Source organism: Trachinotus anak, unplaced genomic scaffold (genome assembly GCF_046630095.1).
Source record: "Trachinotus anak isolate AG129_WGS33_773 ecotype Australia unplaced genomic scaffold, CSIRO_AGI_Tana_v1 ptg000005l, whole genome shotgun sequence".
Classification (NCBI taxonomy): domain Eukaryota; kingdom Metazoa; phylum Chordata; class Actinopteri; order Carangiformes; family Carangidae; genus Trachinotus; species Trachinotus anak.
In genome coordinates this window covers 24,702,389-24,771,990 of record NW_027273856.1, presented here as the reverse complement: position 1 = coordinate 24,771,990, position 69,602 = coordinate 24,702,389, and the positions used below count along the sequence as shown (strand labels likewise).

Here is a 69,602-nt window from a genome sequence, read left to right as displayed (position 1 = left end):
ATTAACTGTTTAATCTTAGAATTCATATTGTAACAGTATATAACAGAAGCTCCTCTATTGCTTCCTCTTCACAAGTTTAAATCTGACAAACAAACACTGTGTCGCTTACCGTGTCCATTGTGAGGGAGGAATGTCGTCCCCTGGTGTTGTGAGCTCTTGGAAAGCTGTTCTTTTCATTCAGAGTGTTGGACAGACTACCCTCTGTATGAAAAACCAATGCATTTATTCAAAAATTCTCAAATCACAGAAAATGAAAAATAATTTTCCCTTTACAAATGAAATTAGAATAGACCATTTTCTCACAAGTCTCACAAACATTTATCTTTGCAGAGATATGGAAAAATTGCAATGATAAAAATTATAGTACAATTACAGACAGGTGACAAATTAAAGAAACCTGAACTAATGAGTGGAGAAACATACCAAATGCAAATGCTTCCACACTGGTGGCCTGCATGGTACAATTAAGCAATTAACATTCAGTCATGCTCTGTGACATGAATAAAAATGCTCAGCAGGCCAACTTGATTCTGATTTTGTATCAAAATTAAGAAGAGAAAAAGATCTAAGTGACTTTAAGAAAAATTGAAGTCAAAAACACACATTTGATATCCATGACTTTTGTGCATGAGTGCGATTTGTAAGGAAAAACAGAAGAGCAGCTCTTCCTCAGATGACTGAGAATGTCAATGGAGGATGTGATCAGACTGCGTCAGCAAGAACAGCCCACAGGCATTTACATACAGAGAGATATTAAAGTAGGGTTGCAGTGGATAAACCCCTCATTACAAGGATTAATGCACTTTTGAGAGATCAGTTGTGCAAAAACCATAGGCACTGATCAATGGAGATGTGGAAAAAAAGTGATATGGTCAGATGAGTCATCCTTCACCACATTCTTCACAAGTGGGTGAGTGTATGTGAGGCATACACCAAGATAATGGTACAGGTCTGCATGCTTGATCCCTATAGTGAGGAGATCTGGTGACTCTGTTATGCTGTGGGGGGCATTTTGTTGGTATGGTTACCCCTTAGAGGGAAGGGACACTGCAATCAATACAAAGGTGTTCAATCACCTTTATCCTATGATGAAACTTTTCTATCCTGATGGGAGGGGGTCTCTTCAGGGATGACAACGTCCCCATCCATGGAGAATGGGGGACCACTGAATGGTTTGATGAGTATGAAAATTATGTGAATCAGCGGTCACCAGATTTCATCCCAACTCAACATCTATGGGAGATTTTGGAGCGACGTGTTAGACAGTGCTCTCCACCTCCATCATCAAAACACCAAATGATGGAATATCTTTTGGAAGAATGGCATTCCATCCCTCCAGGAGATTTCCAGAAACAAGTGGCTAACTGGGGGCTTACTGGGGATCCTTTGCTACATTGGTTTGTGTATGTCTGCAGACTGATTAATCACAACTCAACTATTTATTGCGCGGTAGTATGTCTCTAATTTGTTTTTTCCTTTAATTTGTCACACATCTGTATTTCCACTGTATCCAGGACTGCATAATGTCCAGGTGGTGTGGGTCGTCACTGTAAGCTTTTAGTTATGGCGAGTGATACAGAAGTCTAATCCAGTAAAGAATTTAAGCTTCCTAAAAATATTTAAACAATAAACCTATAGAATATGTCAGCTAACACACATACAGACAAGATCAAATCAGAATCCTCTTCACTGAAAAAGGAGTGTTTTGACATAGAGAGAATTACACTGCAGTTTCCAGTAGCTTCCAATGTACTTACACAGTGCCAAGAACAAATGTAGAGAAGGATTGATACAGAAACTGCCTACATACCTTTTAGACTGACAAGTGCCTCTGCTGAAGAGCCTGAGGAAGAGGACAAATTGAGCTTCATCAATCTAAAGTCTTGCACTAACAGCATTAGAAAACACATACACTCAGTTGTCAGTTTATAAGGAACAAATAGCTAAAACTACTGCCTGTGTGAAGGCTATAATGTTCATATTTTCCACACTGTTAAAGAGGTGCTGATTCAACTTTATGATTATTTTGGAGGACGGTAGTGCTTTTAAACTGTACGACATTACAGAAAGAAGTATATCTGTTGTTTAGCCTAACCTAATTGATTTGAATGGCGTGGACAAAATACTAGGGACACCTGTCAAAACAATTATATGTATTAGACTGCATTCGTTTTAACTAGGTGTTCCCAATAAACTGACAAATGGAGCTTATTACCCTAACTCTAAAATGCTGAAAATATTTTGCTAAAGATAATTAGGATGTGTTCTCTAGTTCAAAGTTAATAATATTAATAATTTGTTTTGAAGTTAAAACGATTATGTGCTACGTTTACTTTATCAAAGAAAACGTCTGTAAATTACTGACGTCTACGAGGCTGTCCTTTAAACATTGACAGCAGTCAGCTGGGTTAAACTGAAGTTAGATATAGTGAATGCTAGCGCAGTCAGTTAGGCCTTTACCCCCAAATTCACCTGTCAAGCACGGGTTTAACACCAGCTGACCAGATCATATCAAAGAAATGAGCTGAACAAGCTAACGTTACACCAGGTTAAAATCCAGAGAGGATATTCAGTTACATTAATTACGTTCACATAACTAACACGACTATTTCAGGTGTTGACTAGCCAAATAACTTGGCTAGTTTTGCTTCACCAGCTTGTCAAAATGAAACACAACGCGTTACAATGCAACTTTAACCAGCGCTAACTACCGTTAAATATAGGGAAGGTGTCACAGAGGACTAAAAATCTACACCCAGAAAAACAGGTAGCTAGTAGCTAGCGTTCATTATTTGCCAATAGTGACGCTCTAGCAGTCCTTTTGTTATTGCTGCGTATGATGTAGGGTTAGCAGACGTTAGCTCGTAGCTAAGCTAACGTTATTTGTTTACCCAGTTGGGCTAAAGTAACTTGCTCAACTCCTACATTAGCTATGGTTAGCCTCCTGCTAACAAGCGTTAGCTGACCTGGACAGACCGGTATGTCTTTGCGTCTAAAAATGACCTTACGAAGTCTGCCCAAAACTTACGATATTCTTTAAGTGGATAACGATAGCAGCTTATGACCAAATATGTATTTTATCACCACGGGACCGTTGTGTGTTTACACTGCAAAACTCCTTAAATTTGTGTTGTTACTCACTCTCGTCTAACAGCTGGTCCATCTCCGCCATCTTGAATTAGCCGCGCCGCTTTTTCAAAGACCTTGTCAAAATGCATTCTGGGTCGGGACGCAGTCTGGAGGGCGATTTGAGAAATAAAAATACAATAATTTATCAAACCCATGGTTGGACATTTAGTTTGTATTGTATATTCAACTCATACGCACATTCACTTACATACAAATTCAACTTCTCGTACAAAGTGTTTCAGGAAATGCTTAGAAAACCGTTTCATATCAAAAACTGGCCTGAATGGGCACACAGCAACAGCCCTCCATTGTTTCATACAACACTGAAGTTACTGTCACGTACTTTATTTTTCTTCTTTATCGGGAAGGCGGTGTCAATGTTTTATTAAAGTTTAAATATATCGCATCCAAATGCAAGTTGTTTCTTTGACGTTATATATAGCACCAGAAAATAAGACTAAAAATGACTTGCATGAAAAACACCAGCCTCTTTCAAATGGGAAATTATATTAGTAAATACTATTTCTGTGTATTCAGACAGGAGGGTATCCAGTGGTTGAAAATCCAACTAGAAGGTCTAACTTAAAGTCCAAGTGAACATCCTCAGCAATCCTAGTTTATAGAGTATGTATTTGTTGACCCTGACCTTTGACCTGCCTAAGGTAGACAGAGGAAAAGAAAACCCCCTAAAGGAAATAAATCAAGTATCCCATTAGTTTGAAAATCTTACAGATTTACATTCATTTCTCCACTGAAATCAAATCCAAAATTGAAATAGAATCTAACGTGCAGTACAAGAAAATAAAACGATTTGCAATCACAGACATGAAATTTTCTCTTATTTTATTTGAGGTAAGCAAGGAAAACACTAAGAAAAAGTGTACCACATACCATGGCAGTTGTTTCTTTCACAGAATATTCTGCATGAACTACATTGTTTATTTTTTTCAAATTTCTGCAAGGAAGACAGTTCAAGAGACAAACAACAAAACACATCGAAACATATATACAGGTCAAACCTTGTACAGTATATTTGAGCCCAACAGTCTACAAAATGTTCATCTTAGTGGCTATTTTACTGGGGATCCTTTGCAAAATATAAACATTGGTTTGTGTATGCTTGCATACTGGTTGTTCACCACTCAACTACCTATTTTGCAGTACTATGTCTTATTAACTACAGATTTATTAAAAGAAATGAAATTCTTCTCAAATTCAAGATTACCACGTGAGACAGAAAATGTACATTTCTGATGCTCATGTCTAAACCAAAACCTTTCGTTGTAGTATGCACTGTACTTCAACTACTGTATTGAGCTATGATCTGCAGTTTTGAGTCAAAAGTAGGTATTTAGGTACCTAATGCAAGAGTAAGGAAGCCTGCCAGCTAGTAAACCTGATGAAAAAGCAATAAAGTGACTGGAGATTTTCAATGACCACTGTAAAGCGTGGTATGGCATCGCTCCTTTGCCAAACATCTTCTGTTGCAGAGAATGAAGCCCAGGCGTTTGGAGGCAAGAGTGGTCTTTGTTTTCACTGAAGGAGGTGGGGACACAGCCCCTCACCACAGGGAATTCTGGTAGTTAAACTTGATCTTCAGGAGATACTTCATGTTTATCTGTGCTACATCATACACGATGTACCTGGAAGAGTAGCGGTTAAGGAAAATAGAAACTATACAGCTAATATGACCAAAAACAGTGGGGGGAAAAAAAGGGTATTTAACAAATTAAAGACATGAGAGATGAACATAAATAGATGTTTTAGGGTTAGAGATCATTCATTTGATAACTCTAATAGTCCTACAGTGGTGGCTACATCATGATCAGGGGGTCAGAGAAGAACCACAGCAATACACAGCAATGAAGGCTGAACTTTTACAACAGTTACAAATTCAGCTTGAGTCAGTTTATTCATGTACATGTACTGGGTAAATGCAGGGCCATTTGGCAAAATCATTATCAAAATCACAAACCAGGAGATAAATATTAAAGGATACTCGTTGTACAGTAGACTTGTGTCGTCAATGTTAGTGTTGATTCCTTTTCCCAGAGGCACTTGCACCCCATCTAAGGTGGCAGAAGCACCTGGATCAGGAGCAGTTCTACCCAAACCTGGAACGAAAAGAAATGTTAGAGGGAAGGTCTGAAGAAGAACACAAACCAAACTTCAACGCCCACAGTAGTACAACATTACATTATACACACATTATTACTAGCAGCTAGTCAGCCAAACAACACTTTAATAAACAAATATTACACTGTAAAATTCTTATCATAGCTTATGTGTGTATTTTATCTGAATGTGATATCTTTATAGCATTCTGCAGTTACATTACTTTCCAAAGTGTAAATTTTTTTCATTATTAACATAGCAAAGTTCTATCATTACAGTGATGTGCTGTTTATATAATGTGACATATAGATACATTTGCCTTCATTGTTCTTGAATTATTAAACAATAATCCACAATTAACTAATTGCATTTACAGCAATGTGCCTTCACACACTGCTACCAGTTTCTCACCTTTAACACTGTGTTTGCCCTTTGGTAATTTTGTTATGTGGGAGGCCTTCTTCAGTTCATGCCTGTAGAGAAAATAGGCAAGACACATTAATTTACATCCAAATAACAGACACATTTGATAAGACACACAGGACTGAAAGACATATGTATATATGTATTTTGAAGAACTAGAACTGTCACTCACATGTTGCCAAGGGCAACCTCAGCCAGCAGTATGAGGCCTACAGGATCTGACTGCGAGGTGTGACAGTAGTTTGCACTCTTGGACACCATGTCGGCAAAGTACACACCTTTGCCGAACATGTAACCAGTCTAGAGAAAATGAAGCATAACAGCAGTGTCATACATGAGCAAGCACAGAAATTTATGAATGGGGAGGTATTGACGGTGCCATTCGTTCATCTAAATACAAACACGACGCACCACTGGGGCCTCTGGAGGGGCAATACGAAGACCCTGAGACAAGATACCAGCGTAGTTGGTGGTGCGAGAACCGTGCCACAGTAGCTGGCGATTGTGTAGCTCCTCAAACGGACGGTACCGCTGGTGCTCTCCCTCACGAACAATTTTGAAGATCTGAAAGACGATTTTTTAAAAAGTTGATAATTTATGATTTACAGACACTTACAGCATGTTATTCATGCCTTGTTTAAACAGTTTTTGCCAATAAAGACTTACTTCTTGCACTTCCAGTGTGTAGGTGTTGTGTGTGGCAGCGTGGGTGTTCTTAACATATTGCATAATGATCTCAGCCTCACTCGTGGTCTTGTCAACAACCTGTGAAATGAACATATCACATACTTTAGTCCTTTAATTCATAATCTCTTTCTAGAGTGACCAAGCTGAATGTTATTTGCAGGAGAGAAAATGGGAAAAAAAATGCATGATGTTGAGTAAAACAGGGGAGTTACATTACTCACCTCAATCTTGGTTTTGAGTTTCTCATAGTTGATGTCGATGGGATCATTCTCATTATCCTGGGCCCCTCCTCTTAGCAGACTGTATGCTACCTCAATATCCAACAGGTTGTCCAACATCTGAACTTTAGCCTAGACAGAGATTTATGGAGATGTTTTCATCCATTCACATTTCTTAATCTGTATTGGACCTATCAGTGAAATGATAGAACAAGAGAAAAATGTACAGTTTGATAAAGTATGTGTGCCCTCACTTGAATGTAGTCCAGGTTGTTGAGCAGCGGAGGTTTCTTCATGCCAAAATCGTGAGGTATCAGGGTGTAGAAGCGATTGGAGAGATCCAGTATCTGCGCCTCTGGCACACAGTCTGACACAGCCTGGGAGGAAAAAGGAAAAATAATATACTTAATGTAATTATTAAAAGATTGAGTCCAGGAGGAGCTGTTGGTTACTGACCTGCTGTACTTCAGTGAGAAGAGCGTAGGCACTCTGGATCTGCCTCTTACTCAGCTTTCCAAGGGGCATCTTCTGGAGGTCAATCTGAAAACAGGAAGGGAGATATAAAGCTGTACATATGTGCAACACATAAAGGAAAAATAATATTCTTAATGTGCTGCTGATACAAAAAAGTTGAATGCACAAAAAAAAACAAAACAAAAAAAAAACATGTGGCACCTTCTTATGTTTACTGTTTACTGTCAGTTAAGTGTCGACACAACAAGGCAAGACCGATGATGGTGGTTTTGGTAATAGAAACATAACAGTGCAAAATCACATATACCATTATATTTTAGACAATGGTATAACTCAAACTTCTCAACAAATGCTTCCCACATTGCCAGAAGATGTGATGTGATGAAGGCTGTAATTTTATTTGCTCCCCTGAAATAAAACATTTACAACAAAATAAAACAGCTGGACCCATCTAATGTTTTTTCTCTCTCATTTTTGTACTTTTGTACTTAAGTCTTACCTCAAACTCCACCATGGCCTTCTTCATGCTCTCCACATCAAAGATCATCTTGATCAGCCCCTGGACAGGTTTGGCCAGCTTGGATTTGGTGCCAGCACTTGCTGTCAGCTTTTTCACTGCCTCCTCATCCTGCCCATTACATGTCAAAATAAAAGCCAGTAAGGTAGAGTAATAAATACACTGTGGGATATCTGCTTCCTTGTTTTGTGTGTGTGTTTGTGCGTACCTGTCCATAATCAATCTCCAGCGGGTAGAACTTATTGGGATATTTGGTGAAGTTGGAGGTGCCCCAGTCATTGCCTGTCTTCTCCTTGTACACACCCAGGAAGTTGTCCAGGGCAGAGTTCTTATCATGAAACTTGTCCAGCTTATTGCCTCCAATGGTGGTTCCCACTCTACCCCATGACCTGAACACCCAGTACCTGCACACAGATGTCAGAGAGGCACGTTCAATTAGTCTTTGAATAGAGTTGATGCAGGATAATGAAAGGTAACGCAGTACTACTGCATTGCACTAACATGTTAAGATACCACATGCTTTGTTTCTGTTGCCTCTCTTTCTGACCTGACTGTTCCTTTTAACAGCCTCTGTGCTATGACCAAAAGAAGTAAAATCACCTTTTCTGTACATCATCCTCCAGCAGCTGCAGTTTATAGTAGGAGTTAGTTCCTCTGACAATGTCCACAAGACCCAGCGTGGCACTGTACATCTTCCCATTCTGCTCCAGGACATGGGCGCTGTTCTCCAGACCTGCCAAAAAAAAAAAAAAAAAAAATCAAATTCACCAATGAAATCCAGAAGATAAAAAAGGGACAGAGATAATTTCTTAAATACAAGGAACTCATGAGTGCCTGAATCAGGATCCACTGCAGCTCCTCCTTTGACCGTGAGTTTCATCTTCTTGGATTTGCTACCACCTGCAAGAGTGTACATGCAATTATTTAGAAATATACACAAAGAGCACAACAGTCCTCCCCTATAACACAAGTCTAAATGAGGCAATTAACTACACCAACAAATGACCTTTACCTTCCTCCTCCTTCACTCTCCCTGTGCTCTTGGTAGCCAGCGCTCCAGACTTGGAGGCAACAGACGGAGCCTGAGCCTCGACTTTGACCTCTGCACCCCAAGGTGAGATGGCGTGCAAGGAGACCAGTTCCTGCAGAGCTTTACCCGATGACTTGATGTCTGTGAGGAAATCCTCGGAGACCACACGCACGCCGGCGTCCCGCACTTCCTCCATTTTCTTACTCATCTTCTCCACTTCCTCTGTGAAAAGATGAGGACAAAGATGCTTCAGAAGTTGAAAATATTACATGATAAACTTATTGTCCCATATATCAAGTGTCCGTTTATTGAATCGTTACTCACTCTTGCTGCTGAGGCAGAGAGAGGCCTTACTGGCTGTGCCGGTGATCTTTCCACCCAACTCCTCTACAGCAGCCTTCAAATCGTCCTTGTTCTTGGACAGCTTACCCACAGCCAACAGTTTCATACCCGTCAAAGGTTTGTCTACAGGACCAAAAATTATATTAGCTTTTTTTGACATAACATTATATTGATGTATTTAAATTATTTAAACCTTTGCAGTTTTGATTTGTTTTCATTTCAAATTATTATTAATTTCAGAGATATAGTTAAGTAAAATTTGACAAAATCTTATATTTGAATAATTTTTTAACTTGATTATATAATGGTTAAGAGCATATTCGGTGCCTCACCTGAATCAAAGCCCAAGCCCAGCTTACAGAGAATATAAAAATCTACATTTAAATATTTTCAGGATATAAACATACTGCTTCAAGTTTCCTCAAGTCTCTCACCTGAAGGTGCTCCCTCTGGCAGTCGCTCAGTCGGGGCACTGGATGCACTTGCCAGGGGTTTGGCTTTGGCTTCTGTCACTGCTTTGCTGGGAGCTTCCTTGGGGTAAGACCTGTCCTGCCGTTTGAACTTGAATTTTTTCAGGAAAGGAACCTCATTGAATTCCTGAAATGACAAACCAGGAGAGTCGATTAGAAGTTGTTAAATCTAATTGGAATACCGAGTTTTTTCTTAGTTTTGGTACAGATATCCTCCTTCTATCTGCTGCCCTACACAGAGCACACTGTCAGCTACAGCACCCACTGGAAGGATACTCCCTTTCCCGACTGCTGCTCACGGGCTGAGACTAGCGATTTAAGCAGGTAAAGGGGTCTCGAAAAAGAACAAGAGAGTCCTGAAATGAGGTGACCTACCTTGGGGATGACCCAGTCTTTGCGTGCGGGTGTTGCCGTTTTGAACACACACTTTGTCCAAGCTGAAATGTCCCCTGTACAGTAATAAGCATCACCCTTGAACACCAGCTGGCCCTTGCACTCCTTACAGGCCTCAAGTGCACCAAAGGCCATACCGTCAGCCAGGCTGTCGACCACCTGTTGATTACACAACATTTGTCATAAAACACAATAACTATAACTGTATGTGGCATAACAAGGACTCTGGTCATAATGTGTACAGTATGTACAACAAATAAAGGGATTGAATAAGGGGAGTCATCTTTCTACTAAATTCATGAGTAATAACACAAAAATATCTTGGACATCTGGATCTTTAATATTCAGAATACAGTGAGTGTATATCCATAGATAACATCTCTTACATTGGACTCTCCAGAGGGAACCTCCTGGCCGTTTGCAATCAGCAGCTCCTTCATGTCATTGATTGAACAAAATTTCCTCAGCTTGTCCTTGATTCCCCAAATCAGCTGGCTCTGGTTCTGTGGATGCATGAAAACGTCAGAAACAAAAACAGAGCAACATATTATGAACATTATGGTCCCCAAACATACTGTGATGTTTAATTCAAGGACACATATCAAAAGTACCTTCAACTGCTCTTCCAGCTTCTTCTTCTCATCGTCTTCCTCCTTCTTCTGCTTCTTTGATACTCCGTCCACTTCATCAGCTTTACGCTTTCTGCAAGAGCAAACACAAGGTCAAAATAGTTTTCTTCCAAACTTTTGTTGTTTTGTTTTGTTTTTTTTTAATTATTTAACATGGACAAAAAAAGAAGGTGGGAAAAAAACATCCAAACTAACTTCCTAAATGAGGTCAAAAAGGGACGAAGGACGACCAAGATGTGGAACAAACAAGGCTGAATCTGACACCTCTACTCATTAAGCAAATTCATCAGGGCCCCATAAGTTAATGGACACACAAACACAAGCTGGAACATGTCTCCACAATCCCAGGTGTCAATGCTGCTATCTGCCCTGACAAGACAAATTTATTAGCTCCCCGTGAGACCAGTCGCACACCAGCATTTGAGTTAATGACCAGCAAATGGCAGTCAGTCAATGACTGATCCTTTGGAGTGCAAAAAACACGACAAACATCCCTTATCTGACAACAAGTGACATCATGAGGGAGGAAGGGATTTCTATAAAATAGTGTCTTGCTCAAACAGAAGTGTTCGTATGATCTTTAATGTGAGGCCAGGTGTGTGAAATCGGTTTCCCTGCTGTCAGAAGAGCAACGACTTCTTAGTTTCTTGAGCAACAACATTTTTTCTCAAACAGGACCATATCACTGTATATTGGTGAGTAATTTTCCTGCTTTCATGCTTCTCATCACCTTTCTGAGCAGTTAAGCTCGACTTCTAACTTGAATCTCATTTCTCTCTTTAGGACAACTATGGAAAACACGAGCGCACTGTTGATCCTCCACACCTTTCAGCAAACTAGAAACTCGTCCCACCTCCTTTCCCCTCTCTTACAACCTTTCCAGAGCTCTTCAAATGCTTCTACCTCCTCCTCACCATCTCCGTCACCTCCGCCTGCTGACTTGGTGATTTCCCCTAATGTAGCGTACATGGTGGCTGAGCTCGTCATCGCCTTTCTCTCCACAGTCGGCAATTTACTGGTCTGTGTCGCCGTGGGCATCAACCGCAGGCTTCGCTCCGTCACCAACTACTTCTTGGTGTCGCTTGCAGTCGCTGACATCTGTGTGGGCGCCATTGCCATTCCCTGCGCCATCCTGACTGACATCGGTTTACCACGTCACAGCCTCTACCTGTGTCTTCTCATGCTGAGTGTTTTGATCATGTTCACCCAGAGCTCCATCTTCAGCCTGCTGGCAGTGGCTGTGGATCGCTACGTGGCCATCTTCATGCCCTTCCGCTACCAGGTCCTGATGACGTCTCGCAACGCCGTGCTGGTCATCCTCGCCACATGGCTGCTGGCCTTTCTCATCGGGCTTGTGCCTCTCATGGGCTGGCACAAGACTCCACCTGATTCAGGCTACTGTTTCTTTGTCTTGGTGGTGGACATGACCTACATGGTCTATTTCAACTTCTTTGCTTGTGTGTTGACACCCCTAGTGATCATGTTTCTCATCTACGCACAAATCTTTGCCATGGTCAAGCGGCAGGCGAGACGCATCGCAGCAGAGCAAAGCGGCAGAGGGGAGGGGCAAGCAAGGGCTGCGGCAAGAATGCGCCGCGAGATGAAGACGGCTACTTCGCTCTTTCTGGTTCTGTTCCTCTTCACAATCTGCTGGATCCCGCTCCACATAATCAACTGCTTCCTGCTGCTCTGCCCACACTGCCCTGTGCCGCTGGAGCTGCTGCTCACTGCCATCATCCTGTCACATGCAAACTCTGCTGTCAACCCTTTCCTGTATGCGTACACAATGACGGCTTTCAGGGACACATTCAAAGCCATCTTCTTGTGCTGCAGAACAGTGGGAGACAGAGAGGCTTCGAATAGGGCGGGTGATGACGATAGAGAGGGTGCTGCTGTCCAAAACCAGACCTGACCGGGCTTGTGATCCCAAACTCTGAACACTGAATCTCAAACTACAAAACAAAAATCCTAAAAAGTACCCAGGCTGCACAAAAGCATATGATCCCGTATTTTTTGTCTCACCCTTCAGATTTGACAGCAGGAAGCCTCTTCTTGAGCTGTTCCTTGTCTTCAGCTCGTAGCGCGTTGAAACCCTTCAGCTGGGCCGCACTGTATTCAGGTTTGAAGGCCAGCTCCTCCCTGCGGCTCACGAAACACGCCGTGTGGTACCAGCGGTCGATCAGACCCAGCTGGGGCTTCTCTGGGTCCACAGTTTTCTTGGACACACGAATCTGATCCTGAAGGAGAGGCCACAGGATCAGAGGCTTTGGCAAAGCATTTCCCAAAGGATTCAACTTGTAAGGCACAACATCTAATATTTACAAAGTGAAAGTAGTTATATTAGTTATTGTTATATTCAAACCATTATCGGAATAGACAGAAATGGCTGCTAACCTTTTCTATTTTCTGCTCACAGCCTTTGCATGTGCTGCGATTCGACTTGGCGTATTCCACCGCGAAGTCATTCAGTGTCTTCTCCCCTTTAGCTCCACTCTTCTGGTCTCCTTTTCCTACGAGAAGAAAGTTATGCAATTTTCACTTTCAAGTCATCCCGTGCAATAAAGACATGGAAAACTATATATGTGGAAAAAAAAAAATCTGTGGATGAATAACATTCACTTAGACTACAGAAGTCAACAAAATGTTGACTTCAAAATGTGACCTGCTGTACAGTACATGCATAAATATCTCAGAAACATGGCATAAACTGTGGTAACCAGGAAGCGAATTCATTTCAAACCTCTGAGAGATATTCATTCTGAGAAGTTGAAAGTTTTGTACTGATAAAAGTAAATAAATAGATGCTATGAATGTTCACAGCTGAGCAGACCTCATTTTTTCTTCTCATACCTCAGTGATTTCTACAGTGATATGGGAGAATTTATTGCGCCGCAGTGATGCAGGATGATGTCCATCTCTACACCCGTTTACTCTGTAATTCAATAAGAGTGCATAGTGCCTCTATATTAGCATGTAAAATGTTGTAATCCATGTTTGCTACGCAGGGAGACTATAAAAAGATAAAGTCAGCTGCTCAACTGGGAAGCCGGAGGCCTGAGGTGATGTTGAGTTAATTAATCTGCTCGACCATCTCCATGTAGGAGAGGAGTCTGTGTACATCGCTGGGTGTGATGTTATGCCATTTTGCCAATACTTTTACTGACCTCCTGCAGCTCCACCACTTTCAATGGCCTTTTTGACCTTCTCCTGGTCTTCCCAGCGGAGGTCTGAGTACCCAGCAATGTCAGCAGTGGACTGAGCTGCTGCTCGCTGCCAGAAGCAAGAGAAGTGGTGCCAGTGGGGGACCTTCCCGTCAAACATGGGGGACTGGAAGACAAAGAGCAAACAGGAAAGGTTTACTTTATACACTGTGTTAACAGTAAACCAGAGGTGATATGAGATGGAAAACGCCTGCCGCGGAACATGTCTTAAAGGCGGTTCACTAGGAAAGATCTTCCTGGACTTGTGCAGTAAAATCTTTTATTTTGCATGTTTTATTTACATCTCATTTTATAAAACGGATAACGGTGTAATATTTGTGATGCTCAGAGCAAATTGTTCTTTATGTATAAGGAAAGACGTAAGTCCTAAATTATGACCATATTGTCTCTGTAGTGTAGAACCTTATGAGAGAGAGGATTTACCAAAAGTGCAATATCTAGACAGACAGTAGAAACTAGTGGATTCATGATGTTGCTGAGGAAAGGCTTCGTTTTGTTATGTGACTTAAGTGAGACTTATGGCTTCATCCATTCTAAAGTTTTTGTTCAATAAACGATGTCATCATGCCCTTCTTCTCTAATAACTTTCTCTGTTAAGATAATTATAAAAAAACACTAAGGTGAGTTTTAGGAAGGGAGCCATTTTGTGAGATTGAGAGTTGACTGGGTGGGCACAGGTTTCAGATGTGAGACTCATGTCATTTGATTCTTATTTATCTAGAGCACAAAAAAAAATTCACTAGAAACTGATCAAAAATGGATTGTGCATTAAAATATGTCCGTTCATTAAAATGTAATAAATACTAAAGTGAAGACTGTGTCCTGTGCCAGTGCTGACCTCAGTTAAACAGACTGATTCAGTCTAGTGAGTGAAAATCTGGAGCTGCTCCACAGGCCATGAATAAGGAGAGTGACTCTGAAGGTTTCTTCGCATTAGCTTCTTGGTGAATTGATTCCCTGTAGGGGAGCAGCAGTTTTGCAGACTGGTATTGTTGCTGCTGTGGATTTATCTCCCCGAGGTGTGCGCAGATATTCGCAACAGCCCCAATAACTTCATTATAACCTCGAGATGCGTCGAGCATGTGCGAGTTGACCCGACTTTTCTGAACAGCAGGTTGCACCACTGCGACAATCCGACATTAAGAAAGGCTCAGTGGCTCTTTGTGAACAAAATTCAATAGACAATGTCAGCCATTTAAATGCTAACCAGGGCCTAGGCTGCTGAAGCGAAACCTCTCTGTAAGCTGCACATTCTCACTCTCCGGGTGGCGGACTAATGCTCACTGCAACCAGTGAAACAGATGACAGAAATTCATCAGCAGAGCAGTAGAAGAGAGACAGCTAACGGGGCAGCTTTCTTCAGATAAAGTGTCTCCATGCGTCGCGACGTTACCTGCACCATGATGGCCATCCTCAGCGAGTCTTTCGCTATGTTTTCTTTGCATTTCTTGCACGATGCGCGGCCGCTTTTGGCATATTCCGCCCTGTACAGCTTGTCCTCCTGGGAATCTGCCATGGTTCTTTACCGTGATAGCAGAAATTCAACGAGTCGACTGTGAGGCGAACTTTCTTCGGATGACAACAGCCACAACAATCAACGCACGGTCTCGGAGGCGAGGCGAAGCCCGCGTACTTGCACGGAGAGGGTGCCACAGGAGAAGAGGTCTCACTCTGCCGATGTTTCCTGACACCAACACGTCACCGCAAGGCTCCTGCAGTTCGTTTCAGCATCGTGCACAAACCGCCGGGCTACGTGAACAACTTTGTGTTTTTCAGTAAGCTGTTTTTGTAAACTTTTGATAGCCGTCTTGACGACTGATTCTGATATTGCAAAGACTACAGACTGAAAAATCTGTAATGCTGACTTCATCTCCATCCCAGTCCTGGAGAGGGGAAAAAAAATTCAGCGTCTATCTGCCTGTCAAAATCTTTAAAGCTGGGTTCATGCACACAAAGTATTAGACACCAGGCAAGTTGATTGGTGCGGTCTTTATGTTTGTGTCCCCCCCCCCAAAAAAAAATAATAAATGAAAGAACGCAGAACCCAGACAGACCAATTTTTAAAATATCGAGTGAGACTTCCTAAATTATAGACGATCAGTGTTCCGGCCGTGGAACACCCGCGCTACTCGCAGGCAAAACTAATCGAGTTAAGAAAACTCGTCTAAAAAAGGAAAGAAAATCAGTTTATGGTTAAAAAAAAAAAAACAACAACCCAAAAACGTATCTTCCCTCATAATCAGTTTAGTCTGCTAAAGCTGTGTCCATCAAAGAAAAAAAAATCCTTCCACTCTTCCTTTCAATTTTTTAAAAATCTGTATATTTCTAGTATATACTGTATATACATGTGTGTGTTTGTGTGTGTGTGTGTGTGTGTGCAGCAGAAAAGTTTGTTTACATGACTCCTCTTTTAGTACAGACACTAACAAAACACTTAAGCCCTTACATTACAACAGATACGCCAAAGAGACTGAGGACTTGCCCTAGAATGAAGAATAAAATAAGAACATATCACATGTGGTCTATTCTGTGCTCATAAACACAAAAGGTTGAATCAGGTTTAACACTAATAAATCTCATAAAGCATCAGAATGAAGCATATGCACAGTCAAAATTAAATAATACTGCTCAGTTTTATGGTTCTTACTGGTTTTATTAGCAGAAATTGCACACTATTAAATGTTTTTGTATAAATCATTAAAAAATAAACATAATATACCTAGGAAAAATGAATAACAAAATGTTACAATTACAGATTACATTTCCAGAAAGACCAAACATTCAGATATCACAGCCTTATTTTAAAGGCCCAGCCCAGTTGTGACATAGATTGATAAACACTTTTGGTTACTTTTCTTTACATTTTGAAGGGTTCATGGATTTAAAAAAAAAAAAAAACACCCTTTGGGTTTATCTACTTAAAAAAAAAAAACAACATTCTGATATTACCAGTAACTGAGTAAGGTCCCTGGGAATCCCATAGAGGAAGTCAAACTTTGCCTTTAGAATATGAAGAAACTCAATTCAGATTCACATAGTTTCCATATGAAAGCATCAATATGCTTCAGGCCTGCAATAATAATTATATAATAATTATGAAATCAAGGGAAAGTGACCTGGGTGGTGTTTTTGGCATTAGAGTTACTACATTAGAAATATAACTGTAGTAAAGTAACTGTAATCATGTTGTATGTAGGCAAAACTGAATTGGCTATGGTGTGATTTGTCACGTTCAGGTGTTTGACAGAAATCTCAGCAATCCAAAGCAACATTGACAGTGATGTGAAAACTAATGACAAATACCTTCTCAGTGGGAGCTAAGAAGAGAAATGACAGAAAATGAAGCTACAGTATGAAACCAAGCTGCATTACTGTCTGTTTACAGAAATAAAGTCCATCTGAAACAGATATTTACAAAAAATCTTGGACAACAATAGTAACACAAATAATGCATCAACTCACAATATGAATTGTACTGGAGAATTGTAAAAAAATTATGCTTGATAAGACAGTGAAATACTAGTCAGTATTGTGCAGGCCATTGGTGTTCTACAAGAGGTTGAGCTGGTTGTTTTGAGGTATTCTGTGTTTTGGCGCAGAGGTCTGAGTATCATCACAGCAATAAAAAGACATTTTGGCCTTCGTTAGCTTTGTACAAAATTAACTTAAAAACTGAAAACACTGCTCGTAATGTGTCGATATGGCAATAAAGACTTACTGTAAAAGAGGCTGGTGGTACAGTCAGGTCCTTTCTAAGTTCAGAACACACCACATGGTTCAAAGATGAAATCTGAGCTTCAGGACTCCAGAAATTTGACCGTGGATGAGTTCCCATGTGTGCACAATAAGCACCCCAAAACCTTTATTTATTTTTAAGATGGCAGGAAAGCTGAGGACACAGTCGTGGGGGAAAACTGGATCCTATGACCAGCGTGCAGCTAATTTTGCTATGGCAAGGTATGAAATAAGAATAACAAAAGTGTAAACCAGTAGAAATAATTTGGCCGGACTGTGTCCTCATCCAACTGCAGTCATCTGACCCTAACAGTCCCCTCAGCACTGCACGGTGCAGGGAGTCAGCATGAACCCCCCGTTGGTCTCTCTCATTTTTTCCCTGTGTCTGGCCTGGACGAGACCAAACACCACTCCTGCCAGCGTCATGCGTCCTGCTGTCCGCCCCCCCCCACGTCCATCTGTTCCAGCATTGGCCATCTTACTGCGCATGTTGCTGATGAAATAGGTGCGGACTTTCCCTTGACGCTCGCTCACCTACAACGACAACAGTAGTCACACAGAAATGAACAGGTAGCAGGGAACATGTTAGCTTTTATTTGATCTGTCTGTTGTTTCTCTTCACTAATTGGTGTCCTTGTTTGTTCCTTAACCCCAAGTGAGGTTTATTTTTGCACCTACTTCTACCTTGGGCTGTTGAGTAATTGTCCTTGCTTGTGTCTAGGCCTATTTTAAGATGTGCACTCCTTATCCCCAGCACAGGTGTTTTCACTTTATCCGGCTGATCAGACCTTTTCTCAGGCTGAAGTTACAGTAAGTGGAGCTTGACTTTGTGGAGATGACTCAGATATTTTGTCATGGACATAAATCACACACACTCAAAATAAAATGCTAGAGGGTAAATATAGCAACTCCATCATGAATAGTAATTTTGGACACTGCCATTGTCATCAACAAGCCTGTACAGTGTGTTATTCTCTGCCTGGTCACAACTTTTTATTTTGAATTGTGGGAAAATTTGTGCAGGGTATAGTAATTCTCTACACACAGTGGATAGTCAGTGTTTTTGTACAAAACCTGTAACTGACACAAATTAGACCACTGACCCCGATCTGCTAAGATTTTTACTTTTAGATGTTTTATTACAGAAGGGGTTTGAAACCCACAACCAAAATAGCCATAAATTCTGGCATTGTGTTACTTACGGATGGAATTATAGTGAAAATAAATTATTCCCCTTTTTGCTGCGAACCCTCTGGAACCTCCTAGGGGTCCGCGGACCACACTTTGAGAACCCCTGCCCTAACAGATACAACATAGGAAACTATAGTCTGCATGTGCCAAAGTAGTTGAGAAAAACATCAAGAGAAACCTGAATGGTTTTACAGGGCCTACTTCATTTTACCTCTAAACACCTAAGTGTTAAACAAAAGATAAACACACTCATGAAAAAAGTAACATTTGTTCAACTTCATTACAGATTACCTATTACAGATTTGTGAATATCACGTATGTCAGCCAGCCTTTTACTACAGACGATGGAAAGACGACAGCAAATGAGGGGGGGGGACAGGTCCCTGACTGTATGATTACTTTTCTCAAAAACAGTAGGAAGTTTGACTACAGTTATTCCTCATGTCACTGTGGCAGTTAGATCCGAGGGACCTACATTCATTTCAGAACTTAACTGAACCGTACTAGGCTTGACTTAACATTGCAAGTTTCCAGTAACGTACCTCCATTCTCCAATTTGCTGTGATACAGTGAATGGTGGTTAAGCATATCTTATGACCATCACTAGCAGCAGGACATACAGAATCAGGCTCCATCTTTCTGCTACTCACCCCCTTCACAAATATTTCTCCACGTAGCTCCAGGACAAAGCCCCACTCAGCCAGGATCTTGCTCGTGGCCTCAGGCACCTGGATGCGTCCGCTAACACCTGTGCTGTCCATGCGGCTGGCCAGGTTCACTGTTGACCCCCAGATGTCATACTGCGGCTTGGTGGCACCGATCACACCTGCGACCACCGGCCCATGGGCAATGCCTGTTGGAGTCCAACAAAGAAAATAATTTGCTTTGGACAAAATGAATAAAAAGAAGTGGGTCTATGCGTCTTTGAGAATGGTGCATGATCAGCAATAGTTTGTTTATGTGAATATTTTTTATGTGTGTGTGTGAGGTCAGCCACTTACCCACGCGCAGCTGAAAGTTTTTGGCAGTGTGTCTGTTAATCTCTTTCAAGGTCTCTTGCATTGCCAGTGCAAACAAAACCAGCTCACTGAGGTGGTTCCATTCATCCATGGATACCTGAAAGAGAGAGAGAGAGATGGATGGTTAGATAGTTAGACAGAGAAAGAGACTGAAAAATGAACGCAGACAATGTACAAGAAGATCTCCCACCTCTCTGTCTGGAGCTAAGCCAGAGGCTGCCATGTAGCAGCTCCCGATGGTCTTGATTTTCTCCACGTAGTGGAAGTATGACTCCTCTAACAACTTGTATAAAGAAACAGATAAAGATTAGAGATAAAGATACAAAATTACACACCAATCTCTATATAGGAGCTGAGTTATGCAATGAGAAGCAATCCCATTTGTCAACAGCAAGACCTGGATTGAACGACACCGTCTCTGTCTTATTTATTTTTATCAGCTGAAGAGGAAGGTAAATGCTGTTTCAAATGCTCTGATTGATTACCAGTCATTACCATATACTGTATATTTATTCCATTCCAACAAATTACCCATTACCCTAAAAAAACTACTACTTAAATATATTGTTAAGTAAATAATCTGTACCTACTGTTTAGGGCAGTTTCAGTCATAGTCCTTTACTCACCTCATCAAAGCCAGCAATGATCTCATTCAGCAGTCGGAGGCAGTCCACTCCTTCATGTTTGATCTCTTTCTGCTCAAAGTATTCATTGAACCCAGCAATGGAGGCAAACATAACACCCACTTCATCATAGGACTGGGAGTAAAGCTCCTGAAATCAAAATTGTGTCATACATAGTTATCTTTACAGGGGAATTCTTAAAAGCCTCTTTGTTTGTCTGGTATATGAACTGATTTATGCAGTAAAACATTTAGTTATCAAGGTGAGAGGTCAGCCGAGTAAAGTATAGGAAGAATCATGTGATCTCATTATCACAGTCTGAGGTGGGTTTCTAAAATGTTTTCAGAACCTCATCGTTCTTGCTCCGATCCAGGAAATGTCGCGCCACGTGCATAGGCAAGATGTTGTGTAGCAAACACTCGTTGTGTTCCCGCAACTCTCTCATGTCTTCTACTTCCTGTTGGGCCTGCAAACGCCACAGGAAGTCCAGTCTGGCAGTGGCTTCCCACTGGAGAACAAACAAAGGGCAGACACAGCATCTATCAGAGAACACCTGCATTTATGCGACACACTCCTTTACCCATCTGCTGAGTTCTGCAGTCAACAGTTATGACTCACTGAAACTAATATACAAACTGCAAAATAAAAATTCTACGAGCAAACCAAGCCAAACACCAGCAGGCTTAAAACAGCGAGAACTGCACTGAGTTTGACAGTACCTGCCGGCCATTGTAGAAAACAGCAACTATAAACATCACCATGAGAAGGATGGAGATTCCTTTTCTCCTGACATAGTGAGACCTGCACAGAGGTTAAAGAGGAGAGGTGGAATATAGAGACATAAATCATGTTGCCACAGAAAGAAAAAAGGGAAAATGTGACCAGAGATGTTCAGCACAACAGCAGAACAGCAGGAGTAAATGCAGCGTACGTGCTTTGCACTGACCTGTGCAGGATGTCATGGTGTGTGAGCGTGAGGAAGGCCAGGTGGATGAGGTAGGAGTATACAGCCACTGCCAGCAGCAAGACCGCCAACTTAAGCAGAGAGTTTAGACGCAAAAACACGGCACAGGTCACCATGGCGATCACACCACTCAGCACAAAGATCTGAAGAAACAGTGAAGTAAAGAAGAAGTTAGAGCGAGTGAAGATGAATACATTATAATGACATCACTTTCTTTGCAAATTGGATGAGTTATATTATTTAGTACAAGACCGAATGTTTGTGAAATTAGCATCAACAGGAAATTATATAAAATCTCTTCAGGTAATTAGAATGATAAACAACTCTTTTCCTTACCTCAGGATAGGTGCAGACAGTGAGAGGATATGAGGCTGTGTCGGTTTTGTCCATTATGTCAGCCTCTCCTGTATTTGTGAGAATGCACCATACCTGCACCCAGGCACACAGCACACCAAATATAAATCATATAAAACCTCCAACAACTAAGAAGGCGTGGAAAGAAGGATTATCACAACAAAACAGACACAAATTTCTTATTTAGATAGATCTGGCCCTGTTCCTTGGTCTCTCACCATGTCAGTAGAAGCCAAGCCAAAGTTGATGATGATGGCAGTGAGGGTGAGAAGGTTGCGGGCACTGTTGTTTTCATGGATCCAGCAGCACAAGTGTTGCAGTGCTTCAGGAGTCCACTTGAACTCTTCAGCCAGGGCCAACAGCAGCAGCAGCATGTAGGCGAGAAGAAAGACTGAAAACTGGAGGATGGCTGGGAACAACCTGCAGAGAAAGAACAAAGCAAGGGGACAAGGAGGAAAGAATACAGGCGTGTGTAAAGGGGGGCAAATATGTGTCTGCGATGCATGTCATTCATAAAATCACCTGTAGATGGCACCAAAGTGAAAAAAAAAAATCAAACACTACACATTGTGGCTTTAAACGGTGCCTTTGAAAGCTGATATTTTCAGTTGGGAAACTGGCTAAATTTGTTGTTTTTTAGTATCTTACTAAACATATATTTTATGAGTTTTTCATGTTTGACAATTTAACATATCTTAAAGCAGCAACCCATTATGTTCCTGCTATCCACTGACAGTAAAGGTGACCAGGCATCTGGTGTCATGATTTTGAGCTTTTGTCAATTGTTGGTATTCAAGGAAAACACCAACCACCAATCAGCAAGTATTAATGTAAAAATATTATTGACCTTTAACATATTAATTATGAGTTTAGGTTTAAATAAATGGGTTTTCATGAACCATTCATTTACAATTTTACATTTAGTCATTTGACTGGCTCCAACCCCTCCGTAACCCTGTATGGATAACCCGTTTAGATAATGGATGGATGGATGGATTTAGTCATTTAGCAGACGCTTTTATCCAAAGCATGTGAAGGGATAACACTAAAGCTTCATTCAAACTTGATAAACCTCTATAAAGTAAATGCAGTACTTACAGTGTGACCTTTGACTGGATGGAGTAAGTATTTTCTTACCTGGGTGCAGAGATGAGGGCCTGGGCAGCCATGAGAAAGAGGAGCATGATGAAGGAGCAGACCAAGTTGGAGTTGAACATTTCGTCTCTCATCTGGGAGAACTGGACCAACCAAAAGAGAGCAAAGAAACATCAGCATCACTTCAGGTACTGGTACATGAACATCCCTTTGTGTTCATAAAGGACATGACCTTTCTAATTTACCTTCCCCTAGCTGCGTACCTTGTCCTCGATGTGTGTGTCCTTGAACACCAGGGTCAGCGGCGTGATGTGCTCCTTGTGCATACGCTCACTGCTTCGAACTTCTATAGCATGTTTGATGCGTTTGTTGATCTCTTTGGAGGTTGACTGCCATATGTTGGGAAGTGAACCGTTTGTAAAGGAGGCCAGGATCTACAGCACAAGGAAAGCATATGCATGGTGTAAGACTGATCAAGTATCCTTTCTATTTCAATAATCTATGTCTTTGTGCCTTGTGCCATAGTTATTTGGATGAAAAGAATTTTTTTACTGTGTGACACACAGACAGACAAGACCTTGAATCTGATAATATTTTGTATCCCTGCACCTACACTGTTCATGTCAATGACGTTCCCGAAAGGTATCACTGGGTTCCATGTATGATTTGTTTTCTGGACCTTCGGGGGCTCAATGTAGTCAACATTGTTCCTCTCCTCCTCAGGGCAGATGAGGAAAGTGTCGATGTTGTGTTTCCTTAGAAACTCGTTCCTGTCACGGCCATGACCATCCTCTGTCTTGTAGATGCCCTCTAGACTGTCCAGAGTTGCCCTTGAGATGTGGATGCGCCTGGAGGATGGAGAAGAGAAGCAGAATAAATTATTGGTGCTATATAAGGAAATGCTCTCCAATCACAACATGAGGAGATGAATTACTGTGCTGGTACCAGCAGGGACACTAACCCTGGTATTCCCCCAGCCTCCAGCATGTTGGCGATGCCCACGTCCCAGGACCAGACGTCAAACTGCCATTTCTGCAGCCCGAGCACCCCACATAGGACAGATCCTGTGTGGATCCCGATCCTCATATCCATGTCAAACTTTAACTGCTTTCGTACACACCTGGCATTGGTGAGAAGTCAAGTGGCAATTGAAATATTGTATTAACGTCTCTTGTTTTGTGAAATAATCATTCTTCATATATTACGGTGACTTTGACAGTGATAGTCAGAAATTGGGGACCCAGTGGTGTTAGACCCCCGTGAGGTAAAACTGACCGTATAGTGTTGATCATAGCAAGGCCCATCTGAACGCAGTAACGGGCATGGGCACGCTGTGGCTCAGGGACCCCTGAGACACAGTAATAACAGTCTCCCAGTATCTTTATTCGCAGGCAGTGGTGCTCCTGTCATGAGAGAAGACATCAGGGAAATTAGAAGAAGGGTGACAAAAATATATTATCCATTATCTACAAATAAATCTAAAGAAAAATAATTCTCAGGTTTTCACCTCTGCCAGCCGGTCAAAGCGTCCAAAGAGCTCATTGAGGGTTCGAACCAGATCCTGTGCTGACAGGTTCATGGACAACAGAGTGAAACCCTTGATGTCTGCAAAAAGGATACTGGGGAGAGGAGAGACAGAGAAAGAACTGTGAAAGAATTTAATGCATGACACATACAAATTGTTCTCAAGTTTCCTGTCAAACTGTTGATTTCTGGTCAACACATGGTAGACTTATTGTAAATCAAAGAGTTTACTATTTGAAAATTCTGATTCAGAGATATAAATATAAGCCTAGTAAATAGTATAGTGTACGTGTGTATGTGTGTACCTGACGTCTTTGTACTGGTGGATATAAATCTTGTGAAACTCCTGAGGATTGGGTTCATCTTCCAAACAGCTCATGTCAGCAATCATCTCCAAGGCAACAAAGCGAGGCAGGATTGACAGCACCAGACGCTCCTGTGTGCCAACATAAGCCCAAAGTGAAGCATGGTTTAACCAGCTTAATACCTATTTACACACACTTCACAAGAGAATTTGGGAAGCATTTTCATCCTTCCATCTACAAAGTGATAAGTGATAGTCTACAGTGGTCATAATACAGTGTGTCCCTGTCTAACGGCAGCCTTCATACTACCTGTCTCTGGTTCTCTTGCTCTAGTTTGAGGCGGCCCTCAATGCAGCGCCGTGTCTCCAGGAAAACCTGTCTCTGGGTGTGGTCTGTCAGGTAGTGGATGAACAAGCCAGCTGTGTTCATACCCAGGTACAGTAGCCCTTTGGCAAACACCTGCATCCAAATGAGAATAAACAATTATTCGCTTTATTTAACTGGGAACATGTGCGCTAAAAGTACAAGATTAGAAATAAGGAGTGGGTTCTGCTTTCACACAACTGAGGGAAATGTATTGTGGGCCTATAGACAATATCTGGACATAAAAGGTAAAGCATTTGAAGTTAAGATTATCTGTACAGAGCAATGTCACATATAGTGTCTCAGTGGGCTTTTACAGTTTCTAACCCAACCTGAACTCTCAAAGTCCAATAATAGGCTTAAAGTATTTCCAGTATCAAATCCAATCCATGGATGAACCAAGTCTCGATCTAAATAATAAGCAGGTTCATTTTAAAAGTGTTTACACTTAAAAAAATGGGAAATACACAGATAGAGGAGCAGAGATAGGCAAAGATAAAAGGGGATTTTACATCCTCAGCAAATGTTTTATAAAATCTTAAAATCTTAGAGCACTGTGCTATGCAGACATGTTAGTTTATTTGGAAGAGGAATGTAAAACTCATTTTAGCGGGAATCTTAATCTGTAGTATAGTTTTATACTAAAGTAATATCTTGAAGGATTGTATCCAATGAAGGAGTATTTTGGTTTGATATTGAATAATAAAAGGAAATTTCAGACATAACCTTTTGTAATATCACTCAAGGGGACAATATTGTTAAGGTTTAATGTATCAGCATTCATCAGTCCAAGTCCAGTAAGTCAGCTGATTTCCTGACCTTTTTCAAAAGCACGGCATCATTGTAGTAGTGCAATATTTCCACCAGAAGGTGCAGTACTGAGGTAAGAGAGCCGGCGCACATGGCCCACAGCAGAGGTAACGGCAGCAGCGTGTATGTGGCGAACAATGTGAACAAAACGTACCACGACGGGTCTTTTTCTAGTCCATATACCAGTCCTCCCAGCACCTGCGTGGTCTGTGACAGCCAGCTAGCTATGCCAGCATAGTGTAGCCACTGCGGGGACAAGGAGTCTTTGCAGGTTAACACCACGAGGCACAGTGCTATAGCTAACACCATGAAAATCCCCGTCAGGCAGCCACGTACAGTGTCAGTGACGGCCTCCGGAGCCAGTGCCAGGTACAGAACCAACACATGCAGCTTGGCCACGGCATCGATTACATTTGTGATAGCTAGAGAGTTGCGTCTTTGGTGAGAAGAGTGTTGCTGGTAGAGTTTCTCCAGGTCACGAGACTTGAAGGTGTGACTCAGGGTGGGTATGTAGACACCACGAATAGTGTGACCCCAGTGAACAAAGAAGTCGGCATCACTGGCGTAGTCGTTAACAGAACCTCCAACACTGTTGTGTGTGCTGGTGGAACCACGGGCCAGGGATGGGTGGACTTTGAACGAGGAGGAGCGGCGTTTGGTGATGCCACGTAAGGCCTTGTTGCGGATTTGTCTGTTGATCTCCTCCATGTAGGCGTCTGTCACAAAGATTTTTTGTGCTGGTTCCACACCAACCTGTCATAATGCAACAGAGAACCAGATGTGTTTACTGTAACAGGGCTGTTCCCATTCTTTTTGCCAAACATCATACCATTCCTTTAAAAAGTGACCACTGTAATGGCAGAGAAATTGCTTTATAATCGAAAGCAAACTAATTTTGGCAATTTACAAAGTATCTTTTTTTTTATCTATGTAGTACACACTTCTTCAAAATCATCACTGAATTGTGCTTTTGGACACTGATCTAAGAACCTTTAAAGGGTTGGTTTACATTCAAGCTACAATGAATCACAACATTTTGTTACTCCATGAACGGTTTAAACTGCTTTAGCTTTATAGTACATGTTCATGCTGTTAAAGCAGAAACACCAATCATGAGTTTCAGTTCAAGTCTTAGTTTAATTTTCCCCCCGTTTGTGTAACATAAGTAAGCGGTTCACAGGAAGCCATGTCTGTTTCAGTACACACAGTCCTCATGTGCATATGTACAAAACAAAACAGTACAAACAACAGTTCCATCTGGATGCAACAAATGTACTGATGTCTGCGGGATTACCAGTCACCTGGGCCTTGAGCTCCTGTTGGATCATGATGTGTTTTACAGCATTCTGCCATAGCATCTTTTTCCGTCGAAGCCCGGGAGAGAGGGTCGCGGACAGGCAGGGTGGCTCACACAGCTCCATAGGGGAGACCTGTGTCGTCTCAGCGAAGGTCACCATGGTGATGACCTCAGCTGACCCTAGCTGCTTGTCCCAGATTAGGAGGAGGCTGCAGCCTGTGATATTGCAGGAAATGATAGAGGAGAAAAAGGTAGTGGTTAGTCCTTTTTCAGTGAGATTTTGATTTAAGACAGATCACAGAAAACAGATCAGACTCTATGGTGCTTTTAATGACATACAAAATTGTAAATGAGCTTCTCTCCTGATATCTGCCGGATTGCCTTAAATCCCATGCTCTTTGCCCTAATGAATACAGGCTGCTGAGCCTTTTTCTATGAGGCACCCTGCCCCTGGAACAACCTCTCTGTAGAAATCAGTCTGTCTGATTCCGTTGAGGGTTTCAAATCTAAACTTAAAACTCTTCTTTGTGCTTTAATTTTCAATTAACTCCTTATTCATTTATCATTTCAGGCTATGTATCCAAAATGTTCCCTGGGATAACTAAATAAAAACTGACTTAATACTACATTATACATATATATATATTTTATACTGCAGTTTATTGTATTTACAGCTCCTCATGTTCTATACATTGGACCTACATGATTTGTGTCCAAATAAATTTGGTTATATCTTCCAAGAAAACTGCATCTGTTATGTTTGAAAATGGTGATTTATGTGGACAGAGCTTCCAATGCTGCACACATTCAGCATGTTGAAAAGAGCCACCTGCTAGGCTTCACGTGTTGGCACTGTGTGTGCGAGAAGAAAGGAAGCTTTCCAACGAATTATCTGGTGGCCAGATTTAGTCCTGAGCTGGTTAATGCCCAGAGTTAAACTCCTCCAGGTCCTTCTGGCTCTAGATGCTGTTGTCCCACCCACTCACAGTCCACTGACAGCAGTCTGATCCTCATCAAGATCATCTATGCACACTGCACAGACTGGATATGATAAAACACCTCATGATAAAAGCATGCCTGCATTTCTAATTAAACTGGTAACTATGGAAGCTGAAAAATATTGACCCTGTGAATTAATTGCATAATATGGCAACATCTGTATTGACTTTTTAATCACATAGCAAACATTAGAGTTTCCCTGCTGAGGAAGGATCAAAGGTTATTTGGCTGTGCCAGGCTTATAACACTCACAACTAAAATACATACTTATTTATTGCATTTGAATACATACATTTATACGTACATACTGTATCCTACAATCCACACCTATCCTGGGTATATTAGAAGAAGATAAGAAACTGACCTGTATTGTTTTACATATTGTGTGCCCACTCCTCATGTCCAGCTTTTGCCATAGGATATATTCAACCAGTTCATCATACTCCATTTTTTCTGATTCCATTGCACTGGAATTGTAGATGAATCTGAAAATTAAGGTATAATCCATAAATGGGAAAAATGAAACTTCAAGTAGTCCCCACTGTAATGCAGAATCCAAAACTGTTGAAGGCTTGGACACAGCCAAGGTGTGTGGAGTCGTTCTGGCAGGGTTGCAGGTCACCACCTGGACTGTTCTGAAATAAAGTCAACGACTGCCACAAAGCAGAGCTGCAGGAGCGAGGAGTGCAAAGAGGATTAGTTAGTCAGCAGCCACTCTCACTGACAAACCTGAGGTCACTGGCATCAAGATGAATGCAGTGCTCTCACCCTCAGGCCAAGTCAACCAGACCTTTTAAAAGCTGAGTTGACACTTGAAATAAATAGCATTATGATCTATTTTCGTATACTCTCTCTCTTTCATCCAATACACATTTTTCTCTTCTTTTCATTCACTCTAATCCCATTCTTGTGTCATCATGTAAATAAAAAATTGCCTTCATGCTCCTGGTTATGTGAGTGCTTATCTGTGCAATTAGGGACACAATGATGACGAGTTTCTTTCAGGCTGTGTACACCTAAAAACATTACCTAAAATGCCTAAAAATCCAGGCTGCCTGTGAGAGCATGGAAACTGAATCCTCCCCCACCTGGTAACAGCACCCCGAGGTGATTCAACAGCAAACAGACCCCAGTGAAACAGCCTTTATTTAAAGCCCTTAAATTAACTTGTTTCTAAGAGGGTGTAACAGGCTATACACACACACATTTATCTGACCAACAGTAACTGTCCTTGCTGAAAAATAAATGCATTTTTGTTTTGTTCTATTCTCTCTCATATAACCGCAAGATACTGTTTGGGCTTTGGGATATGATTCAAAAACACCGGTGGCATGATAATCTCATGAAGACTGCCTAAATTGTTCATTTGAACCTGAAGGATAGGTTCACTGATTTTCGATTCAAATGTTGTTTTCCATAAATTCAAACCATGCATAACACAACATCACCCACAACTACTCTATGGCTGCTTTTCTGTGGATGTTCACACAGCCCAATGAGGCAATCGTTTCTCTATATGTTCCGGCAATAAAAACAGAGCTGCAGAAGAAAACATTTATTGCATACACACTCGGGCTAATAAAATTGAAATGTTCATCAAAATGTCCACTTTTTGGTGTCTGTGAAGAAAATTTGTGAGGGCTAGACTGATTTTGACCGACTGACTGGCTGACTCTAATTGACTTAGAGGTCCACAATGATTTTCTCAGTAGGTTCTTGTTTTGAAACAGTGATACAGTGATATAATTCTTTGAGTCCTCTGTGTTATTTTGTGTGGTTTATTAGCAATGCCAGGCTGGTTAGTGTTATGCAAAGCAAAGGCTATTCTGTAACCAGTGCGCAAGTGTCCTAATTTTTAGCAGCTTTGTTACACATTATTGCATTATATTTTATTAGCATGATGTGTCATACAATTGTCTTGATATTTGCTGGCACGCTGAGTTGTTTTCACAAGTTATTCTTCACAAAATGAGCCGGATTAAGTTTTCCAAATTCCTATGTTAAGAGTTTGCACATTAATTTGCAGTTTTAAACTTGAAATACACACAACATCAAGACAAACTGTACTGTGCATCAACAACGTAAAGTAATAGAAGGATTTAATAACTCAGGGAGACTCAAACACAGACGAACACAATAACAAAAGGTGCAGTGAAGCAGACTTCAGTATTGAAAATGATGAGTTCTTACTGGGTTGACAGCATCAGCAGGCATGTGCTCTCTATGGTTGTAAGCTGGTTAAAGTTTTTGAGACATGCTTTGCTAATTGTATCCAAGCGATGCACAAAGCCCCTAAGACTGATCTAATGAATTCCCATCTGTCCCACCATGACTGCATACCTCAGACCTTTCTTGCTGATGACTGTATGTCTAAAAATAGCCGCCAGGTCTAAGGCAATTAGTTCTACTAGAACTGTTACTACCTAAGCATAGCTCGCCGGCCCTTGGAAAACATGCAAATAAGGTCCTTTTGAATATGTTTAATCAGCTGTCACTGTTACTAGAAAGACTGAGGGAGAATGAGTAAATGAGTGTTGATCCTTTTGGAAGAGAATTACATGAGTGTTTAGTAATCTGTAATTTTATTTAGTGACTCTATTTGGAGTGCCTGTGAACTTGTGTCCAGCTGAGGGAGGAGTTAGGATGGTTTAGTCCACTAAGGGCAAAACCGCAGAAGCTAATTAGTATTAAGGCTAACTGATTTGGCTGTCCACTTATCAGCTGATTGTCCTATGTACTCGAGCCAAATCCGCAACACAACTGACCCTATGGCCAACTTGCTTGCCAAACTTTTCACTTATGCTGGACACAGACATCTATTTGAGTCCGTCAGTGTGTATCACAAATGCGTTGTGTAAGCACGTGTGTGTGGCGTAAGACTACAGTTGGACTGTGAATGCAAGCTGGCTGGCAGTTGCACAAAGCTCTTGTAAGCACAGACATGTATAGGACAGTTTGGGTAAAAACAAAGTAGAGACTGTTCTAAAACACTTTTGTAATGACACTCTGCTATTTACCATAAATCAAATTTGCATGTTTGCAATATTTGGCTGCAAAAAAATTACAAATGTTCAACTAAACGTTGAGAGATTATGAGATATTGGAATCCTCTGTACAGTCCCTTCTCCTACCAAAAAGCCCCCATTCCCAAAGACAGAGAGTCCATATAGCATGGTGATAGTAGCACTAGGCCAAAAGGTGCTTATTCTCTTATTCCCCAGGAATACATGCTTCTTTTGAAGATGCTAACTAACTTTAATATTATGGTATCTGCAAAATAGTATCTCAATAGGATTTTGACAGTGCTCTTAGCCTGTCCGACAAGAAATATTAATACCAAGCATATTACAGAGACATCCTGGCTTGGGGGCACCCAGTAACTGTAGAACTGTGCCAAGTTGGCATGTTTAATAATCCATCCATGAAACAGCCCTGAAATACTTGGCCTGATTTGGGCTTTAGTTCAATATGGCTATACTGTAGGGTGTGCCCTCCCATTCAAAAAGGTTCACACGGCATCTAATGAACAGTTGTGGACATGTTAGCAGCAGGAGGCACGGGAGGACAAAAATACTGCTACATAAAAGACTCATGGTTCTTATGGCTTAGTGGGGATAAAGGACCCTGGTAAGTTTCTTAGTTAGTCACATAACCTTAGTGTACTAAGTGGTCCACAGAGAAGCACCAAGTTTAGACTTCAAAAAGGGTAGTAGGTAATGTGTCGCATCATGTCCACCAATTATGATACACTGTCCTGCAAAATGCTCGGGTTTGGGTTATGTTAAATATACAATGAAACTGTTTTGTGGGAATATAATAATCTCTAGAATTTACAGACTGGCTCAAGAAAAAAAACTTCAGCTAGATTCCTACTGACTCACTGCTGTCACCAGCTGGTAGGAAAAGAGCTTGTTGCAGTAACAGGATGTCCCTTCCCCAGCTATAGAAGCATTCGGTCTACACAGTGCAGATTTGTTTTTATTGTTGATAAACTCTGCTGTAGCCTAATTATCATAGTGAATTTGCAATTTGTTATAGTATCATTCATTTTCATTCATTCTTGAATCACTGAACTAACTGGAGGTGCTGGCAATGGTCTGCATGGTAATTTCTGTTAATTTCTGTTGTTAAGAGTAGGGCATATGAACATATGAACTGGGATTACGAATTATGAATGGAGAGGAAACTGCAGTCTTTCAATAAATTAGGTTGAGCATCTGCCGATTAATGGGAAAGCATGTCCTCAAGTGGAGTTTGACAGGAAGTGGAAAAGTAACCATTAGCCAAGTGGTGATGTTATTCCTGTGAAAGCAATGGATAACAATTAACAAATGGAAATTGGTGACTAATCACTTAAATGTACATATTACTATCAATGTTTTGCTGATTTTTTACAGCCATAATTGCTGTATTTCATCTCAGCTGTAGTGAGGTGAGTACCAACTTAAGAGTTACAATATCCATATGGTATTATAACAACAATAAAAAAAAAAAGATGATTATAATTCACTCACGATGCTTTATTATTAAAGCATTAATTTAGTGAAACATCTTACCTACTAATTACGTTTGTCTGATATTGTGTTTATCTGTTCAATATTTATCAAGTAAATAAAATGTACACACACAGACCAGGAACACACAGCTCCTGGTCTGTATGTGTTCAAACATGACTGAAGCTAACTGTCCAGCAAGCTGTCATATATGAAGGGCTAGCCAGTAGCAGCTGGTAGGTGGAGGGATAGTAACTGAATGTATGGCGTCCTGGTACAGCTGAACTTTAGTCAAGGTGGCCGACGTTACCTGTCCGTATGCCAGACATTTTAAGGATTTTAATTTTGTTCACTTCATGGTAAGTAAAGGGTGCCGACAGTGATAGATGTTGTTGGTCAGAGAGGCGGTGGAGCTAAGCGGGGCGAGCAATTAGCTACCGTTAGAAGACTTGTAACAGAGACGAATGCTAGCTTAACACCACCATTTCTACATTTTAATCATATAAGTTAGCCTAGTTAAATTTGGTCAAGCACAGGTTTAAGTCTAAACCTCATCGAAATCGAGGAAAACACTTATCATGAGAGGACAAAGTAAAATGAAAACCTGTGACGGCTAGCACGCTAACGCTAAATTAATTTACTGACAGCTGTGATAATGTGATACACTTAAATATTTGCTTGTCACTGACCAGACAAACGTTAACGTTGGTATATACCGTATTGTGAAAGGTTCAAACATGTTTTAATAGTTATAGCACTATTTGTTTGCTCAGCTAACTTAGGCGTTGTAACTCCCACAGGCCGAAGACAATCCAGCGGTTTTCCTGACTTTCGACGCGCCAGTGCAGACTCAGATCTGGGCCAAAGTGCCGCCCATCTCCCTGCCACAGTGAGTCTGTGAGAGCAACGCCGCCTTGTGACTAGCATCCAACATGACAGGTGAGTAACACCCAACTATTTAACACCTGCTGCAACACTGCTTGGAGGCAGAATAATAACCCCCCCAAAAGTTGAATATGGGGCAGTGAAGAAAAATTACTCAGCTGAGCACGTTAAAGGTAGTTTTATGAATTGTCTATTCAAATCCACAATAAATCAAAGCTGATTGTGAAAATATTTTGTGAGAGAAACCTTGCACGAGTGTTCCAGGTGTGTCTGCACAGTACATGTATGTGATAAGTCTGTTGTGCAGCCAAGTGTGTGAATTCACTCACCAGACATTTTGCCTGTGTTGGTATCCACTGATGGTTACATTCCATGAACACCAAGCCCACTGACTGAACTGCAGTCCCATGGTTTCTCTCTTTCCCTGCTTCTCTCCACCCTCCTATCTCTGTGCCTCCCTGTGTCTCTCACCCAGAGAGAGACTTCTGGTGGATAGTGAGGCCCATTGTGTCAGTGAGATGTTTATTAATGAGAGAGGCGCACACAGAGAGCAGAGCTGCTATTGAAGGACTAATCGCTAATCTCTTCATTAATACGGTCAACCTGCCGATGTACTAACGTAAATTACTAAGTAGCCTCAAGACAGGGATGTACGAGTTGGTTTTCAGCAGGGACTCCTTGTGAATTTGTGAGTTTGTTCTAGTATCAAACTTTACACAGAAGTTGGAGCTGGCTGTACTGTTCAGGCTTCACAGAGGATGAGTGTATGCATATGTGTGCATGTGTGAAGTGTTTTATTCCAGTCAAACTGGGGAGTTGTGGGTACATGCGAGTGAGTACATTTAGCTCATCTGTCAAGCAAATGTTAAACTGAAGGTGCTTGGTTTTGTGAGTATTGGTGGACAAGGGCTAGTTTTCAGAAGATTTCTTTTTTTTTTAAAGAATTGCAGCTGAATAATCAGAGATTCTTCGTCTCTTGCTTATAGTTACATGTCTATTTTGGCTTTGGTTAGGAGTTTCTTTCTCTATGAAAGGAGTAGTGTGTCTCTGAGTGTATCTGCGTGCTTGTGAGCAGTTGTGTGTTAGTTTGCCTGCCATGCCCTTGCCTGCGCCTGATGTCCCGGCCTCTCAGAGGCTGGCACTGGACTGTCGTAGCCTTCTGGACCATCGCGTTGGCAAGGGTAAGTAATAACACCACCTTCTCTGTTCTCTCTCCGGCTCTTTCCTTCTTTTAAAAAGTTGCTTTTCCTACATACAGTTCCATGATGTCTGACACAAGTATGTCATGCTGCAAATGGAAACTACTATTTTGGTTCTGACTTGCTGTGAACTGCCTCCTGTCATGTTTTAAGCTGAAGCTGACCTTATTTAGTAGTTTGCTGAGGATACTTGCACTGGAGCACTGGCGTAGACCACCACTGAAAGGAACACTGGCTGTGTTTGGAATTTAGCACAGGTTGCTGTAGACTAATTAAAGGGAAGTCCCATTTATTTTTAGTCTGGGTCATATTTAATTGCTCTCAGCCTTAATCTTGACTGATTCATAAAATCTTACATTAATAAAAGGTTCACTGTGAAATGTGGTGTAGCTCTACAGGAAATATTGGTTCAGAACTGCTGGCGTGCAAGAACAAGGAAAACATTGTCACATTGATTGTCCATGATGCCAGTTATTCAGGCAAAGTTAACCTGTAATTCAACCCAAATTAATAATCAGAACAAATTAGCAGTAAGTGTAAAGATAATATTCTCCTGACCAAGTTTAAGAAAGTATCTTCACTATAAACCTGTAAACCCAAGCTGCAGTGAAATGATTGTGTCAGTCTGTACAAGGCTGCAGTGTAAACATCAGCAGCTTCAGTTTTCCCATGAATATGAAGGTGTTCTCAGACTTTTGGACCTGAAGCTGTTTTTATTAGTCACCCAAATGAGAACAGTTCATCACAATCTGTAACTCATTGAAGCAGTCCTGAGGGAAGTGTAACACACCAGTCATAATCAATGAGCACTTTTGTTATCATACAATCAAGCTTTATAAAGCTTTAATATATACGCTGGTACTATCGTGACTATTTCCAAAAAGCTGATTGTTGTGGTGAAGGTCAAAATTTATGACATATTATTGATAAACTGATGTTGGTAGTAAGGAAAAATTGTGAACCAAAAAGGTTGAAATCCATCTCAAGCACTAGTTCATGCTTTAAAAGGATGTTGCAGCATTGTGAGGTTTCTGGTGTCATTGCAAATTCATGCATTACAGCCAATTATATGAACATCATAACTGGTTTTATCTTTGTCGTAGTTATGGCTGTGTGGTAATGTAGACGAATACATTACTTGAGTTGAAAGTTATGTTTGTCTGGTGCATTCATTGTTGTGCAGGTGAGAAGCACTGCCATCTGAGAGATGTGAGCCAGTTGCTCAGCAGTGTGGTGTTTTTGCACGATGGTTGTAGAAAATTCAACCTGGAAGAGAATGAGTAAACATTGGCATCTTGAAAAGAATAATATTTCTCAGTTTTGCAGTTGTACAGCTTTTTAAAAAGGCAAATACCAGTAAACATGGGTATATAATCACACGTTTTCTGCTATTTTTGGGGTATTAAAAAGGTAACTGATTAAAAACTGAAAGATGGGCATAATTGAGGTTTTCACCTGCCACTGTGGCTGATGGAGTAAAAAAAAATGTTTGCAACCCTGAAAGAATGAAGAAAGAACGACAGATAGGCATTTTGATGGTAGCCTGGAAAATGGATGAAAATATAGCAGGAAGTTGCATAAGCATAGAAGGAAAAACTGAAAGTAAGTAAAGCAGGAGGTATGGGAAGATTAATGACGGAGAGGAGGGAAACAGTGATGCTGGCAGGGGGTGGAGAGAGGGAGAAAGGAGATTGCGTGGGTGGGAGGTCTTCTCCCTTTCTATCCCCGCGGTGCACATTTCTCTCTTATTCTCTCTCCCCTCCTTTTTCTTTTTCTTTTTCTGCAACTGAGAGAAATGATTAGAAGTGAGGTGGGTGTGTTTGTATGTGCGCCTGCATGTGAAATCTGCACTACCCCTTTGAGAAGGAGCGCTGCTGCAGAAGACAAACAGGAAAATCCAAGGTCATCACGGCACGCTTTTGTCTGACGTTGCCTGTCAGCCCCCTTTTGTGCACGTGTGTATACGTCTGTGTGTGTGCGTGTCTGCTCGGCAGGGAGTGTGTGTAATTCATTGCATCGAGCCAGGCTCTGCACCAATCACGGTGCGCATTCATATGCCTTTTAGCTCAGAGCACACGTGCAGGCGTTTATTCCAGAGTGAGCTGTGTGTGTGTGTGTGTGCCTCTTGGCACAACAGTGTGTCTGTAAGAGCGGCCGAAGCTGCATTAAGGAAATAAGCATCTGCAGTGAGAGACTCCAACATCACGATTGATGTACGGTAAGAACAACAGTCATTCTTCTGATATGTACTTGTGTGCTCGTTCTTGGCTGTGTAAGCATGTGAGTTATGTGAAACATCCAGCGTTCAGCCAGTTTTCCTACATTCTACAAACATGCTTCCTCTTAGCTTTCTTGTGATAGACTGCAGTGTAACCTCCTAAAAGCACAGTATGGGAACTTGGTCTCGTATGAGGATACTTTATTAAATAACAGTATTGGCATATTTTTTTGAGGATTTTTTTTAGCTTGAAAGGAGACACCGCTTTCAAGATGTTTATTTTCGGTAATAGACACTTTACTTCCATTGTTTCCTTCTGTTATATTTGAAGTGGTGACATTTGGTTCTCTGCACTTATAGCATAGTCAGCTAACTGTGTTAGTTATCTGTGTGAGATGTTGTTGAGCTCACAGTCTAGATGTTCAATTTTCTTGCTATCTTTTAAAGTTTTTTTGATTCTTCAGTATTTTAGGTAGCATATAATAAATTGAAAATAGAAAAGCAATATATGTGTTATTCAAAGTTAAAGCTTGGGTTACGTTTCTGTTAGATCATCAGATCATGCTCTTGGTGAACTGTTATTGCTTACTGTCACTCTGGTGTTACTGGGACGTGTTGACATATGGTTCATTGATTAGTGATAATTAAAGATGTAGGCAGCTTTGCTTTGAGTTTGCAGACTATTGATGGACAAATGCTTTGGTTCATAGGCTAATGAATTACCAACACAGATACTGTACACTGGAAGATGAAGCTCAATTTGGCATCACTGTGCATTGCACTGGTGAGCTACTGTATGGAAATGGGCTCAGGGCTTGGGACCCTCATAGCCTAGTTTCAGTGCCTGTTTGACTGTGACTCATAGTGTGTCGGATTGGCCTTATGTCACGAGGATTTGTTGGCAGTTGGCTCTGTACATCAGAGTGTTGGATGCATTATATCAGACATGTTTGCTGCCACCTACACTGGATCGAATGTGGGCTTTGAATTTGACAGACATGTACATGAATTGATGGTTGAAAAAATGTGTATGCTGTACATATGCCTCTGCAAAGTGCGTGCACAATGTGTATGCGTGACAATAGCCCAAAGATACATTCTCAATAGATAAGCCTTTTCGTGACAGAGAGAAGAAGGAGTAAATTGATGTGGTTATATATGTACTGAATTTGAATAGCTGTCAGTCTTGGCATGCCTTAGTGACAACAATTCACATTTATCCCAAATGCTATCTGCCTCTTCTCTGAGATGCTCACCTTCTCTCCTCATCTGCTGCTGCACAGCTCTCCCAAACTCACTGAGCTTGTGTGCATATTAGTTGGCTGTTGAATTAGCCTTGCTCATTATTTGTTATTTACCTACACTCTCCTTGCCTTTTGTTTTGTACTTTCTGTGTGTTTATAGATTCTGTTGTGTGCTTGCATTTCACCGTGTGAATCCACTGTTTAAAGATGTTTTGTCCCTCCTTGTTTGCTGATTTAAAAATAGCAGGACTTGGTCTGTCTCCCCCCTCTTGCTTATGTAATAACACCCCTGAAGGGTAAGATGCTTTGTAACCATTGTGAGAAGTGTCATGTATTTTGCACAGGTATAGATGTACATTTTATAACGGATTACTACACAGTAACAAAAAGTGTATGCTGTTTTCTTGAGTATGTTTGTCTATGTGCTTGTGAATGGGCCCTGTAAAACCAGCACACCAGTGCTCTGCATGACCCCAGGTGAAGGTGAGGTCTAAATGTGTGTTGACAGTTGTGTCTCCCCATTTCTCTCTCTCTCTCTCGCTCTCGCTCTCACACACAAACATACACACACAGATCCAAAATGTCTTTAATATTTTAATATTCTTGCAGGGCATGAGGACTATATTTATTATGTCTTGTCAACCATGTGACTTTGGGGAACAACAGAGCAGTTGCAGACAGCAGATGCAGATATGATACTACAAGATCTGCTGGGCTACTTGTCTTCTTGTCTTACTTGTCTTACTCCTACCTTCTGTGTGTGTGTGTTTGTGTTTGTAATTAGTTTAACTATTATAGTCCTGTAGATAAAGTCCTTTTGTCTTTGATGCTGATGCACCTTCATTGTGTGGTGAGGTTGAACTTTTTGATTTGTGTTCGGTGCTGATATGTGCAACTCACTGTGCAGTAGTCCTGTTAACACTTGACACTGTTTATGTACACGTGTGGAGGATTTTTAAAAATATTATCATGCACAAACATGTCTTTCAGAGCTATGTATTTTTTTTGTTTGCCCCTATTTTTCTCACTTCAGAATGCAGTGTTTTCTCTCCTCTCTCTATCTCTCTCTCACCCTAATGTGGAAACGTTAAGCTGACATCCTGGGGGAAATGGAGAGTGTAATCTGTTAATGTACCAACCCATTGTTACGGGGATAAAAATAGCATTGTGATTGGCTGGCTTCTTGTTGTGTTGATTGCAGGGGTGGAGACCCCTCACATGTGTATACATATGCACACTTAAATTCATCCTGCATGGTTATGTGTCTTAGCATCTAGTCAGTGAAACAAGCAGATATAACTGACCAATGTTCCAAACTTTGGTGCATCAGGGTGCAGAGATGTCCTCCTTCTCTTTATTATCTTGTTCTCTCCACCAACAACCAGCAATTAATTGTTCCTCAGTTTCATTCTGCTCAAAGTGTGTTTGAGCATGTTTGTGTTTGGGTTAATGTGCAAGTGTGTATCGAAGTGCGGAGGAGGTCGGTGTCCAGCCCCTAAATGTGTTGTCAGCTTGCCATGCAGAGTGGGTGGATGTCGTGAGATCCCCTGCTGTGTGCGCTTTTCACCGCTGTCTTCCAAATTCCTGTCCACCCACCTTGTTGCTCTCTCTTAGCATTTTCCACACTAACCCGACATTACCAAAACCAGAGCTCTGCTTATTATTTTTTAACACAAATTGACTGTGGCATGCTGGAAGCAGGGTATGTGAATGTGAATGAATTATGTGTTACAGTGAGCAGCAGGTGAGACGTCAACCAGGACACTGACTGTTTTTTGAGATGTAGAGAGTGCTTTTCTGCTTTGAGCTGAATTGGCTTTTGTCACAAAAAAACCCCCAGTTGTTCAGATGTGTCGTGCAGTTGGCCTTCCTGCTGGCAACCAATGACAGCAACTTCAAGGTCACACGAAAAAATATTGGCCATTACAAAGATGACTTAATTATAATTAATTGCAGTGGAAGTGCACATGCTTGCAGTGCACCACAGGAGTATGAAATAATATGTAATTTGCTACATCCATATTTTGGACCAATAGCATTACAAAAACTTTCCTTTTGTTACCTCTCTGCTCCTCTCAAAAATATCATTCCTCTACTGCTGACAGAGAGGACAGGACAGATTTGTACTGGACAGAGAAGATGCAATAAGTAGCACTAATCTGTGAGTCATATTTAATCCACCTCCCCCATCACACTTCCATCTCCATTTCTATCTTGTCCTCTTTCTCTGTCTGTGTCTCTCACTCTTTCTTTGTCCTCCACCTTTCCCTCTCTACACTTGGAACCTGCTGCATTTCCATTAATTTAGTGGCGACTCCTACACTCAGTACACCAAGGGTGACCGAGGGAGGTAGAGGGAGGTAGAGGGAGGTTGGGTGGGTGCGTGTAGAAGGGGGAAAGGAAGGACAGAGGGGGGGAGCAGTGCAGAGGCCTCATTAGTGTTTGAAGTGATGGAGGAGAGAGTAGCACTGCTATGAATAGACACAGCTCTCAGAGATAAGCCTGACCACCAGCCATGCTCCTGCTGCGGAGTTCAGCAGAACTTTTAGAGAGCAGACAGAAAAAGAGAGAAAAAAGGAGGCCTTTAAGTTATTAAGACTGTAAAGATGCCTTGTATTCTATTAAAAGGCTTTTCCTGCCTGCATTGACTCTCCTCTTCCCAGGTGTAGGTCACTGATAACATACCACAAGGCTAATGAATGGAACGGACATAACCCAGAAGAGGAAATGTTATTGCTTTCATAGCCTCATGTTTTTTGGTTGCGTGTGTGTGGTGGTTCTTCAGGTTTCCATTATTTCAAATGGCCCGTGTTTTTGTTTGCTATTTATTATAGTTCTGTATCACTGGGAGATCAACTATATTGCACTAGAAACTTGGTTGTTGCTTGTCTTGCTCAGTGGTGTTATTGCAGGGTCAGCATGTCTATGGACATTGGTGAGTCAGGCACGTGGCTGCTGATTACCTCCATCATCTGTGTGAAATGTGCACAGTTGGTCCATTTCATATAGAGGATATAATCTTGTAATTTTTTGCGACATTTAACACAAATTGACAGCTGATTTGAATAATCTAGTCTCTGTAGGAGGCAGAGTGTCTCATAGTGTGTGTTGAACAGTGCGTTCAGGCACAAAGCTTGTTGCTGGCCATGCTGGTTAAAGAAGTTTTATACATTTAAGGTGCATAAAAAGATTAAATGTATTGTCTTGGTGTCATGAGTTACTGTAAGGAAGAATATACTGTGTATTGGATACAGTGTGTTGTGAGACAGGGATGGCTGGTAATCTTGTTAATGTCTGGTCAGTATGCTCTCAGAGTTTTAGTTCAAGTTTTAGTGCCACATCAGTGAATAAGGCTTCAATCTGTGTAAGAGCAAACTAAAATAATGAATAATTAAACGATTTTCTTTGGGAGAATAGTAGGAAGGAAAATGACGTTGGGAGTGAGGGAGGAAGGAAGGATAAGAGAAAAGCTGTTTCTTTGCAGGTTGTTTTACTTTTGTTTAGCGCACACTACATTTTTCCTGTCTCTGTTTGAGGTGTCAAACTCATATCATTCATGAAACCCGACTGAACTGCTGACAGCAAAATGACCCACTTTTTGCTGATTACTGTTTGTCACACCTAAACTCATATGCCCATATGTATAGAAGAAATGTTATGGAGAACTGTGTGAAGGGTTAAAAGATTCATTTGCTTTTTTTTTTTAGGTTATCGCTTTTTTTCTTCGTTCTCCCAGTGTCCCCTTATGACTCACCACTGCTGAATTCCCTCAGCCAATCAGAAGCAAGCTGCCTAGCTTGCTTTCTCCTCAGTGCAAAGTCAGAAAAATCACTCTTCAGTGTGTTGCACTTTTCTCTCCAAGGCTGTCTTGGTTGTTCAAAGAGAAAGAGAGACAGAGTGTGTATGTCTGTGCCTTTGTGTTTGTGTGTGTATTGTTATCTGAGTGGCATTGTTGTGACTGTGATTGTCTTGTGACCACATTCTTTCCATATCTGGCCTCCTTCAAATGTCTTTTCAAATGATTACCTTCACTTCGCATGGGTTATTAAAGGGGGATAAAGGCTGTTATTGTACAACAGTGCAGGGACAAACTGTGGAGGTGCAGACTAAGCTTTCGTTTCCCAGAAGCTCCATAAACATGAACATATCTTAATGTTTTTAATCTTGGACTTAGTGGTTTGAATGATGGCATTATTCCAGTACTGATAATGGTGGTCAACATTTGGCAGCTCTGTTCTTACAGAGCTGTTGACTGTGGAGTCTTGTGGAAGTTTGTGATGCTTTTTGTGTTGATGCAATTAGAGTTATGGATAAAGTTCTTTCAGTCTGCTTTGTCTGTCCATATTCAGCAGCTCCCGAGTAAATTCCTTACTTCTCTACACTTTGGCTGATTATTCTTATCTGTCACAGGAGGCTAGACACAGCCACCCCTCATAAAATGAATGATGTGCACATTTCTAATTAAGTGTGCCACTTAAATAAGGCCTTAAAAATAATAATGACAGGAATATTGTTAATTGCAGGTTGTTAGCTTACTCATTATTATTTTATTAGCTACAGCTCAGTTTAACAATTTATGATTAACTTCTTTTCATCAGTAATTTTTTACCACTGCCTCTGTGTATGTTCATTTGTTAATGCAAAGTCATTATTTGTTGCTGTCTTAAAATTACTGTATCATAAGTTATTGACTGATTGTGTCCCTCTGTTCATTGAATGTGTAGGAAATTCAACAAAACAACCATCATGACATAGTTGTTTTAGTCCTACCTACAGAATGTAGTGTCTCTAACCTTACCTTTGGAACAAGTAGCTGATACCTTAGAGATACCTTATTATTGCGCTGTTCTTTCATTACACAGACTAATAGCACTACGACAGAGAAGGGACGAGAAAAGATGATGTGTTTACATTTTCTGTGTTTCTTTTTGTTTTTATTGCATTTCTGTTATTTATACTGTATATGTCTAATTGACCATCTCTCTCTCTCTCCCTTTGTTTTTCTCTCTCCACCCTCCCCTTCTCTTGTCTTCCTCAGGGGTTTGTGGTTGTTGCGGGGCACTCAGGCCTCGGTACAAGCGCCTGGTAGACAACATCTTCCCAGAAGACCCAGAGGTGAGATGCTCAAATGACACTTACTGTTTCTTTAGTAATCTCTTGTCTTTGAAAACCACATCTTGCACATGATTATCCATAGAAATCATGTGGAGCTTACTAAGGTATTTGCTGAATTATTGGTAAAAGCTGTTGTTATAACAACAGGGTACTGGATCTTCATCAAGGTTAGTTAAGTTTATTTAGTTATTTAACTTTAAACAAGACAATGCACAACAGAACATCAAAACAACAGAAATGTGAGAAATTAGTACCGTACCAGATTTAGCTGGTAGCTTTCCATCTGTAGTCCCTAAGCATGTAAATATAAACACAGTGTTAAGATAACTTAAGGAGAGTGAAGGTGATAAGAAAACTTACATAAGTGTCTTCTTCAAAGCTGTTGGTGTCAAACCACAGACCTCATCTTCGCTACCATTTCCTCTGATAAACTTAGATCTGATACAGATGACTCATAAAGAGAATTAGTTTAGGTGGAGAAGAAGGAGCCAATTTGTTGCAGAGGAAACTTTTCAGGAGAGCCTCTGTTCTGCTGCAGTAACCCACTTTACCTGTCAGATCAGTGGGCAGAACTGCAAAGCTCAGGACAAAGTAGTACACACAGACCTTCTTTCACTGTTGGCTGCACACCTGCACATTGTGCTCCCAAAAAATAGGTTCCTAAGTTTGGCTCTAAGCTGCTCGGGCTGAGACTGTAACCAACTGTATCCCAGCAGTTTGGGAAAAGGGAAGCTGTCTGATAACATTTACGCAATATTATGTCACATCATGCGCTCATAGATATTTAACAAAAATCCAAAATCAGCTTTTCAACTGGAGGGTGTTGTTTTATTGTCAGCTGCAGTATTCTGGCTAGGTGATCATTTATCGATTTCAGCCACAGGACGTTTTTTAGAGGCAGACAAAAGCAGAGCCGGCCCTGATCTCTAAAATAATTCTCCCTAGAGGAATAAACCTTTTTTCACATAGACTCTTGGACCTGTAAAACTAGAAAGCACAGGTGCAACTAATGACATGAATGAGTGACCATATTTCATTCAGGACTGTCGGGCAGCCATGCCAACAGGAAAGTCTTAAATTAAATGCTGCCATCAATAATGTTATTATTATTATTACCTGTGCTTTTCTTGCTATGACATGTTATATCTGCTGTGAAAAGACCTATTTATTTATTTAGTAATGGACTCTGTATAACATATAAAATACATAAATGCTACTATTTGACGAATTGTACCAGAGTTAGGCTAAGGCAAATTTTTATTTGCAGTCCCCTGACAGGTGAAAATTAAAACTTCCACACAATGATGAAATGGCACTAAGCAAACGAGACAAACAAGACAACACTTAATACAACACTTAATACAAATTACACACAGTAAGGGGTGAGCCTCAAGCATTCCTTCTTGCCTCAGGGTCCTGGAGGTGTACAGGCCCTGGAAGGATTGGCAGATTGCAGCCAGTTAAGTCAGTTCAGTTTAACCTCAAAGCTACTGATAGAACTACATCTTTATATGTCTGAGTGAGGCTTTCACAGAGAAAGCTGGCTGCCAAAAGGCAGTCTGAAGAAAGGGAACAGTACAGTCTCTTACAGAAAAGGCTGTGGACATGGAGCCACATTCAGGTAATGACTATCAAACTTCAAATTAACTTCAGCAAGGTGTTTGGCCAGAAGTGCTGCTTCCACTCTCCTGCATGTATGATAATTGGCATTTTATCATGCAAGACATTTTGACAAGTCAACAAAGGAAAAGCATGTGTAAATAAAAATTAATAATCTTCAGTCTTCAGTTTCAGGGTTGTGGTATTGTGCTTGCTGGCTCACTGTCACTCTGTCATGGCTGACATGGGACACTTGAATAAAACGGAGCCACCTTTCATGTAATTTGTAATACCTTTGTTTCCCCTACTATATAAAGCCTTGGTTATATTATGTTTCTGTTCAGCGGACTCCAAAAGGGCCTGTGGTTGTTGCTCATACATTCCCAACTGATTGTGACTTTTTATGCTGTTTGCCTCCAATGTGTCTTAAGTGGAAAAAACATTATTGTTTGCTGTTTTTTTTTTTTTTTTTTGGTATATGATGAATGATATTCTGCCCACGTGTCACAGGAGTGTATAACTACTAGATTTTACTACTCCTCCATATAGCTTTGTAGTCTTACCAATTTTTATTCATTTTTGAGAATGCTACTTCATTGACTGCATGTTTTAGCCCTTGTCCGAAGGGCTCTCAATGGACTCCAGATGTTTTTAGCTCTCTCCTCCCTCTGTCCAAGCAGAGCAGTGAAATAGGTCAATGGGGAAAGTAGGAGGTGAAACTGAGGGATCTAGTTATACTGTTACAATTTGGGTTTTGAGGAGAGTTACACACTATACTATGCGCACAACTGTCTTAGCTCAGAGAAATGTATTTAATAATTACATGAGTGAGACCCTAAAACTTTCTTATCTTCTGTGTTATGACTTTCTTTCTTTCTTTCTTTCTTTCTTCCTTCCTTCCTCTCCTTCTTACACCCTCCTAGGATGGGCTAGTGAAAGCCAACATGGAGAAGCTGACATTCTACGCCCTGTCAGCTCCAGAGAAGCTCGACCGTATCGGAGCTTACCTGTCTGAGAGATTGTCAAGGGATGTGGCCCGACACAGATACGGGTGAGCAACACCAGTCAATTGCCATTCAGCAGTAGACTCCAGAAAAACATTTCAGATTGTAAATCTTTGCCCTGACAAATGTAGTTTTATTATTGTTCATATAATTTAATCTTCCAGGCATTAACTCATTTAAATTCAGCAGAATTAAAGCTACTACATTAAAATTCTGGTGAGAATTTGAGGTTGTCTTGCTATGAAGTAATGGGAAAAGTGGTGCTTGTAATAGTCTTTCATCATTGAGTTTTACACTGACAGTCTGTCAAAGATCTTAAGTTGTGCTTTTGAGATCCCCCCTTATACAGTAGGTCAGTCTCAAAGGACACCTATCACATTTATTCCACATGCAATCGGACACATTTTCTGCCACTTATGTACTATGTGTGTTCTTGAGTTCCATTTTCCTTTTTTATCATCAGTCATTCTTTATTGGGCGATAATGCAAAGTACAGCTGGGTAGGTGGGGAGGCAGGTTTGTCCGTTTTGAATAAAAACAATGTGGCTGGAGGAGGATCATCGACGGTGATGTTTCTATGAACTCTGCACTTGCTTTACGTGCTACAGAAGTTGTCTTCCATCACTCATGACTATTATGCCCTGTGATGATTCTTGCCAATGCAAACAGCCTGCACAGATTACATTTACACTTGGCAGAGTGCCTCTGAAATCTGTGCAATATGTGAGTCTCTGTCTGGCAGAGCTTATCACATTTTGATCTCCGGTGCTGTTTGCAGTTAGCCATTTTGAAAATATCAATTTATTTTATTGTTCATATTAGATGTCCAGGTTATATTTGCCCACGGGGTCAATGGCCTGAATCAGATGTCTTTGTATCTCTCTTCTCCTCTTCAGGTATGTGTGCATAGCCATGGAAGCCCTGGACCAGCTGCTGATGGCCTGCCACTGTCAGAGCATCAACCTGTTTGTAGAGAGCTTCCTTAAGATGGTGCGCAAGCTGCTCGAGTCAGACAAACCCAACCTACAGATCCTGGGAACCAACTCGGTGAGTGTCCAGGATGAGATTACTCATTCAAAGAGGTCATCACTTGATTTATGGTTCTGCAGATATCAAACAACCAAACTTAAAAAAAATACAAAAACTGGTAGCTGCTTTCCTCCTGTCTTTTTTTTTAACTTAGTTTTTGTTTCAAAATCAAAATAAGAAACAAATGTTAAACAACAACGTAGATTAATGGAAAAAAGAAAGCAAGAGAGAGAAAAAAGAGGAGAAAAAAAATAAATTCAGGTGTGTCTACAGGAGGGTTCAGGTCATTTCACTGAATTAATAAGGGAATAGCAGGGCTCCATCTTTTGATGAACACATCTCTCTGCAGTCTCAAGAAGTATGTTATTTGTTCCAGCTGGTAAATTTCCCATACCTTCTCGGTCCACATATAATATGTTGGGGGGGTCAGGTTTTAACCATTTAATTGTGATGCATTTCATTGCTGCTGTTAGCAATACATGTAAATTCCATTCCTCCTTTCTGATAAGCAATTTGGATTTTGTTTAGCTACTGTTAAAGTACTATATTGCTTTGTGGAAGAATGTTATTATTTTCAATTGCAAATAATTTTTTTCTTTTTTTTGTAAGTCGGTACAGTGTGAAGGTATCTAAAATAGAATGGCACCATTGTGATAACAGACAACTGTAGAAAATTTAGGTAAATATTAGATTAATCAAACCAAGTGACAGCTCAGCTTTATAAGTCTTGTCTCTTGCAGTTGCATTTAGGTGAATGATTTTCAAAGGTTTTGAAAAGCCAAGACAGATTGTTTTGCTGATATAAATTTAGATAAATACCCACATCCATGAACTGCTGGTCACTAATGTGTTTAATGTGCCTTAGTTTCTAAGCTTTTCTGCTGCATCAGATTCTACCCATTTCAGTGGATTTAGAGGTATTATCTAATCAGAGGTTGACAGGGTGCATTTACTTTCCTGATGTGACGGCACAAAGTAAAAGATGTTAACCTTGAGAGGAAAACTGCGGTAGTATTTGAGAAAGATCAGAGCTCAGAGAGAGAGTGGTGGGCAGAGAGAGCGGGAGTGATGAGTATCCTCTGAAGCAGCTATCAACGCTGTCAGCCAGGTCAGCAGAGGACACATAAAGGAAATCAGATTAGCTGCAGACCACACTGGCAAAGCTCTGCAGTCATCTACACAGATTGACAAGACATGCGAGCCTCTCACTCATAATCTTCCTGCCATCAGTCTCTCTTGCACACACTCATGGGTGTGTGTTTAGGACAAACTCAAGGCCATACACTGAAGCACTCATACACATGATTCACACACACCTCAGTGCTGCAGAATTAATTGAGCATCACAGCACTGCTTACCACAATTAATAGTGGATGAATTTTGCTGTATCTGCTCATTTTAAGCGTTGTGTTCAGTGTGCCTGTTTTTGAACAATATGTGGATATTGATTGAGATTAGTTTCACTAGACTTGTTCACACATCCAAGGCAGACATCAATCCTTGTGCTTCCTCACACATAAATCTTTACATATACTGTAATTTTCAGTGCAAACAAATACTGTATGTTCTTCATAGCATGTGTGGCTCATCAGAAGCAGACCAGTGTCAGAGAGAAGGGAAGGAGAGGATTAGAGTTTATCACCACAGGAATCAAGCCCAACCAGGTTTTCTCACAGTCTATTTCAGTGACCTAAAACCTTATACTGCAGAGCCCTTTGGAACACACTCAGCTCTTCAACACATCAGTTCCTGAGGTAGTGTTTCTGTCACTAATTTGCAGTTTCTTTTGTGAATGGCACTGTTATTGAAAAGACTTGAGGCAGTGGTTAGTTTTTCCTGGTGTCGCTTTTGATCTCTGCTCTCCATTGCCTATGGTTTAAGATTATTCTGCAGTTGATATATGCTGCCCAGTATTACTGCCAGTATTACTGGGCAGCTTCTGAGTGTCAACTGCTGCAGCAATTTATTGTAGCAGCTGAGCAGCATCACAGGAGCAGTTGTGGGTTCACCTCATTAAATTTGCTCAAGGATACTTCATTTTATTTCAAGACCACTTCAAACACTCATTTTGTACACAGGAAATAGATTCACCAGGGACTTTTTTAGATGCTCTTTTTATACTAGCATTCGGGTTATTGCACTAATCCAGCCTGTGCTTTTGAATTGGGAATTTATGTACTGTAATTACCATCTGCTTTACTGAATATTCACTGTATAATTCTTGTTAACAGGTAGTATAATTTCTAACTCGATTCTAAAGAAATCCAGTTCATAATTTATTAAATGCAGTGTGTATAAAGCTAAATGTCAGCGTGTTTAAATGCTGACATTTTCTGGCCCAGTGGGAGAGCCCCCCTCTGCCCTGTGCTTTCTGCTTTTAATGAGATGTAATGGCGGTGCAGTTTGACTGAGATATTCACTATGTTGATTTTTTTTAAAAATTCATTTAAGTGTTTTTAATTAAATTAAAAAATAAACTCTTATTAAACTTGGGCTATTATGATCAGACTTATAACTGTAAATCTCTTGAGTTGTGGAGTTTCTGTTTGACATAAAAATGTAATTGCTCACTTTTCCCCTCTTCTCAGTTTGTGAAGTTTGCCAATATAGAAGAAGATACACCATCATACCACCGCAGTTATGACTTCTTTGTGTCGCGCTTCAGTGAGATGTGCCACTCTAGCTACGAGGACCCTGATATCCGCACCAAGTGAGTGGACAGATGCTTGATTGCGTCTGAGGCAGAATGATTAAATAACTACTGTTTTTAGACTACTTCAGGAAGTCTTTTTTTAGACTACTGCTGCCTGTGCTTTTTTTATATCATGAAAGTGAAGTCCTGAAAAAAATGATCTTGTTGTCATCTTTGTCATTTACTGAAAATAGACAGCAACATCTTTGAACAGTTAAGTATAGCCTTGAAACAAATAACACTGACAGATAAAGACAGAAATATAATTTTCTAAATATAATCATCCATTTTAGAATCAAATGATTTCTATTGTCTGTGTCTGTGATTGTTGCCTCCAGGATCCGCATGGCAGGTATTAAGGGCCTGCAGGGTGTGGTGAGGAAGACTGTGAATGATGAGCTACAGGCCAACATCTGGGACCCTCAGCACATGGACAAGATCGTCCCCTCTCTGCTTTTCAACCTGCAGAGTGGAGAGCGTACAGAGAGGTGAGTGCTCACAAGGAAAATTACAACTGATTAGGTTCCATATGTTGCTGACCTTGGGCAAATATGTATTGGATATTATAGTGTCTGTTTAGACATAAATCACCAGATAAGTTTTTTCTACAGTTACTTGTGTCACATTTGTCTGCACCATTTTTTCTATCTCTGTTTTGTGCATATTGCTTGTATTTTGTATTTTGTTTTGTTGTATATTCTGTGTTTACATGGTTCATGCAGAAAATTGACTAGAAGCAGAGGATTTTACTAATAACATAATTATTTGAGTTCATTTGAGAAACACAAGTTTGACAACCTGTTATTAATGTTATTAATATGATATTTTATAGTGACTGACTGATTTATTTTATTGAGTGAGGGTGTTGATTTAACTGATTATTTTGGAGGATGGAGTTTGTGGTACTGATGATGTATTGCATTGTACAGGTGGAAGTGTTTCTGTCATTTAGCCTGAAAAACTCGGCAAACTTCAGCCTCCAAAATGCACACAATCCACAGCCATGGTGCTGTAGCCTACTGGTGCTGTTTGTCTTACGTTGGGCCATATTTGTCCTGGCAGTCTAGTCAGCCATCACCCATGTCATTCATCATCATTGCCATCACTGAGTGAGCTCACTGACAGCTCTGCTGCCCTCATGGGCATCTGTTTGCCCACCTGCAGCATCCAAGGGCAAAAACACCAGGAGATGGGGAGAAAATCTAAAGGAGAAAGGGAGGGGGATATGAAAAGGGGAAAACATGAATACAAATAGTGCAATGGGTGGAGAATAAAAGTATCACAAGGATTGAGGGCTAAACTGTGTCAGTGAGAGAGATGCAGAGCCTGGAGCCTCTCTTTCTTGGCAATACTCCACATAGTGAAATTCACTTTGACGTCAGTGCTGAGATCTGAGGTTAGAGGAGCAAAGGGGGAGGGCAGTGAGAACACTTAAAGACTGTGTGGAGGGTGGATAACAGAAAAGAGGGTGATGAAAGTGGAGATGTTATTGAAAGAAAGACGACTGACAGAAAGAGACAGACAGACACAATCCAACAGAGACACATTTCCCTCTGAGCGTCCCTTCGCTTTGTGTGACTTATGAGGCCTGCCCCTGCTGTGCACCCTCCATTCCTCCTCACACTAAGTTTAGCCAGTCATTATCAGCAATAAACCCCACAGCCGTCAGTACAGAGTCTAATTAAACTCACAGATGGTGCATTTTTTCTCTACATTAATCCCCACGCACATGCACACGTTCATTTAAAGATCAACTTCAGGCAGAGTTTTAGCTTCTGACGGTTCAGACTAATTTCTGTACAGAATTCATCTCTGGGGATACTAAAATCTTTGTGTGTTTTATATCTCAATAAGTGCCTGCATGGCTGATTGTTTTAAATGTCATGTAGTTGCCTGCAAAGATTTTATGTTCCCAAACAATTTTCCTCCAGACAACGCCTCAGCAGAAAATGATCCTCACCTTAAAGATGCATTTTACACATGACAGATTCAAAAACAACCTCTGTGAATTGTTTGATAGGAGCAGATATAAGACAGCTAAGCTTTTAGATGCTGGTTCTGCTGATTTCTCCTCATGCCAAACGCCTCCTCCTGAGTTTCCAAACCATTTGACAAAACTGTACTGTGAGAGCACAGAGTGAAGTCTCCTGTGGGTGTTTGAAATGCCCTTTTTAACTGGACAGGGGTCAATGAGAGTGGCTTGGTAAACATTATTTGTTACTGTTGAACAAACAGCTTAGAATTCACCTGTGTCTTCTACATTAGTGGTTAAAAGATAAAAAGCAAATGACTGCAGTTAAAAATTTTTATTTTAATTTTGGTTTTCAGGGTCTCTTTTTTTGTGAATTTTAGCCAAGTTAGAGAAGAAACTGAGAGGCAGGAAGTCACATTTCCTCCACAGCAACAGCAGCAGGAGCTGGAAAGATGAAAGAGTTGGGCTGTTAATAAATAATGTCATCATTGGTGGACCACCTGAGGCTAGTCATGACCAAGATAGAGTTATGGCGGAGGTTTTGACTATGCATGAGAACAAAAAAAAAGCTGGACAGACTGTTGAGTGTCCACATACACTTGTACACACACATACAAACAAAGAGACAGATGTCTTCAAATGGTGATAAACGATGTGCAATACCCAAAGCGCAGACACACACACACACACACACACACACACACACACACACACACACACACACACACACACAGCCACCTAATTTTCACTGCAGTGGGTAATGTCACCTCAGGAGTGAAGGCTGCAGTGACACAGCAGTCCAGAGAGTGTTTCTAAAAAATCAAGCCTCTGTGCAAATGTTAATGTTATTGAATCAAATTGATTCCAAACTCTCGCCTCTTCTCTCTGTTCTCTCTCTTTCACTCTCTGTGCCTCTCTCTCCTCTCCCGACTCACCGTCCCCTCCCTCGTTCTCCTTGCCTCCTCCCTGTTCTTTCCTCTCCTCTCCTTCTTTTCTGCTTTCTCACCTCCATCACTCCCTACCAGCCGCTCCCCCTCTCCGCTGCAGGCGTCAGAGAAGGAGAAGGAAAGCCCGGTGGAGCTGACGGAGCGCTGCTTCAGGGAGCTGCTGGGGCGAGCCGCCTATGGCAACATCAAGAATGCCATCACACCCGTGCTGATGTGAGACAACCTTGCAAGCTCTTCTATTTACAAGATCAATCCTCTCTTTGTGATGCGTTCCTTTATGCAGTTGTTTGTTTTTGATGTACTGACTACACCTGAAGGAAGGACACCTCTCAGGATACTGCTGCAGCATTTTTGGCTTTACTCCGAATTTGCCTAAAGGGGCACAAGGTCAATGCAAGGTTACACAGTTGTTGTTGACTAGATGTGAGTGCATGATTTGCAGGTGCAGTCTGCCTTGGAAGGTTGTAATTTAATTAGTTATAGTTCTTTTCTGACAACACATTGTCAACTCCCTTCTTTTTCACAGCTTTATTCTCCCTCTCTTGTCATTATGTCTGATGTTCTTATTTAACTTTGAATGTCTCTAAACCTGGTCCTCTGTAAATTGAGCTTTTTCGTTGTAGTTGTCTGTCTCTCCATCTCTTGCGTCCTCCACCTTTCTCTTGCTAGAATCAGTTCAGCTCTACTGTTCTTCCTGGAATGAAGTATTTTGTTTGTCTCAGCCTTTTCCTTTTACTGCTTGTGCCTGCATCTCTCTGAGCCTGATGCATGAATGCTTATCCCCTTTTTGTATTGAGTTCATTGTTCAGTTTTTTGTCTGTTGTGTATCTGTCTATCTTTGTCCTATTTGGATTTTCCCTGCATCTCAGCTAGTATTTCTTATCATTCCAGCTTAATACAATATTTCCATGAAAGTGTTGGTAAGCTATAATGTGTTATAGCTACAGTTTAGGCTACATGAGTTCAGATATCTGCTGAAAAATACAGCAGATAAATTGTGCTGACCAGCACTTCAACATGTATGTACAACTAAATCTTCTGCCCTGCAGAAAATGTACTGAGTTTTATAATTGTGCAGTTTACTGACACTTGATCTGGATAACAACATAAAAAACCCCAGCAAAAATACAAAGTAGGATGTTTTCACAAACATTTCAATAATGCATAAGGGAGTTGGATATATACAGTTTCAGCTTTTTTAAGCTTATAATGTATTTAATGATTGATTGATTTTTGTGCTTCAGAATTCCTCTGACTGCAACTGTAGCTACTGTTTTTCAATTTTAGTTTTTTTTTTTTTTTCTTTGAACACTCTTGATTAATGTATTTTCAGTTTTCTCTCAATTTACTCTTCAATTCATCTCACTTGTCATGTGCTGTGTGACACCGGCTCTTGTCCATCCATCACTCTCTCCATGGCTGTCTGTTTCATGCTTAAGTAATTTATGTCCCCACCCCTCTGTCTTATTATAGTACACACAGTACATTGTGTTTCGTGGCCATTGTGATTCTGATTGTCAGTGTTGATTGTTTTTTGTTTTTTTTACATCTTATAACAACTTCCTGATCACATTCAACTATGAAAGGCAGAGATCAATTCTTTATTTGTCCAGAATTCTCCAAATTCTAAAATTCTTGTGCTTTCCTACACTTTAATCACATATGGTTCCTGTGGTCCTGCATTTCTTAGACAGGCACACCCTACAAACATAAATGTGAAAAATACATATGGAGTCGTGATGCAGGGGCTTTTTGCAGCCCTATAAATTTGCTCTCAATCTCTTGCTGCTCTCCATCACTCTGGGTGCTGTATAATTACATCTTCTGTATCCTCCCCATTCCTCTCCTCCTGTCTGTGTTCCCTCAGGCACTTAGATAACCACTCTCTATGGGAGGGGAAGACTTTTGCAGTGCGTTGCTTCAAAATCATCATGTACTCCATCCAGGTGAGTGATACAGTGCCAACATATCCTCAGAGACCTCCTACTCACCCCCTTTTTATGCTTCTTCGCCATCAAGAGCCAGGGCTGTGGGCATTATGTTTTTGGATTGTCTGTCCATTCGTCCCATTCTGATTAACACAGTAGCTCAGTATTGCCTCAAGGGAATTTCTTCAAATTTGTTTCTTCAAAACAAAAATTTCACTTGGACTCAAGGATTAACTGATTAGACTTTGATGGTCAAAGGTCAAAGGTCACTGTGACCTCACAAACCACAGTTTCTAGTTCTCTTTCCTTCCTCCTGTTGACCTTTTATCCAAGTCCAAATGGAACCCTTAAACATTTTGTGTGATTTACACAGTCAAAACATACTCATATATACTCAATATTGATGGTGTTCTCACAGATGTACAGCTGAAAATAGCTTTGAAAATAAGATGTTTGCCAAATCTATTGGGGCTTCAAACCTTCTCTTCAAGTCAGTGAACTGCTTTTAGTTTGCTACCTGGTTGAATGACTTACTGTACTTTGCCACTTTTCTACCACATCTATTCCTCTTTCTTAACTCCTACTTTTACAGATTTTTCACTGTGGTGTCATTCATTCATTCCTTCTCTGCCTCTTTTCCAGTCCCAGCACTCTCACTTGGTAATCCAACAGCTTCTTGGTCACCTGGATGCTAACAGCAAGAACTCGGCCACAGTGCGCGCAGGGATAGTGGAAGTTTTGCTGGAGGCAGCCGCCATCGCGGCCAGCGGCTCTGTGGGTGAGCTATATGTACACATGAACATACATACACACTAAGGAACCATCTGGCGTGTTGAAAATGGATTCAGACGTTATGAATCAGATGTCAATTTTCATTTTGGGGTGAACTGGTCTTTTGATTATTCACTGTTTGTGTATCCAGGCCCCACAGTGTTGGAAGTCTTCAACACTCTGCTGCGGCAGCTTCGTCTGAGCGTGGACTACGAGTTGACCGGTTCCTATGATGGCAGCACCAACATCGGCACCAAGATCATCAAAGCTCATGAGGAGAGGCAGCTGCAGGAGGCTGTCATCAGGACCATTGGTGAGTCTGTGGGTGATGTGTCTGAGTGTTTTGGTTTGTGTGTGAGAGAGAATGGGATCTCTCTGAGGCTTTGCAAGACAGACTCCTGGACTGGATCAGATTGTCTGTGGTGCTTATGTTTACCTTGTCTGTGTTGATGCCTGTGTGCCTGAGTTTTCTTCTGACTGGTATTAATTTCTTATTTTTTTTCCTTTTCTCCAAATCCTGCTCTTAATCATCTGATGTTTATCTGTTCTTTGTATTTCAGGTTCATTTGCCAACACTCTACCAACATACCAGAGGTCAGAGGTCATGCTCTTCATTATGGGCAAGATCCCGGTCCCTGGGGTTCACCTAGCTCTGCCGTCCACAGGCTCTGGGTAATAATTCTAACATGTCAAACAGTGCACACACGTTTACTTTTCCACCTCCTTCAGACAACAGCACTTTGTGAACAAATCTGTTTTGGGATGTTTGTGTAGACTTAAATGCTAATTGTATTTGCTCTTTCTTCCCCAGGCCTGAGGGTACCAGGATGATTCAGGTTATGTTACTTAAGTCCCTGGTCCAGGTACGTCCTGATCCCCATATTGTCATTGTTGATCTAGAAGGCCTGAAAATATGATACTTCATAAAGTTTTGAAGCAGGAGATGAAAACTCAAATGATGACAATCACCAGTTTTATTTTTACATAGATGTAAAATCAAGAGAATTAGAAATTAGAGGAGAGAAATTGAGTAGATGACAAAAATAGCAGGAACAGAGAGACACATCAGAGGTGGCACCATCAGTGATCCATCAGTGCCTCTGTAGATTGTGCTAGTAGCTGTGCTAGTCACAGTGTATCAATGTAGACAAGAGGTAAATCCAGGCCAATCACTCAGGGTGACACTTCTCAAGAGTACTCTGTCTCTAGAGAAAACTATTTTCTACACACTGTCATTGCCTCTTGTGTTCTAAAATAATTTCTTCATCCTCCTGATATTCTTCCACCTTTTCATTGCTCTTCATGTTTTCACATTTCTCCATCCACTAAGGAATGTTTGCACAGCAAGGATATTTTTCTAGTGATGTCATTTTTACCAAAAGAAAAATATGTACTTATGAAAGCACCCATTCATCCAGGTTGCCAGTCTAGCACTAACAGGAGTTAGACTGAGCGCTCACTTCAACCTGAAGGCCTGTTTCTCAACATTTAGTTGGTGGACATCTAAAAGTATCTTACTTCCTGTACACAAAATTAAATATCAGAATTTCCACAACAGATTAACGCCACATTCATCATTAGTTTTGTGTTGCTTCAATATAAAAGGAGCCAGTCACAAATGAGTATGCTGCTACGTTATCTAGCTGGCAGATGTCGAGCCATAAGATTATAGGTTAGGAAATTATTTGTAGCTTGTTTGCTATAAAGGTCAAAATCACAATCTCATTGTGGTTAACTTGAATTTTCATCATGCTATTGAAGTTGTAAACTCAAAACGTGCTTCTCATTCTCGCAGGTGACGGCAGGTTTCCAGACCACCAACATGCTGACAGCACTGCCCAGCTCCTTCCTGGAGCCGCTGCTTTCATTCTCTCTAACCGAGGATCCAGAGGTTCGACTGCTAGTGCTCCAAATCCTTCTCAGTCTCATCGACCGGCACGACAACAGGCCCAAGTTCTTCAACATTAGGTATGTGGGTGTGTCTGTAGGAACATGGTGTTCTTGTGTCTGTGTACATTGTAGGTCCTGAGCTGTACTGCATTAGAGCTTGGGTTAACCAACCATTCGGTGCTTCACTTAAAGTTTGTGTGTATTTTTTCTTTATACAGCATCATCTCAGACATTTCTGTGCTCAAGCTCAAAGTTGACAAGTGTTCCAGACAGGACAACTTATTCATGAAAAAGGTACTGTCCTCAGTGGAGTTTTTTTTTCTTTCTCTCTCTCTCTCTCTATCTCTCTCTCTCTCTTTCTCTCTCTTTCTCTCTTTCTCTTTCTCTCTCTCTCTCTCTCTCTCTCTCTTTCTCTTTCTCTCTTTCTCTCTTTCTCTTTCTCTCTTTCTCTCTCTCTCTCTCTCTCTCTTCCTCTTGCTCTCGCTCTCTCTCTCTTTCTCTTGCTCTCTCTTTCTCTCTCTCTCTCTCTCTCTCTCTCTCTCTCTCTCTCTCTCTCTCTCTCTCTCTCTCTCTCTCTCTCTCTCTCTCCAGCAGTCTGCTATTATTATTTTTCTGCTTTTCCTAATTAAAATGATGTTATTCTACTGCTGCTCATAATTAAATGGATAATTTCTCATGGAACAACATTTGACTTGCTGATGCAAACTACTTCTTTGCATAGCACATTATGCAAATCCATATACACACCAAATGTTTCTGAACAAAATGTACATTTGCTGATGTGTATATGCAGTACTTGAAGTCTAGACCAATGTCTCTGCGTTTCTGTCTCTTGACTCATCTTTCTGTCTGTGTCCTCCACACACAGCATGGCCAGCAGCTCTACCGACACATCTACTTGGGCTGTAAGGAGCAGAGCAGTGGTCGGCAGCATTACGAGACCCTTTTCGCTCTGTTGGGCCTCCTCAGTGTGGAGCTGGCAAACGAAGAGGTGGTGGTGGACCTCATTCGCCTGGCACTGGCATTGCAGGTACTGATGCACATGCATCCAATCAAGTTATATATTTTATTATATTGACTTATTTCTTTGTTTTTCCATGTGCTGTTATTACTCACTTACAGTTATCTGCTAAGACTACTACTACCACAGTGATCAGTGTTCTAATAAACTAATAATTGAATTTATGTAGCACTTATCTAAATGCAGAACTCAGAAAGTGTTTTATAAGATTACTTCAAAAAGCTGATTAAAATGGAAAGACAAGTTTTAAACATAAGTGATAAAACTAGCAATAAATATAAAAAAAACAATTTAACAACACAAGATGAAATATTGGACACAGTCTTAAGAAATAAAACCATACAAGTCTCTTTAAAAAGTTATTTTAAAGGTTATGGTGAATTTGAGTGCCAGAGTGTCTCTTTTTATCCTGTACAGGACCTGGCTCTGTCCACCGACGAGGCCCTGCCTGTTTACAACCGCTGTGCTGTTCATGCCCTCGCCGCCGCCTACCTCAACCTCATCTGCCAGCTCACCACCGTCCCAGCCTTCTGCCAGCACATACACGAGGTCTGGACTGGGGCTTCTTTGTTTTTATATGTGTATCCGTGTGTCTGAGTGCCAAGAATCTGTGTTAACAAACTGCCTTTCTCATCTGCCCTCAAGGTAATTGAGGTCAGACAGAAAGAAAGTCCCTTCCTTTTGCCTGAGGATGTCTTCATTGATAACCCCAAGTATGCGCCATCCACGTTCAGTTCTCCTTTCTCCCAAACCATTCCAGTATTGAATTTGATATTTAAATATTCAATACTAGCAGTGAGTTACCACTCTATTTAATAATAAAACATTCACCACTCCCACTTTGTTCCTAGGCTGCCTTCTTCACTGGAGAGGGTAGAAGGGGACATGTTGTTCCTCCAGTCAAAGATCACTGAGGTCCTTGGAGGAAGTGGTTACAACACAGAGAGACTGGCTACGCCTTATGTCCCACAGTATACAGGTAAAGATACATCCCTTGTATTTTAATGTTAGCTGTAGCAAAGTGGAGGAATTATAAAAAATATTAATTTGCTTTTCTCTTCGATTAAATTATAATAAATGATGATAATGTCTACTGACCTGCCACCGAGGTACCACTTTGTCCAGGTGCTCAACAATTGCTGAATGGAAATGCAAAGCTGAACTGCTCCCCCAGAGCTAGTGAGGATTTAGTGTTTTGTTGAAGGACACTCCTTCAGGGCACTAGCTCTAGCTCTGTGGAATGAACCTGTTCATTTTTAAATTAACCTGTCTGCCCATCAAAGTTTTAGTGTCTCAGTTTTTCTGTTTGGTTTCACTTAGTTTTTACCTGTTCAATAAATGTATTACAATTTGTCATATGTTTTCCATCATTTGTTAAGTTTTCTATTTAAAAACGAAAAATAAAATCTGCACTCTCTCTCCAGATGAGGACCGTCTGTCCAAGAGAAAGAGCATTGGTGAGACCATCTCACTCCAGGTGGAGGTGGAGTCCCGAAACAGCCCAGAGAAAGAGGAGGTAAAGGAACAAAAGTATTTACAACCATGGTCTAGAACTCAGATATGTCCCTGTAGAGAAGTTTGTCATGAAAACATTTTCAGCATAGTTTCTCAGCAAGTTTTCCACCTCTCAGTATATGTTACCTCATCACTGTATCATAGTATGTTTTTCTTTTTCCATCATACAGAGGACACCAGCAGAGGAGATCACATTTGAAACCCTGAAAAACGCCATTGGTATGCCCACTCACTCTGCCTTTAAAGTGTCTATGAAATTACACAGTACCACAGTGTGTGCTTTCATAAATTTCTATAGAGCTGTAATTAAAATAATGAAACAGTGGAAATAAGCGGCCAAAGCATGTTTGCAGAGGAACTGTTAGGTTGCTACTGGTCTCTTATGCAGTATTGAAATTGAAACTTTGTTTCTGCCTCCCTCTAGTGGACAGTGTGGGTATGGAGGAGCAGGAGAGGGAGCGGAGGAGACAGGTGGTGGAGAAGTTTCAGAAGGCCCCCTTCGAGGAAATAGCTGCCCACTGTGGAGCCAGGGTACATCAAAAACATTTTCCTTTTATTCATGTCGTTTTTCAAACTGATTTTCTTGTTTCAGCTTCTTGCTGTTATCTAATATGATTTATCCTGTCCTGTCCAGGCCACTCTACTGCAGAGCAAACTAAATCAGATCTTTGAGATTACAATCAGGTAAGAGACGGTGCTTTGAAACATTTAGATAAAATTATATTTGTATAATAATTATATATAATAATTTTTTAAAGGGCAATAATGACATCAATGGCAGTGACACTGACTAAGTGGATGATGAAAATGATGATGCTGTTGACTCATGATAATAATCATGACTGCATTTCTGTTTCCCCATCACATTCAGACCCCCACCCAGCCCATCTGGAACCATTTCATCAGGTTACGGCCAAACTCAGAGTCGATCTGTACCCATCTACGAAATGAAGTTTCCTGACCTTTGTGTGTACTAAACCAGAAAGTCAACAGCGATGTTGCAGAACTATTGCACACAAAAGGAGATGGGAGATGCAGACCGATCCTCACTGTAAAGGCATCTTGACAACGGAATCAAACAACCACAGGCGATGTGGGAGAGCAACCACAGTTGTTTGAAGCCAACTAAAGAACAAGCCACTTTTTGTTTAACTTAGCTGTCTAAAATCACAACTCTTTTACCCTGTGATCGCAGCCAAAACAAGCTAGTTAATGTCAGTAAATGCAGCATGAAAACAAATTCTTATTTAACTTATTCCCTTCAGTTCTCCTTAAATGTCTGTAAAAACTCCACTGGTTGGATTTTTAAGTCAGACATTGCCAAGAACTGCGAAAAAAATGTTGCGACAGACTGAAAGTTATTTTTTGGCCTTAGAATTAATTGACCTGTTGCATGCTCTGTAACTGGAAATGTTTGAGAGCACTGCTGATTCTTGACATTAATTCATCCTTTACAGGATGCCATACTACCCTTGATAAGAAAATTAGATTGACATTTCTCATGACATTTTATGTCTTATTTCTTGTAATATTTGTTGCTTTTTTTAATTTACTTGGTAGTGTATTGATTGACTGAAATGTGGATGTGTGTATTTACAAATATGAAGCTGTTTTTTTCCATCTCCCATGTTACTCAGCTCGTGAACATCTGTCTTCAGTGTTTAACGCTTCACCGCTTTTTATTTTGCCTTTTTGTAGTGTTAGCCAAAAGTGCTTTTACTTTCATGACGGGCATTTATTTCCTGCGCCTACTTTTTATTCTAATTATCATAATTGTTATTATTATTGTTTTTAGCTGTGGTTTAAAGGAAAGATAACTGCTGAGCTGTGTGCTATCCTCCAAAGTGAGTGTGCCTTACAGGTGACTCAAGTTAAAACATACACAAAAAACACACAAACGCCACAGTCATGATCACATTAAAATCTTGTTTACCAGATCAAACACTAGAAAAATAATTAAGGATCCTTTATTTTTCCCCTTCCCATATAAATGTGTATATACAGAGAAATATATAAATCTTTAAGCATATGTACAGAGTAAGGATGTTCATGTGTGTGTATATATATATATTGTATATTAATTCTAATTTTAGACTGCCACTGGAATGATTGTGCCCATAGATGAGGGAGAAAGCTACTCAGTTAGTATTCAGATACTTTTTGTTAAGATCTCAAATGAGTAACCAGCAACACATGGAATTAGAACAGCCCACAGTAGAATCCATCATCTCCAGGCCAGTGGATCACACTAGTGAAGTATTAATGATAATATCTTGCAGGAAAAGCAGGTTTAGAAGTCAACTTCTTCACTAGCCACAGTTTTTGAGACAGTTCTGAGCACCGTCATCCTGATATGCATTGTTGTCATCGCACCCACAGAGTTTTCACCCTGTTTTTACACTACACTGCTGCTGTGGCAACCTCCAAGCAGTGTGTCTTTTACATACAGCAAGATTTAAGTAAGTGTTAAAAGCCATTTGGTGTGTTCACAAGCACACACTCACAGGTATAAAAACAAAGTATAATGGCAATAATGTGGCACTAGCCTGGCTAACATGGCCCAACTGTAGGTAGCAGATCCTTTTGTGTGATTTTAAATTGTACCTTCTGTTGTTGTTGTGGTGCTGTGACGGTTCAGTTTTGTGACGTTTGAAGGGACCGCCCTTCCTGCTCCTGCGCTTCTGTGAATTAACGGCATCGGGCGTGGCATGTGTTGCAGCCATCTTATTTCATGTGGATGACAGTGTCTGGTTTCTTCCTGATAGACATTGGTTACAGTCCAGTTGGCTCTGTTGGTTTTATTATTATTATTTTATTTTATTTTTTAACAGTGTAGTGTCCCCTGTGTGTATATTTATGTCCAGACATGCAAGTGTATCAGATTGTCTGTTCATGTTTACCCTTTTGTCAGTGCAAATGTGTTTGTGAGTGGGTGTATATGTTCATGTCTCTCTTTGAACATTCATGCAGGTGTGTGTCTTTATCGTCATTACCCAAGACCAAACTCTTCAGACACAGTTTACAGTTTTTGTCCCTTTCCACCACATTAATGAAGAACAAGCTAAGAGCATTGTGCAGCTGTCTAAACCTTCCAGTGACACCTTGTAAAATTGTCTTTTCAGCATCTTGCAACTTCGCAGTGAAGACCTGTAAATCTATCAGTCTGCTTGTTGTCATTGCATAGTGTAATATTAACTGACGGTAATCCAATCTTACTTTTGTCATTACATGTCTGGTTAATAGATCTGTTTACAATGTAGTGTTGTAGGTCAAATCTATACATTCTGTGAACTTTGCACTTTAAAAACTGGATTACCTAGTGACAAAGGCAGCTTTTACATGGAGAAAATGCCTTATGAGTGTCAAACCTGACTTTGCATGCTAGTGGTGTTGCTGTATTGTACAATAAATTTGTCTGTGACCATAAAACGTCTGAGCTGGTTCTTTTTTTAAAACTATTATAATTGATGAAAGTGAAACCTTCATAAAGAAGAACATTGTTTTCTGATGTAATCTGCCTGAGATAGAGGAGGCCGAGGCTGTTTAAGAGACATGATGATGTCAGCTCGTTAACATCTTTGTTACTAATTAATTTGTTGACTCAGAGACTGAAAACAGATGGCAGTTGTTAAACTCCTCAAAGTTCTCCACACCCCTGTAATGGACATAGTTTTTTTTCTGATGCACCACTTACATCAGTGCTTGTATTGCCTTTTTAGCCTCTAGTGTGCTTTATCGGAATTAAATTCAGCATTTATATTTTAGCAGTGCTGTTTTTTTCTCTTACGGTCTTATGGATTCATTATCCTGTCCGTACCTTACAGATTCTGTTATGGACAGGATAACTAATTAGCCTAAAAACCAAACTTTGAATATCAAATAATATACAGTATTAAAAAGTAAGTCTTTATTTCCTACTTCAGTCTCGGATTTAGAAGTGGAATAGCTTAACGCACCTGGAGAACCAGAATGGACTGGCAAAGGAAACCTTGACCAGAGGAAACAAGTGAAGAATACATACATACATTGCCACACACAATGTTGTGGAGCTGAAGCAGGAACTGGAAAAACTGGAAAGAAGAGGATGGGATTTCTCCATCCCCTTGGACCAGTTAATCATAAAATGGGAGGAAGAGAAGAAAGATAAGAGGCAATTACAAGCTGGCACCATCATCATGTCTAAAACATCAACAAGAAACCCTGGAAAAGAAAATGTTGGGTAGAATCAGAATCATTTTCCAATGCATCATTTTATATTTCATGTGTGGTCAAAATATTTTTTTGTCCGTTCTTAACACCTGCTCCACTTAATTGATATATACCTGAGCTTTCAGACAATGTCATAGCCTTCATCAGGTGGCTGTTGTTGTCACTAATAATGATCCTCACATTTAGTGTTTGCTCTTCAAATGAAATCAGTCAGACAATTGTCATTGTTATTTGCCACAAACAGAAGAATCTTTAATATTATATAACTTTACAAAAAACATACCACTTTGGAAATAAACTGCTATGCTTCATATCCACCTCTTGCCCTAGAATCACTTTCTCTTTTCTTTTTTCAAAACATTTGAATCAGTAATGACGTTTCCCACAAAAACAAACAAACAAACATAAAAACAAAAAAGAAAAGAAAAGAAAAGAAAAAGAAAAGAAAACTCCTAAGAAAGCTTTCAAGTTGAGTAACATGCAATGGCTATTAGACTTGTTCGACTACCCCCTCCCCTTCTTCTCCATTAATCCCATTATGCTCTCCACATCCTTGACTATAATGTTCCTGAACACCTTAGCCAGCTGCCCCTAAGGTTTCTCCTCCCACAGCTTCATGACGCCATCATTACGTTTGGAGGCAGGTGGGTTCCCCCATCTGAAGTGACTCATCCGATAGGTCCCATCTTTTCTGTCCTGAGGGCTCAACAGGACCTGTGACTTGGAGCTGACTCTCGCCCCCAGCAATCCTTGATATTGATGACTGTCTTGATTCAGGTCGCCCTTTGCTTCCTCCTCATTACTGTTCAGCTGCCTGCGAGCCTGGGGGGAAAAGCTACCCTCAGAGGAGCCCCCTCCCTCCAGAGAAGAGGCAAAGACTTTGATGGGCCTGCGTTTACGGCCAGAGGGCTTCCCCCAACGGAAATGCTCCATCGAATAGGAGCGTCTCTTGTTGCTATGGTCCCTCAGCTTTGGCTCCAGTATCTTGTCTGCAGGGGGTTTGCCCCAGCGGAAATGCTCCATTAGATATGAGCGTCGCTGGTCACTGTGGGCTTGCACATCTGACTCTGATATCTTGTTTTCAGAAGAAGCCAGTGTACCCAGAATGATGCTGAGTAAGTGAACATCATCATCATCATCATCATCATTTATCTTCAATGCCAATTGACTGACCTCTGGCGATTCAGTCTGGATCATAGACATGCAGAGTTGAATACAGTTCTGTGTGGAAGAAATCACAGTGGCATCAGTAACATCTTGAAATGCACTGTTAAGCCAAGAGTTGATGACGATCCAATAATGAGCACCGTATCTTATCACTATGATGCTGATTTATTCCGGTGAATGCCAAGATTCTGATTAAATTTACATATGTGAGTCACCAGCTGAATACTAACTACGTCTACTGAAAAAGTCACTGTGCAAAAAATTCCAACAATGCCTTAAGACAAAAAAAAAAAGACCACTAAGACAAAACTGGTCTTGTACTTGCTGTCAGATATTAAACCAAACATGGGGAAGCTGCTTATATTGTCTTTTTTTCATGCTTTTCATTAAACTTGAGGCTATTGTTAGATCTGCACAAAACAGCTCTTTCTCAACAAAACAATTTTACCTTGGTCAGTGTAATAGCTGTATAGCATTGTACAATTTATCTTACTGTCATGAAAAAGTTAGATGTTTCAATTACAAATCTTTTTTCAGGGACTTCTTGTCAATGTTGACTGAAGTGTTAAGCTTCAAAAGATTCAGAAAGGATTCTGAAGAAGATTGTGTGATATGATTGAAACCTCCAGAACAGCTTTTAATGGACCTTAAGATGGGATTGTTTTGTTACATTGACATTTTATGCCATTTTATTTTCCGGACTTTTTCTATTGTTGTATCCCTGTCTTATTTAAAACAGCTATGAATGAAATGTGCTTCACAGATAACGTTTTCGTGCCGAGTGATGTCGGGAAAGAAAGAAATCGAAAGAAATCGACAGGACAGTTTGACCCACCAGTATCCTTCCCTTGCTGTTCAGGTTGCTGCAGATGGAGGTGTTCCAGCACACTGACCCAGACCCAGGGACGCACACATACGCCATCACCACCACTAACAACCAACATAGAAACACCATCTTGAACCTGTCATGGGGGACAGAAGCACAGATGAGGCTTTGGGCTGAAAAGAAAGTAACATGACAGCAGGAAAATCTCTTCAGAGCACAGAAAAGGCTTTGATAAAGTGACAATCCCAAAAGGCTCAAATATTCACTTAGTCATTCCACCACTGGAATAAATTCCTGCTTTGTAAGAAATATAGTCGGTATCTCCTGATCATTGCACTTATGCAACACTTTTCTCCTTTCCCTATGTAACATGAGATATTTCAACACTGTCTTTGAGATAAATGGTAGATTTATTGTCGTGTTTTTCACGGTCGAATAATAATTGTGATATATCGCAATCAGCATTCCTTCGCCAGCTAACATCACATGCGTTGTAATATATGGTCCAGCTTTTCAGCGGCACGTTTGTCTTATTTGAAGTGGTTGATAAGGAAAAGGCTGGAAAATGTGATGTTGTTTATGTGGACCCTCCTCTGTAAGATAACCTAAGAGAGGCTCGATAAAGGTTTGCAGTTTTTAAGGGACTGTATGACAGTTATTAGGTGGGGTTTGGATTCATATTTAATATTTTTGCTGCGAGATTGATTGTTTTTACATTCAGTAATTACATCAATATGTAGTAGTTTTTGCTAGTAGAGGAGTCTGCCATTTCTGTGCTGGACCTGAGTTTTCTTCCCTTGCACAAAAGATGCATAAATATTGTGGCTTGGATGTAATCCAGCGAAATTTCCTCTCACCAATATCATCATTGTTTGACTGTTAAAGAACTGTATTAAGTTGCCAATGCAAAACCAACATTTCCAAATTAATGCAAATGCTTCATATTAAAGTTCCCCTCCAGATACCTCTTAAAGTACTGCTGTGATTAATGTGAGAAATTCTGGATCAGGCCTTGTGCCCCATCCACCACACAAGGTTGACCAGTGAAAAAGCAATGCGTATGTCAAGATGGCTAGCGGGGAAAACATACTCAGAAACAGATTCAGCCTCAGTCAGACCAAGACTCAGATGAGGAGTCTGCTGTGCACCAAAACTGGTCACTAGCAGGTGTATCAGAACACCTGTAGTTAGCATAGTTAGCATCTTTTAATATTTTATTTGTTTATGTTGTTTATTAGTGTGTTTGCTTGTAATAGTCGTTGGCTGTCCTGCTGTGGAAAACTATTTGTGCCATGTACAGCGTGAAATCAGATTGTGGTTGCTCATGACGTAATAGAGAATGTCAATTCATTGCCCGGCTTCTTTATTTAACAATGGTAGTTTGTTTGGCTGCACTGTAAATAGCTACACCAGCTGAGTGGTGGTCACTCAGATGGTGGCTGCTCAAGGAGTTTTTCCTGTGATATTAAATCGGACTGTTGCCATGATGATGACAGGAATCACCAAAACAATCGGGATTGAAATCACAAGGATTATAACTTTCACCTATAAGATTAAAATCTGCGTCTACTTGTTGGGGAATTTAAATTATTACAGTGCTGATCATCAGGGCACAACAGGACTTGTTCAGTGTCGCTGAATGTCGGTGCTAATAAATGTAACAAACATCAGAGTGGAGGCTGTGGCAATTATCTTTCCAAGGGGAAGGTCAAGAACAAATATTATGTTGCTTTAATTTGCAATATCATTATTAATCAGTACAGGTTTTAGCCCCCCAATAATTTTCATACAGTCCCTAAACTGCGTTGAAATACTTTTTTCAAGTGGTCCAGAATGTAATGTTGTAACCATGCTGGAAAAAAAGAAATGGAAAAAAACCCTTGAATCAGTCTGTTTAGAGCTGTCCAAGGGCACACAACAATGACGATGGTGGTAATTAAGTGATTCATTATCTCAGTGAAAAGGCTTTGAATTTCCTCAACCATACTGTTCTTTTTAACTCTAACAGGGAGACCTACAGCCAAGCAATGGAAGTTCAGTGAGGTGACGTGAGACGAATGGTGAGCAAATGTTATCTTTTGTTCCACCTCCAGGAAAGCAATCGATGCACATCAAACATAAAGGAGGCTGAGTTCTTATGGATCCCACACATTTCAAAAACTATGTATCCATTCTTAAATGATAATGAAGATGTACAAACACTGTTCAATAGGTGACAGCATTCAGTGATTTCCTTTATGCTGCATCTCCACCAGGTAAATGCCTACCGTCATCTCTTTGTTGCTATGTTTGTTATGACTTCTTTGCCTCCTACCCCTCCCCCCCCATCTTAAACCATTTATTTAGAGATGAAATCAGCAGGAGATTTGTTTTCAGAGCCAACATAACAGAGAGAAAACTTTTTAGATGTAGCACTATCCAACGCAGATGTTCGGTGAAATCTGATATTCTGCCAGTTGTCTAATTTCACTAATTTCACATATATTTACATTTAAAGCTGCTTTAGAAAATCCTACACCCCTTTAAAATAAAGTTCTCATCCTGGTGCATTAAATGTCTTTAAGGGGATGAGTCCATCGTTGGGAAATTGCATCTTGTTGTTTCTGACTCCTGTCTCCATTATTGTAAGGAGTGACTCCTTGGTGGGCCATCGCCTTTGCAACTCTGGCAGAGACTCGACTACACTCTTCCTACAGTATGACTCACTCAGCTCTCCGCAGACATACTCTGTTCAAAGGAGCCTGAGAGCTGCAATTACAATAAAACCTCATTGAAACTGTGCGTGTTAATCATATGCATAGTTATTTAAAGGTTTTCTAAGTTAGATCAGTGTTTGTATTGGTATATATATGAATGGAGAGCAATTCAATCGTCACCTAAACCAACTCTGCATACTCTCTGAAAGGCTGAGGTGTGATCTTCTTGAAATAAATATCCACTAGAATGAAATTTGACAGAGTAAATGCAGCTGCTCATGCCAGAAAATGTCATAAAAGTAAAACTCAATCACTCACAAGTGGGTTTAATCAGCACATCGGTGCCTCCTCTTTCAGAAAAACAAGAAGCTACCAACAATCAGACACAATTTTGGTCCATGCCAAAACAAAAAGAACACACAAACATTTTTTTTTTTTTACCTTTCCCAAATGCTTTCTTTTCCTTTCCTCTTGTTTTTCTCCCTCTGTTTGTCCACAGATCTTCCAGAGTGGTGACTCTTTCACAGTGATCCCTCTCCTCCTCTCCCTCTCTCTCTCTGCTCTCTGATGAAATGATCAGTAGGAGAGGGTCTGCTGTTGCTTTCTTAGAGGAGGAAAGCTCTTTTTATAGACACATGAAGTACAGAGCTCCGAGTCTCAAGGCCTCAGGGTGTGATTGAGGTAAAAGGCTCTACAGCTCCTTTCTGGATGGGGAGGAGTGTGTATTTGTGTGTATGGAAGGTATACAGACCACCCACACATTTTTTAATCACCGGTCCTGCTCACGTCACCAGACAATAGGTGAAGTATTAGTGAAGTAGTTTGCTTTTCTATTCCTCCTCCTTCTCTCCAAGTATCCTGAATGACTGATTACTGGGATGTTTCTGTGCCCTGTGCTTGTTTACATTGTCATACATGAATAAAAACAACTGCTGGTCATTGGTGGACTCTTTTCAGTCCCTGCTTTAAATCCCTTAAAGGTCAATCACTGACATCTTAACACTCAGAGCAGCAGCCTCTCAATAAGGATGAAGAGCCACAGTGAAGTGTGCAAATCAATTTGATTGATTGGATAATTTTCCGTGGTTCGTGTTTACAAGGTGTGCATGCATCCCATTGTGGAGACTTCATTTGGAAGACCTGACTCACTGGTTGGATGTCATGACTACACCTCAAATGGAGAAGACACACACACACACACATACACACACACACACACACACGTACGCAGTGCTTTATAAAAGGAAAGGTGCTG

At 40.7% G+C, this 69,602-nt stretch overlaps 6 protein-coding genes and 1 long non-coding RNA gene across 9 annotated transcripts in view; 3 read left to right on the top strand and 4 right to left on the bottom strand.

Annotated features, from left to right (window-relative positions):
- Positions 1-3,254, bottom strand: part of lin9 (lin-9 DREAM MuvB core complex component) — a 9,451-nt gene extending 6,197 nt beyond the window's left edge. The window contains exons 1-3 of the mRNA XM_071479236.1: positions 3,142-3,254; positions 1,811-1,843; positions 110-201 (exon numbers count right to left, since the gene is read on the bottom strand). Coding sequence (XP_071335337.1) covers positions 110-201; positions 1,811-1,843; positions 3,142-3,172 — 156 coding nt within the window. The 5' untranslated portion in view covers positions 3,173-3,254. The remainder of the gene's footprint in view (positions 1-109; positions 202-1,810; positions 1,844-3,141) is intronic.
- Positions 3,255-3,955: 701 nt separating this feature from the next.
- Positions 3,956-15,268, bottom strand: parp1 (poly (ADP-ribose) polymerase 1). Its single transcript, XM_071479235.1, has 23 exons — positions 15,042-15,268; positions 13,592-13,754; positions 12,822-12,937; positions 12,450-12,664; positions 10,410-10,500; positions 10,185-10,301; positions 9,781-9,957; positions 9,370-9,532; positions 8,918-9,058; positions 8,576-8,815; positions 8,398-8,463; positions 8,164-8,296; positions 7,772-7,967; positions 7,546-7,674; positions 7,029-7,112; positions 6,827-6,949; positions 6,576-6,704; positions 6,334-6,432; positions 6,079-6,231; positions 5,840-5,967; positions 5,656-5,717; positions 5,129-5,243; positions 3,956-4,772 (listed from the first exon to the last, which is right to left on the bottom strand). The coding sequence occupies exons 1-23, from the start codon at positions 15,162-15,164 to the stop codon at positions 4,691-4,693; spliced, it is 3,045 nt and encodes a 1,014-aa protein (XP_071335336.1). The 5' UTR covers positions 15,165-15,268; the 3' UTR covers positions 3,956-4,690.
- On the top strand, positions 11,100-12,435 carry adorb1a (adenosine receptor B1a). Its single transcript, XM_071479238.1, has one exon. The coding sequence runs from the start codon at positions 11,218-11,220 to the stop codon at positions 12,337-12,339; it is 1,122 nt and encodes a 373-aa protein (XP_071335339.1). The 5' UTR covers positions 11,100-11,217; the 3' UTR covers positions 12,340-12,435.
- An 869-nt stretch (positions 15,269-16,137) lies between the features above and the next one.
- Positions 16,138-34,024, bottom strand: LOC139622100 (adenylate cyclase type 8). Its single transcript, XM_071479229.1, has 22 exons — positions 33,635-34,024; positions 28,292-28,412; positions 26,933-27,144; positions 25,641-26,384; positions 24,768-24,917; positions 24,459-24,589; positions 24,137-24,248; positions 23,905-24,032; positions 23,591-23,749; positions 23,243-23,477; positions 22,893-23,063; positions 22,672-22,772; positions 21,753-21,954; positions 21,517-21,609; positions 21,163-21,323; positions 20,936-21,017; positions 20,566-20,724; positions 20,220-20,366; positions 19,784-19,876; positions 19,576-19,690; positions 19,225-19,427; positions 16,138-17,917 (listed from the first exon to the last, which is right to left on the bottom strand). Exons 3-22 carry the CDS (start codon positions 27,086-27,088, stop codon positions 17,702-17,704), a joined length of 3,558 nt encoding a protein of 1,185 aa, XP_071335330.1. The 5' UTR covers positions 27,089-27,144; positions 28,292-28,412; positions 33,635-34,024; the 3' UTR covers positions 16,138-17,701.
- LOC139622104 (uncharacterized) lies at positions 17,827-19,505 on the top strand. The gene is made up of 3 exons (XR_011691149.1): positions 17,827-17,953; positions 18,138-18,193; positions 19,252-19,505. It is a non-coding gene; the product is annotated as an uncharacterized lncRNA (long non-coding RNA).
- On the top strand, positions 32,590-62,878 carry LOC139622102 (protein EFR3 homolog B). Of its 3 annotated transcripts, XM_071479231.1 has the most exons (24): positions 32,590-32,779; positions 33,221-33,359; positions 43,005-43,081; positions 45,604-45,731; positions 46,581-46,731; positions 49,302-49,423; positions 49,744-49,893; positions 52,403-52,537; positions 54,192-54,270; positions 54,895-55,030; positions 55,175-55,336; positions 55,584-55,695; positions 55,835-55,886; positions 56,819-56,991; positions 57,132-57,207; positions 57,782-57,943; positions 58,352-58,483; positions 58,580-58,647; positions 58,786-58,913; positions 59,359-59,450; positions 59,620-59,668; positions 59,874-59,980; positions 60,084-60,133; positions 60,321-62,878. In XM_071479231.1, exons 2-24 carry the CDS (start codon positions 33,353-33,355, stop codon positions 60,424-60,426), a joined length of 2,454 nt encoding a protein of 817 aa, XP_071335332.1. In that variant the 5' UTR covers positions 32,590-32,779; positions 33,221-33,352; the 3' UTR covers positions 60,427-62,878. The 3 variants fall into 3 exon arrangements, with proteins under 3 accessions (XP_071335332.1, XP_071335333.1, XP_071335331.1); XM_071479232.1 differs by lacking the exons at positions 32,590-32,779; positions 33,221-33,359 and adding an exon at positions 36,167-36,722; XM_071479230.1 differs by lacking the exons at positions 32,590-32,779; positions 33,221-33,359 and adding an exon at positions 36,795-37,007.
- A 1,004-nt stretch (positions 62,879-63,882) lies between these two features.
- On the bottom strand, positions 63,883-69,230 carry LOC139622103 (pro-opiomelanocortin-like). Its single transcript, XM_071479233.1, has 3 exons — positions 68,789-69,230; positions 65,661-65,787; positions 63,883-64,879 (listed from the first exon to the last, which is right to left on the bottom strand). Exons 2-3 carry the CDS (start codon positions 65,778-65,780, stop codon positions 64,250-64,252), a joined length of 750 nt encoding a protein of 249 aa, XP_071335334.1. The 5' UTR covers positions 65,781-65,787; positions 68,789-69,230; the 3' UTR covers positions 63,883-64,249.
- Positions 69,231-69,602: the final 372 nt, after the last annotated feature.

Excerpts from the sequence above, each read along its gene's own strand:
- parp1 (XM_071479235.1), bottom strand. The coding sequence starts at position 15,164 with ATGGCAGATTCCCAGGAGGACAAGCTGTACAGGGCGGAATATGCCAAA. Across the intron at positions 12,938-13,591 it reads AAGTGGTGGAGCTGCAGGAG|GAAAAGGAGACCAGAAGAGT; the intron begins GTCAGTAAAAGT and ends TTCTTCTCGTAG. Across the intron at positions 5,244-5,655 it reads GGGCAAACACAGTGTTAAAG|GTTTGGGTAGAACTGCTCCT; the intron begins GTGAGAAACTGG and ends TTTTCGTTCCAG.
- adorb1a (XM_071479238.1), top strand. The coding sequence starts at position 11,218 with ATGGAAAACACGAGCGCACTGTTGATCCTCCACACCTTTCAGCAAACT.
- LOC139622103 (XM_071479233.1), bottom strand. The coding sequence starts at position 65,780 with ATGGTGTTTCTATGTTGGTTGTTAGTGGTGGTGATGGCGTATGTGTGC. Across the intron at positions 64,880-65,660 it reads ACAGCAAGGGAAGGATACTG|AACTGTATTCAACTCTGCAT; the intron begins GTGGGTCAAACT and ends TCTTCCACACAG.
- LOC139622100 (XM_071479229.1), bottom strand. The coding sequence starts at position 27,088 with ATGGTGACCTTCGCTGAGACGACACAGGTCTCCCCTATGGAGCTGTGT. Across the intron at positions 24,249-24,458 it reads CACCAGTACAAAGACGTCAG|TATCCTTTTTGCAGACATCA; the intron begins GTACACACATAC and ends TCCTCTCCCCAG. Across the intron at positions 21,610-21,752 it reads GCTTGGCTTCTACTGACATG|GTATGGTGCATTCTCACAAA; the intron begins GTGAGAGACCAA and ends GCCTGGGTGCAG.
- LOC139622102 (XM_071479230.1), top strand. Across the intron at positions 45,732-46,580 it reads GTGGCCCGACACAGATACGG|GTATGTGTGCATAGCCATGG; the intron begins GTGAGCAACACC and ends TCTCCTCTTCAG. Across the intron at positions 59,669-59,873 it reads AACCCTGAAAAACGCCATTG|TGGACAGTGTGGGTATGGAG; the intron begins GTATGCCCACTC and ends GCCTCCCTCTAG.